At 42.3% G+C, this 55,711-nt stretch overlaps 4 protein-coding genes across 4 annotated transcripts in view; 2 read left to right on the forward strand and 2 right to left on the reverse strand.

Annotated features, from left to right (window-relative positions):
- LOC149985372 (protein ANKUB1-like) overlaps positions 1–6,024 on the forward strand; it is a 13,203-nt gene extending 7,179 nt beyond the window's left edge. The window contains exons 3-5 of the mRNA XM_090182660.1: positions 4,360–4,570; positions 4,714–4,828; positions 5,307–6,024. Of these exons, the coding sequence (XP_090038786.1) occupies positions 4,360–4,570; positions 4,714–4,828; positions 5,307–6,024 (1,044 nt within the window). The remainder of the gene's footprint in view (positions 1–4,359; positions 4,571–4,713; positions 4,829–5,306) is intronic.
- A 20,328-nt stretch (positions 6,025–26,352) lies between these two features.
- Positions 26,353–33,551, reverse strand: LOC118966784 (uncharacterized). Its single transcript, XM_090237266.1, has 7 exons — positions 33,352–33,551; positions 33,035–33,153; positions 32,770–32,806; positions 32,238–32,638; positions 27,135–30,774; positions 26,887–26,974; positions 26,353–26,545 (listed from the first exon to the last, which is right to left on the reverse strand). The coding sequence occupies exons 1-7, from the start codon at positions 33,457–33,459 to the stop codon at positions 26,367–26,369; spliced, it is 4,572 nt and encodes a 1,523-aa protein (XP_090093392.1). The 5' UTR covers positions 33,460–33,551; the 3' UTR covers positions 26,353–26,366.
- Positions 33,552–34,445: 894 nt separating this feature from the next.
- Positions 34,446–44,810, forward strand: LOC110518253 (protein ANKUB1-like). Its single transcript, XM_090182665.1, has 5 exons — positions 34,446–34,514; positions 37,352–37,495; positions 42,629–42,839; positions 42,983–43,097; positions 43,514–44,810. The coding sequence occupies exons 1-5, from the start codon at positions 34,446–34,448 to the stop codon at positions 44,436–44,438; spliced, it is 1,464 nt and encodes a 487-aa protein (XP_090038791.1). The 3' UTR covers positions 44,439–44,810.
- Positions 44,811–48,382: 3,572 nt separating this feature from the next.
- Positions 48,383–55,018, reverse strand: LOC118966070 (uncharacterized). Its single transcript, XM_036988292.2, has 6 exons — positions 54,947–55,018; positions 54,599–54,717; positions 54,334–54,370; positions 53,802–54,202; positions 48,790–52,429; positions 48,383–48,629 (listed from the first exon to the last, which is right to left on the reverse strand). Exons 1-6 carry the CDS (start codon positions 54,983–54,985, stop codon positions 48,396–48,398), a joined length of 4,470 nt encoding a protein of 1,489 aa, XP_036844187.2. The 5' UTR covers positions 54,986–55,018; the 3' UTR covers positions 48,383–48,395.
- Between the last annotated feature and the right edge of the window lie 693 nt (positions 55,019–55,711).

Genomic DNA, 55,711 nt, shown 5'->3' on the forward strand with positions numbered 1-55,711 from the left:
TAGTGTGGTAATATATAGTATGGTTATATAGTATGATTATGTAGTATGGTGATATATATAAATAGTATGGTGATATAGAGTGTGGTGATATAGAGTGTGGTGATATAGAGTGTGGTAATATATAGTATGGTGATATAGTATGATTATATAGTATGGTGATATATAGCATGGTGATATATAGTATGGTGATATAGTATGATTATATAGTATGGTGATATATATAGTATGGTGATATATAGTATGGTTATATATTATGGTGATATATAGTATGGTAATATATAGTATAGTGATATATAGTATGGTGATATATAGTATGGTGATATATAGTATGGTAATATATAGTATGGTGATATATAGAATGGTGACATATAGTATGGTAATATACAGTATGTTGATAAATAGAATGGTAATATATAGTATGGTGATATATAGTATGGTTAAATAGTATGATTATATAGTATGGTGATATAGTATGGTGATATATATTATGGTTAAATAGTATGATTATATAGTATGGTGATATAGTATGGTGATATATAGTATGGTGATATAGTATGGTTATATATAGCATGGTTATATATAGTATGGTAATATATAGAATGGTGATATATAGTGTGGTGATATATAGTGTGGTAATATATAGTATGGTGATATAGTATGATTATATAGTATGCTTATATAGTATGGTTATATAGTATGATTATATATATTATGGTTATATATAGTATGGTGATATATAGTATGGTGATTTATAGTGTGGTAATATATAGTATGGTGATATACTATGGTGATATAGTATGGTTATATATATAGCATGGTGATATTTAGTATGGTGATATATAGTATGGTTAAATGGTATGATTATATAGTATGGTGATATAGTATGGTGATATAGTATGGTGATATATAGTGTGGTAATATATAGTATAGTGATATATAGTATGGTGATATATAGTGTGGTAATATATAGTATAGTGATATATAGTATGGTGATATATAGTATGGTTATATATAGTATGGTTAAATAGTATGATTATATATATTATGGTTATATATAGCATGGTGATATAGTATGGTTATATAGTATGATTATATAGTATGGTGATATATAGCGTGGTGATATATAGTATGGTTAAATAGTATGATTATATATAGTATGGTGATATATAGCATGGTGATATATAGTATGGTGATATAGTATGGTTATATAGTATGATTATATAGTATGGTGATATATAGCGTGGTGATATATAGTATGGTGATATATAGTATGGTGATATATAGTATGGTGATATAGTATGGTTATATAGTATGGTTATATAGTATGGTGATATATAGCGTGGTGATATATAGTGTGGTGATATATAGTATGGTGATATATAGTATGGTGATATATAGTATGGTGATATAGTATGGTTATATAGTATGATTATATAGTATGGTGATATATAGCGTGGTGATATGTAGTATGGTTATATAGTATGATTATATAGTATGGTGATATATAGTATGGTGATATATAGTATGGTGATATAGTATGGTTATATAGTATGATTTTATATAGTATGGTGATATATAGTATGGTGAAATATAGTATGATTATATAGTATGGTTATATAGTATGATTATATAGTATGGTGATATATAGCGTGGTGATATGTAGTATGGTTATATAGTATGATTATATAGTATGGTGATATATAGTATGGTGATATATAGTATGGTGATATAGTATGGTTATATAGTATGATTTTATATAGTATGGTAATATATAGTATGGTGAAATATAGTATGATTATATAGTATGGTTATATAGTATGATTATATAGTATGGTTATATAGTATGATTATATAGTATGGTTATATAGTATGATTATATAGTATGGTTATATATATAGTATGGTGATATATAGTGTGGTAATATATAGTATGGTTATATAGTATGATTATGTAGTATGGTGATATATATATATAGTATGGTGATATAGAGTGTGGTGATATAGAGTGTGGTGATATAGAGTGTGGTAATATATAGTATGGTGATATAGTATGATTATATAGTATGGTGATATATAGCATGGTGATATATAGTATGGTGATATAGTATGATTATATAGTATGGTGATATATATAGTATGGTGATATATAGTATGGTTATATATTATGGTGATATATAGTATGGTGATATATAGTATGGTGATATAGAGTGTGGTAATATATAGTATGGTGATATATAGTATGGTTATATTGTATGATTATGTAGTATGGTTATATATATAGTATGGTGATATATAGTATGGTTATATATATAGTATGGTGATATATAGTGTGGTAATATATAGTATGGTTATATATTATGGTGATATATAGTATGGTGATATATAGTATGGTGATATAGAGTGTGGTAATATATAGTATGGTGATATAGTATGGTTATATAGTATGATTAGGTGATTTAGTTCATTCAAACAGGTGCCATTAATACAGGTAACGAGTGGAGGACAGAGGAGCCTCTTAAAGAAGAAGTTACAGGTCTGTGAGAGCCAGAAATCTTACTTGTTTGTAGGTGACCAAATACTTATTTTCCACCATAATTTGCAAATAAATTCATTAACAATCCTACAATGTGATTTTTCTGGATTTTTTTCTCTCATTTTGTCTGTCATAGTTGAAGTGTACCTATGATGAAAATTACAGGCCTCTCTCATCTTTTTAAGTGGGAGAACTTGCACAATTGGTGGCTGACTAAATACTTTTTTGCCCCACTGTATAGTGTGGTGATATATAGTATGTTGAGGTCACCCTGCTTGAGACTTAAAGTAATATTGCCCTTGCTCAACCAAGACCATGGTTATGGTAGAGTGAATGGTTAGTAAGGACACTGCTTTATACTGAGACCATGGTTATGGTAGAGTGATTGGTTAGTAAGAACACTGCTTCGTGAGTGTGAAGTGTTGTTGTACAGAGGTCCCTGGGTACATGTCCAGAGCCAGACAGGGACAGAACTCACTCTGTCCCACAAAGTTCTGTGGAAGATTTGCTAACAGAGGAGAGTGGTTATGTATCTAAGTACAAATTTAACCATCAGAATAATGTTTATTTGTGTTCCTTACTCCTTACTTACACATCCCATCATTGATATAGTCAAAGCCAGACCTTCTGTCTGTCTCTCCTTCTTGCTGGTTGACTAGAGTGGAAATCTATAGTATTGTATGGTTGACCTGGGATAGAGCTGAAATGTGGCCCGATGTAGTGTTGTCTTTGTACCAAACACCCTTACAGTCATAAACCTTTTCCCCATGTAATCGCCTCGACCTCAGTCTGGTGTTCGCTAACAGTATCTGAAGAGTCTGTATACCCAGTGGTTTATAGTACAGTAGAGCACAGCAGAGTACAGTAGAGCACAGCAGAGTACAGCATAGTACAGTAGAGCACAGCAGAGTACAGTAGAGTACAGCAGACAGAGTACAGCAAAGTACAGCAGAGTACAGTAGAGTACAGTAGAGCACAGCAGGCCATGTAGTAGGAGAAGAAGAGGCCCTTTGGGTTCATTGAAATACATATTCATAATATTTCTGTTAACAATTTAATCTGCACACAGATTAGTCTTCAATTTAATTTTCACCCAGATTAGTCTTCAATTTAATTTTCACCCAGATTAGTCTTCAATTTAATTTTCACCCAGATTAGTCTTCAATTTAATTTACACCCAGATTAGTGTTCAATTTAATCTGCACCCAGATTAGTCTTCAATTTAATTTACACCCAGATTAGTGTTCAATTTAATCTGCACCCAGATTAGTGTTCAATTTAATCTGCACCCAGATTAGTCTTCAATTTAATTTACACCCAGATTAGTGTTCAATTTAATCTGCACCCAGATTAGTCTTCAATTTAATTTACACCCAGATTAGTGTTAAATTTAATTAATCTGCACCCAGATTAGTGTTCAATGTGGTGGACCACACAGGAAACTGTTGAGTGTGAAAAACCCCAGCAGCATTGCAGTTCTTGACACAAACCGGTGCACCTGGCACCTACTACCCCGTTCAAAGGCACTTAAATATTTTGTCTTGCCCATTCACCCTCTGAATGGCACACATACACAATCTATGTCTCAATTGTCTCAAGGCTTAAAAATCCTTCTTTAACCTGTCCGCTCCCCTTCATCTACACTGAAGTGGATTTAACAAGTGACATCATTAAGGGATCACAGCTTTCACCTGGATTCACCTGGTCAGTCTTTGTCATGGAAAGAACCGGTGTTCATAATGTTTTGTTTACTCGGTGTATAAACACAACATAGGTATTTATGTAAAACAAGTGAATTTACTGAATGTCCATGGTCTTATACTTCAGCGGGAGCCGGTGGTGCGTGTGTTCAGTGCCGTGACGGGGGAGACCCTCTCAGTCTTGGGCACTGTGTTTCTCCTGAGTACGTCTGTGGCCAGGCTCATGACCCTGGTGTCCCAGCAGTGTGGGCTTCCCGTCAGCTCCTTCAGACTGAGCTCTCCCACCGGCCTGCAACTCTACGACTGCAACCGGCTGCACGACTACGTCATTGACCTGGGTATGGCCTTCCTTGTGCAGTAGATCAATGGTTCTCTGGCTCAACACCTTATGGATGTAACACAGAGACAAATGGACTGTATGGAACACATTCTTGGTTCATGGAAGCCAGGAGGACAACCTGCATGTGTCTCTGTCTCTCAGGGGATAATCTACGGTTAGACACCTGGGATGGGTGGGCGGAGTTCCTCAGAGGCTGCTTCCTGGGACACAGACTGACCGTCCAACGACACCTGTCTAGGGAGAGACCTGTGATGAGGTCAGAATACACATCTACACACTGAACTGTATGATAGACTTACTATCAACAGTGATGGTACTGAACCTTTATATAGCTTACAATGATGGTACTGACCCTGTATATAGCTTACAATGATAGTACTGACCCTGTATATAGCTTACAATGATGGTACTGACCCTGTATATAGTTTACAATGATAGTACTGACCCTGTATATAGCTTACAATAATAGTACTGACCCTGTATATAGCTTACAATGATAGTACTGACCCTGTATATAGCTTACAATGATAGTACTGACCCTGTATATAGCTTATATTCTCGTGTTTTGTTCCTTCATATGTTTTTTCTCTTACCCTGATATTTAATACTGCATTGTGGGAAAGAGTTTGCAAGTAAGCTTTGTACTGTACTGTTTTATAACCCACTGTATCTTGTGAACTTGACAAAAAAAACTTGAAACGTGTTATAAATACATTGATTCTGTATTATTCCAGGTTCCAGCTCCGGGTGGCACTCTACATCGCTGCTTCTCTGGGCCACCTGGACCTGGCCGGCTGGCTGCTGGAGAGGGGGGTCCGTGTCATTGAGCCGGTGGGGGTTCACCCTTACCGTGAGTGGTGCCACCAGACGGCCCACCCCGACGTCGCCAAGTGTCCCGCTGTCGCCTCTATCAAGCGAGGCCAGCTCACCATCCTCAAACTCTTTATCGCCAGCAGCGTTCTGACCCTTGCCTGTCGGGATCCCCAGGGTCGCGACCCCCTCAGGATCGCCCTTCAGTACGGCCACAGGGAGTGTGTGAGTCACCTGGCCACCAAGCTGTGCTCTGTGGTGGTCCTCCCAGGTATGGCCCTGCCCATGCGGACATACCTCCAGATAAAGGGCTGGGTGAGGCTGGGGCAGAGGAGGGCAGCATCCAGGCACTGCATGGGCCTCAACAGGGCTCCGTTCAGGACCAGGGTGGGCGACACGGTCCTGGTGGACGGCTTCACCCTCCCCAAGATGTCCTCCAAGCCCAGGAGGAGTGAGGCCAAGGCGGGTATCAGGGTGATGTCCACAGCCTCTCGACGTTTGACCCCCATCAACTGCCCATCTCATGTAACCTGCCAGCTCCGCGCCCTGGCATCCCAGGATAAACCTCTTCAACTACCGAAGCTACACCCTGTGGCCACGAGGGATGAAAGAGAGAAGAAGAGGGGATGGGAAGGGATGTGAGGAGGATGAGAGTGAGGATCAGAATGGAAAGGATGAATCATTCAGTTGACTGAATGTGACTGTGGTTGTGCTGTATGTGACTATGTGGTTATACTGAATGTGACTATGTGATTGTACTGAATGTGGTTGTACTGTACGTGATTGTAAGTGTTTGACATGGGTCTAATTGAGCCCCCCCCCCCCCCCACACTTAACACTAGTTTTTATCCATAGAAATCCTCACTTGCTGATGAAGACCTATAGTGGTTGAAATCAATGTAAAATACAGTATGAACACTGTTGCCTTAAAACTCTTTTATTAAGATGTGGATCATTATTGCTCATTTAAATGAGTCTGTGCAGTGTCAAAATAATACACCTGATACATAAGGGGGGAAAAAATGCTAAAAATACCACAAGACATGAAATAATGGCATCATGGGAAAATAATACATACTGTATTTCACAGAGTATTTGACAAACTCTTTATTTACGTTACAAAACTGACAACTACTGTGACGATGTGTTAGCACAGCATGTGTCATCATTCCCCTGCAGTGTGTGGATTTACACAGCAACATAGCAGACAGCTTAAATAGTTTATTTTTTATTTAACCTTTATTTCACTAGACAAGTCAGTTAAGAACAAATTCTTATTTACAATGATGGCCAAACCCGGACGACACTGGGCCAATTATGCGGCACAATATGGGACTCCCAATCACTTGGGAGTGGGAAGGATACCAAATCCAATATCACACACTTCTTCCTTAGTATTCTGAGAACTGTCAGATAGCTGTGAGAGCTATGAGTGGATCGTGGACCCATGCATAAATGATAACTTTGCTGTAACTCAGTGGGGCAAGTAGAACATCCGGGTTAGTGTATGTGCATTATCTGGACAGTTGATTGTCTTTGTCTCAAAGCCTTTCCATTTCTGGGGTATTGAAGAAGCTTCTGATCTCAACCTTGTTGACAGGTAAGAAACACTTGGTTAGTGTATGTGTCTTATCCAATGGGTTGTCAGGTGAACGTTGAAGATGCTTCTTGGAGGTGATCTAATGATGTCATTGAATCGCTGTCATTGAGTTGCTCACTGGACAAGACAATTATTCACTGAAAATTAAATCTGTCTTTCATTTCACTTATGTTGATACTTGATTGGCTATTTGCTGTCTTTTGAAAATACAAAAATAAATATAACTGTTTTATGAAACACTTGTAGACATTCATTGTTTTCAAAATCATATTTTCAGCAAAACAGATACATACGTTTACAATATGACATCAAATCAAATAAAAATAAAGTAAGTGATATGTAAATGATTGGCAAAAGGCTACAACCACCCAAGTCATAGACTGTTCACTCTGCTACCACACGGCAAGCGATACGAGAGCACCAAGTCTGGGACAAAAGGCTCCTTAACAGCTTCTACCCCCAAGTCATTAGACTGCTGAACAGCTTCTACCCCCAAGTCATTAGACTGCTGAACAGCTTCCACCCCCAAGCCATTAGACTGCTGAACAGCTTCTACCTCCAAGTCATTAGACTGCTGAACAGCTTCTACCCTCAAGTCATTAGACTGCTGAACAGCTTCTACCCCCAAGCCATAAGACTGCTGAACAGCTTCTACCCCCAAGCCATAAGACTGCTGAACAGCTTCTACCCCCAAGTCATTAGACTGCTGAACAGCTTCTACCCCCAAGTCATTAGACTGCTGAACAGCTTCCACCCCCAAGTCATTAGACTGCTGAACAGCTTCTACCCCCAAGTCATTAGACTGCTGAACAGCTTCTACCCCCAAGTCATTAGACTGCTGAACAGCTTCTACCCCCAAGCCATAAGACTGCTGAACAGCTTCTACCCCTTAGCCATAAGACTGCATGTACATACTGTATTACCTCAACTACCTCCCACCCATGCACATTGACTCGGTACTGGTACTCCTTGTATATAGCCTTGTTATTGTTATTGTGTTACTATTTAGAAAATATTTTCTTACTTTTTAACTCTGCATTGTTGGGAATGGGCTCGTAATAAAATATCTCACAGTTGTTTTCGGCGTATGTGACCAATACGATTAGATTCTCATCTGAACAAATGAATGCTCTCATTGTTATAATGAGGAATTTATTTAAATAATTTGGTTTTCCTTGAAGATTTGAATGGGCTGAGAAAGCCTTTCGTGATGGATCTAGACAATCTGGTGAAAAGGGAGGGTTTGCGACTCTTCTCTTCAAGTGGGAAGGACGATGCGATATCATAAATTCCCTATGGAGATAAGGAGCCATGAGATGTTGTCATCGTCTCTGCAACAAAAGACCATCCAGCATGCCATCAATTTACATTTTAACTCATTTATCAGACACTCTTATCCAGAGAGACTTACAGGAGCAATTAGGATTAAGTGCCTAGCTCAAGAGCACATTGACAGATTTTGCCTCGTGAACTCAGGGATTCTGAACCAGCAACCTATTGGTTACTGGCCCAACCTCTTAACCCACTAGGCTACCACCCAGCCCATAGTACAGTATGTCATAGGTAACAACTCAGAGGAGTACAACATCTTTCCAAATGAATTAGTGGAATGGTAAAGGGATAATGTCTCAGTCTTGACTGAGCAGCAGCCTAAACAGCAGCAGGGCTTACCTGTAAAGTACACAGTAGGGGAAATGTTCTGAGGCTGGTACTCCAGAGACTCTTGAGGACAGTGGTCCTTTCTAACTTTCTTGGAACCCTGGTTGGTGGGAAAAGGCACATTAAAACAAACTGAAATGTTTTCGATATCTTAAAGTACAGCATATCAACTGCAAAGAAGCAGTGCAATGCCATGACACAAAGAATCATATAAAAGGTCAACAGCAGTGTTATTCATGAAAGATGTATGTGTACTATACCTTTGTATTGAAGGTGAGGACCTGCTCTCCAGTACTGCTGATGGTATCCCTTTCCAAATCAAACACGCCTTCTACAATGTCACTGGTGGCCACGCTGGTAGCGGACTCAAAATAACATTTAGCAGTGGCTTTGGTGATCATTTGAAGAATGACCATGCAAGTAGAAGTCTTTGGATCGTTCTGGACTGAAACATCAAAGTTTATGTTTTCATATTCATCTGACCACTGTCTCAGGAAGCCCTTCACTGTCTCTTCAGCAAATATCTGGAGAAGCTGAGAGGAGAGCTCCTTGGATATGGCACATTGTTCCTTTCCCCATTTCAGCCTTGAAAGAATGGAGTCTGAAGCACTTCTGGCTGCTGCCAATGTTAAGACCTGTGGAGTGCTGTGGCTGTCCTGAAGGGCTATCACTTTATCCACCAATTCATGGCTGAAAATGTGGATGGTCCAAGTGGAAATTATTTTTCTCAATTTCCTAACAGCAGATCGGAGGTCGTCAAGATGTGAAGCACCCTGTCCATCTTCCTGTGTGTTCTCAACACTTTCCACCATAATGTCCACTACCACCCCAGCAGCTTGCCTGACTTTATCCACAAAGGTTACAGGAAGTAAGTCCTCTGTGTGAAAGAAGTCGTCAATGATTGTGTTTCTAACAATGGGAAAGTCAATCTGAGCAGGAAACTCAGTGGGGATGGGAGTCCCGGGTAAGGCAAAGTGCCATTTCGACTGCCTTAATTTTGAAGTAGGTGTTAGAGAGATGGAAGAGCGTGAAGAATAGGTATTTATTGTATTTTGGCTGTCAGCACTCCTACAACGGATCGTGTCAATATCCTCCAGCATGGATCCTGAGAGCTCAGTGGTTTTAGGTAGTAATTTGTGCGGAATGTCCACACAGGCATCGTTTCCACCAGGTCTAACACTGCTCTGGTTGACCTCAAGATGGCCGAGACTTGCTCTTTGTGATGCAGGACTGCTTTGATATGTAAAGATTTGGATTGAACCAAGTGTTGTGTCTGATCTTTGAAGATCTTTTCTGAGAAACTCCGTAATCTTACTTTGCAGACTGTTGTAGATGTTACGAGCAACAGACCAGATTCTTTTCTCAGAAACCTGTCCAGTGGTGAGCAGGGAGGTTCCAGATACCATGTCAGATGATTGGGTGGTCTGGGTGAGCTCCTGCTGGTCTTTCACCATGGTTTGTATAATATCAGTAGATGTGGTGGATGTAGATACAGACTGGAGGTACTTATCTGTTGTACCTTCCTCCACAATGTTAAATGATCTAGAGAGGACCTCACTCACTCCTTTCTCAGCTTTGGTTTGGAACTCATGACTAGAACGTTTTTGGAGGCTCTTTGTTGAAAGACTGTGGGAAGATGCAATGCCTTTGGAGGCAGCCGTGCTGCAATCTAGACTTACTGGAGAGGTTCGCTCAGGAGAACCTTGGAGACGTTCAAACATGTCTTCACATGGTGTTGGGGACCTTGACAAGGAGATGTCCTTCAGCTGAGACAGAACACCACCTACCAACATGTTGACCTCAAGGGACATATCAGATATTTTCTTTCCTACTGTGGAGAAGCAAGGTGCATTTGATGCCTGATCCTCGCATGAGGTCAAGATTGTTGAAATGACCTCTTTGGTACTATTGGTCAGTAGAGCCTCGTCTGTTTCAGTCCAGAGAAGTTTTGAACTCTCGCTGCCACCCCTGTGTAGAGCCACTTCAAGGTTCAAACTGTGCAAGTGAGGCACACTCTTACTAGCTTGCCTCAAGTCCTGGCTTGCCAAACAAATGTGCTCCTTAGTCCCAAGATGTCCAGAGTCCTCTGTGGGTATATGACTAGACATTCTGCTCAGCATGTCTGACCTCCGCTGATGAATGATGAAGTCCTTTAATGTCTTCTGAATATTGTTATATAAACTAGTGGTAGCAGACCAGATCCTGCTCTGTAGCTTTTGTGCATTTTCCTGGAGGTCAGGTTCTCTCTCCTCTACTTCTGCAGGTTGCGCCAAGCTCTGCAGGTCTTCCACAAATGTTTCAATGATGCCAAAGGCAGCAGAATCCGCACAAATATCCTTTGACCATGTGTACTGGTTTTGAATGGAACAAGACCTGGATGCTACAGAATAAGCAGGCTGTGCACTAGTTAAGTTACTGGTGGACTTTTTAACTAGGAACTCACTCACTGCTTGAGTGGCATTTCTCTTAAATTCATCACTTGAGAGTTTTCTAATACAATCTAACAGACTGGGCAAAGAAGCTGTGGCCTTACTTCTGCTGTCCTCAATTTGACAGGGGAACTCACATACTATTGGTGATGAGGCCCTGGAATGGGCAATATCCCCAAGCTGAGCCAGAACACCCTCTACAAATTTCTCTCTCTCAATAGAGAAGCCTGATCCTTTTTCTCCAACAGTGTACAGGGCGTCCTCCTTTGATATTTCAGTCTTGTACAAGACCAGAAGCTCTGAGATGACTTCTTTGGTGCAAGTTGTCAGAAGGAGCTTGCTTTCTTCTGACTCAGTTTTTGCCCAAATAAGTTTTGAGCTCTCACTTAGGCCTCTTTGTAAAGTAACTGCACCAGTGGACTCTGGCAACTGAGGCTCACTCTTACTGGGCCAATATTTAATGTTTAAGCAAGGAAGTGGAACTGTCTCCTTAAACTCAGCATTTGTGATGTTGTCATCAGATGTGACAATGCTCTTTAAGGCACATCGCTGAAGCTTGCCGAAATAATCTTTCAAGTTGTTTTGGATGCTGTGGTAAATGTGAACAGCAGCAGACCAGGCACTCTTCTGTTGGGGACTCTCTTCAGATTCAACCAAGGACTTCATATCTGACACGAAACTCTTAACAACTACTGACGCTGTTGAGCCCACTGGGTGAATTGACTCTGTCTTTACAATGCCAGACAATGTTTGACCTGATACAGCACCTGTTAACTCAGACTGAATGACTGAACTAGGAAAGCTCAAACTACTGACTTTTTTGTCAAGAACTCCACTCACTGCTTGTATTGCTGATGTTTGAAACTCCCGGCTAGAGAGTTTTTGGATGCTCTTAGATGTGAGCGTGCAGGAGGAACCAGATTCACTAATATTGTAGCTGCTCTCGTATTTCCTTATCAGGGCATCAAGATCCTCAATGAAGCCAACATGCGATGCCAAAAACGTGATCTTGTCCTTCAGATCTTCCAGCAAATTCTGTTTGTTCTCGTCAACAAAAGCCACCATTGTGTCAGAGATCATGGTCATGACTTGCCCTGTTAGACTCTTGCTCTCTTGGTCAACTTTTTCAAGTTTAGCAGCCAGCTCTCTCACCATGCTTTCAGTCACCTTGGTCTGTGAGTCTCCCCTTACCGGTGTCACTAGAGAGGTTTGACTTGCGGTGGCACTCTTAACGACCACTGATAAGGCCGACTTGACATCTTTAGCCAACGCTGACATTACAGCAGGGGTTAGCATCATAGAGCCTGCACTTCCAGATGGAGAATTGGACATGCATGCAAGTTTGGAGAGAGAACCTTGCAGGCTGTCCTGCACACAGGTGACGAGGGTGTCCTCTGAGACACCTAAGAGGACTTGTAGCATCTCAGAGTTGGTTGTTTTCTTCTGCACATCAGACAGAGAGGTTAGAGTCCTTGGGAAAAAAACCCAGCAGAAATCATCACAGTCAAACAAATAATATGTAAGGCTGTGATGCACATTCAGTGTGTCAAATACATCTGCACCATTGAAAACAATGAGGAAAACGCTGCTGTTTCTCTGAGAAAAAAACCTTAGTGTGATGTCAGCCTAACTGCTTAATTTCTAAAGCCCAATAAAATGTATTTTGTATAAGTCATTTGTATTGAAACTGGCCTGTAGATATCTATATATCCTGGCAACATCTATCCTCTACAAAAATCCAAATTGCTATAAACTTCAAATAATGTAACTTCTAATAACTTCAAGGACAATCATAAATACAAGGCAGTTTGAAGAAATGTTAAAGGGAAATTTCTAAATGTTTCAACTTCATATTCATCATCTCCAGCACCACCCCAACATCAGCATATGTGAAAAACGGGCATTTCTATGTTTTGTAGTAAAAAAGAAAGAGGAAGATAAGTGTTTTCTATGACATCATCAACCAATTAGCAGGCAATGCCTACTCATAATTGGTTAAAATCACACGATGCACACTGATGATGTCATTAGAATCTAGAGCTGAGCATTTAACCAACATTTTTGTTATTTTTCGGTTTTTAAACAACTAATTGACCGACGTCGGCTCAATTATTTGAATTCCATATAGTTAATTTTTTTCTTCTTCTGTGAGCTCGATGCTCAGTTTCTGTAGAGATAAATCAGATCAAGCACGAACTATGCAATGTAGTAGGGAGTTGTAGTTTCCAACAGGCCAATATTCTACATAGTTTAGCACAGAAAATATGGCAATTAATTCCCATAATCCATTGCACGCCCACTTACTTGTCCACTCTGTGTGGAGCAGATACGGAAACCTCATTGACTGAGACGGAGAGACGAGAGAATGCATGAAAGAGATAAAAAGCAGTTGCGTTGCGAGGATTCTCTACCTGGAAATACATGATCTAAGTGATTGACAGTTGGTGTTCAGCGGTCATAAAAGTAGGTCTTATTTACTTAGAAGAACTACTAAAATAGTGATTTTGTCAGTCAGGATAAGCAGCAGCTCTATAGAGATGAGTTGATGACTTGGAATGAAATAATAAAGTCATCAAATAAATATTTTATATGAGAAAGTAAATGATGGTTGATAAGTCATAAACAGTAATGGACAGTCACTACCATCATGGGACTTTTATTCATTGTTTTATTATGTGTTGTTACAGCATTCAACACACATAATCCATAGTGCATTCAATGTCTAAAAAAAGTATTGAAATCCAAAACTGTGATTATTTTTTAAATATTTGAATGGAAACCAAACCAACCTCAAAAAGCACTAATTTCTCAGCACTATTGGAAACAGTTACGTCCCTCTATATTTTTTTTACTACAAAGCATGGAAATGTGTAATTTTCACATATGGTGATGCTGGAGATGAATATGAAGTTGTTAAATTTCCCTTTAAGAACATACCTCATGGCCCCCTTGGGCAGGTAGCTTCCACTGCCCAGACTGCCCTTAGTCAGGTAAATCTCCTTGAACTTAAGTTGTGATTCCTGCTCTTCTTCCTCTTCCTGCTCCATACAGTTGGAGGAAGGGTAGGGAGTCGGGATGCGAAAGCTATTGTAAGACTTTCGACTGCCTGGCCTCTTAGGTACACCAGCCTCAGTAAATCTCACGCGGGACTTGGTGTTAGTCTTATCGTCTAACAGACTGGTGAGTGACGCTGTGAGAGATCTCTGTAACAATAGAGAGGAGGCAGCATCTTGGATGCCCAGTAGTTCGTAAAGACCTGGGATGATGATCTGCATCAGCTTGTCCGATAAAAACTGGACAATCCTCAGACACAAGCCGGCAAGCTGTTGTTTTGTCAGCTGTATTCCAGAAACAGAAGAAGTGTTTTAAAATGTTGCATAGTGCGTCTTTCAAAAGCTTATGAACAAGGTTAAACATTAGGCAGAGTTTTCATGGTAATCTGATTAAATTGTCAGTAACATGATCTTACCGGGTCAAACATGCCCTCACGAATCCCCCTCCATTGCCTGAAAACAATATTGTTATAAATGTTGTCATATCAGGATGCGTGGCAGAATAGTTTTTATTTAATTATTTGCCTGATCGTGAAGTTATACTTGCTTTGTGTCAGTTGTTTTGGCAAAATTGCAATGTGACAACTTTTCTAGCACTGAACATTTTTTTCCCGATTGATCAGTTTCTAATTTGATCCTATTTCCTTGAAGGTGTGATAGTACCAAAGAAAACAGAACATACTTCTCAGTTAGGTTTTGAAGGAAGTCCATAAGTGTCAGATGTTCCACAATGTTGAGCTTTCCCTCTTCTGTGGTTTCCATCCCTGAGGTTGCTCTGCTCCTGGTAGAATTGCTCTGCTCCTGGTAGAAATGTAATTATATTGCAAATAATCAAACTTAATATACAACAAATATCATACTGAAATAATTATTCTGTGGTTTCCACAGTGCTGCTTTGCTTCTGGTAGAAATAAACATTATGAGTCTCAAATAATGGCACCAACAGAGTCAAACTTAACATATACAACAAATATCATTCTGAAAGAACTTATGAACCGTTAGAGAGTGGAGGAGCATTGGCAACGTTGGACAAATTTAAACAACTGAAACACAACAGAGATGGTTGTGGTACGTCAACATTGCCAATGATAGCATCACTATAACATTTTATTGGATTAATGTTGTAATATGAAATGACAAGGTCAACTTACCATCTCATTGACAGCTTCAGAGGTCAGGTGGTCATCCATCACACAGACAGGCAGGTCTAGAGACTGGGACAAGGCTCTATGGTCATAACCAGGAGAGAATGGAAACATCAGAGCAGTCCCAATGGCAGAATCTAACCACTGTCTTCATGTCAAAGACTCACTCACTCATTTGCTTTGTCAAACCTACCCCTTAGAATGACTTCGATATTAACACGGAATATATTTTGTTATTAAGAGATCTCTCAATAATAATTCTCACAATAGCATATTGGTAGTAGTCAGTGACATATTAAAGCTAAGCAGGGCTGGGTGTAGTTAAAACCCTGGATGGGGTTCGATCCCGGGCTGAGGTGCTGCCTATAGTTTTTTTCTGAAAGTGTATATAATGTTGAAAATCTGACATGGTTTCAAAGGTACAAATTCAACCTATTTTATACAAGGTTTGGCTATGCTGAATTTAGTTTACAATGACATCGTCCTGTGGTTGAAATTTCACCCTCAAAACAACAGTTAGGCCTATACCCCATTATATCCACTACACCCCCCCCCCCCCCCCCACACACACACACACACTTTATATTTTACCAATAAATATGGAGCCACCAGCCCTAAAGCATGAACATGTTTTTTTGCTAGAAAATGTGGATTAAGAGAAGAAAAATGATCATTTTCGCTAGTTTCAACTAAATAGAAGGGCAACAAGACATTGACAAACTTTGACATATCTGCTTTCACCGGGATTTAAAAACCAAGGCTTTCCGAAAATGTTTACCTCAGCCAGTTTAGAACCCAGGTGTGTCTACAAAACACATGTACTCCTCCATAAGGTTCATGGGTTCCCTATTGTTTTATCCCAGTACAAGAGGGGCAACTGGATTCAGGATTAAACACAAGCAGTCTTTAAGGTATATCTTATTACAGTTTAGGCCTACCTTATTATTTTCTTCCATCTGGCAAAATCATTTTAAGGAATGAAATCTGTTTTGTTGCTAGTATTATTAGTAACTGTAGGAAAATACAGCTGTAGAGTACAAGAATCAGCTACTTTCTGAAGGGCAGCCAAGCTCAAAAGCAATTTGGAACCTACAGACAATTATGACAAAATTGGAACGCATGATTGCGTCACAAACGCCTTGTGGTCACATGTTATTTTAGGGCGTGGCTCCGCATTCGTGACCGGTTGTCTTAATGTCATTAAGCAACAACAACAAAAAAAACATAAATAGCTACTACAATTTCGAAACATGATTTTGTCATCAGTTCAGTACCATTTGTTTGATTTTGTGGACCCACGACTAGACTTTATCCATGTTAGCTAGTTGCTAGCGATGCTAGTCAGCATAGGCTGCTACGTGATAAACAGTTCGCGTTAGCGAATTAGCTACCTAGCTAGCCAGCCTAACAAGCTGTCAAATCCAGTGGGAACCGATGCAACCCTGCTGCCAAATAAGGGCTAGCTCGATGACCCGTGGTAACAGTGAGGTCCCCATGAGTTTCAAGGCTTTAATAAGTGCTATCGTGCAGAAAACGCGAATAAAATACTGGTTGATGAGCTAGCTAAGTTAGCAAGACGGGTATGACCGTTAACAGCGTGCATGCACAAATGCATGACGACACATTGTATCTCAGTGAAGCAGGCATGCAGAACGAGATCGCCCCACCAAGCCAGATAGTAGAGGGGTACAACAACGCCGGGACACAGAGGCATAGCTCATACAATTATATTTTGTTCCAGTCAATGACAATACATGTTGAAAAATAAATACCTGCGTCAAATATATGGCATCGCATGCTAGTGAAAAGATAGCTTGCATGAATTTTTTTTTTAAAATCCAGTGACCACTAGATGTCCTCGTATATCCACATTTAGATCAAATATACTTTATTTTTCATCAGTACTGTGAATGACAAGACCACTGAATCTAGTTTAATAATCTTTATACTCAGCAGGTAGAGGCCTAGTGTAAGGAAGTGCTATTTCTTATGCAGGTGACCAGCCTACTGCTATTACATTGCTATAACTGAGACAACGTATTTTCACAGTAAAACATGTTAGGTCCCATACAGGATAGCTCCCACACCCACACACACAGCACACACACATTACACACACTAACTGCCGAGGACACACAGATAAGACATACACCCACACATTGGGAGGAAGAGACAGCCTTGACTTGCAGAAACCAGCGCACACACCTAATCTCCTTTTTTAGCTGAACATTGTGTGACAAAGAACGGGAACCAGAGGGATGACGGACGGCCCAACAGGGCCAATCCAAGAAGACTACACCTCAGCCTGAACCAACCCGAAGACCCGATCTTCTAGAATCAACCTACTTTCTGTACTGTATATAACATACATGCACTCTGTTATCTGCGCTCTTTTCTGCTGGTTCCTTAAGAACCGAATGAAATGGGCCCGTATACGTTGTACCAGATATCTTTACTCATAATTAAACTGTCACTTGTCATACAATAGACCACCTTGTCTGAATCGATCCTTGACCGGCTCGCCCTCCTACATATCCCATTATCAACACTAGGTACTTCAAATCAGTGCTTAATTTGAGCAGGATCATGCCAGAACAGGATCCGGCACCTTTCCATTCTGGACTGTTTTGTTCCGGAACATACTTGGCCGAATCCGGTACCTCTCGTGCCATGAAAAATAATTTTCACTTTTTGCTATGTAACAATTATAATAAAAGCGATCAAAGTTCGAGTTGCCTCTTCGTCAATTATCCTGCTCCCTCATCTCTCCAGAGTTGCACTTCATCATTTGTTTCCTTATAGAATCATAGCTGCATGAAGGGTTCTGGAGGAATTTTCTAAAGTTACGGAATTACTGCTGTCTGTTCAGAAATAAATTAAATCATTCAGAATAGCCTAATACGTCATGAGAAGCCCTATAATTTAGCTACAGAGGACCAATAGCTTCTTTTTTTAAATAGCCTAGCTGCGGATTGTAGCCCAATAACAAAGAATAGCCTACAGTCGGGAACGCGAGGCAAATCTGTCAGTGAAAAAACAGCACGCAGACAAAACAGGCCTTTTGCAATATTTCAAATACAATCGAGGGAAAACACAGGTTGAAAAGCAATGACTCTTGCTGAAAAGATAAGACTATGCTGTAGACTACCAAAATATTTGATCAAAACCCAAACATTGTTTTACAAAACAGAGAGAGAGAGATAGGCTTTTGACACGAGCGCATCGACAATCTCCAGCGAGTGAGCTGCGCATCATTGGGTGAGTCAGTGAAACTGGAAAGCATTTTTAGGACTAATTTCCTCCTCATATTGTAGCCTACTATATGTTTCTCCACAAACCTAGGCCTATAGGCTATTGATGGATTCAAGACAAGGTCGTTTTTATTGATCTCAGATACTAAGTTTGTCAGTGTCAAAGTAGCCTGCCATTTCGATCATTTGTGCTGATTAAAAAAGATAATGCCAAAGTCTCCAGTCATATAAAATTATGTAGAATTGCAGGAAATGCGGTTTTAAAAAGGCCAACACTTTCCCAGACCCTAGGCTACTAAAAATGTTCCCCATGTGTGCACCTTCTATAAGTGGCTCTACCCAAATGTGATGATATCAAATCAAATGTATTTATATAGCTGATATCTCAAAGTGCTGTACAGAAACCCATTCTAAAACCCCAAACAGCAAGCAATGCAGGTGATGATATGCGTTCAATGCTCTATTACAAAAGGTGATCTTTTTTCTCATGAGTTCTGGTACCACAGAACCCCCCCTCTAGCACCCACTCTTTGTTCTAGCACCTCCCAATTTACAAATTAAGCTCTGCTTCAAATTTTTATTTTACAAGGCAAGTCAGTTAAGAACAAATTCTTATTTTCAATAAAGGCCTAGGAACAGTGGGTTAACTGCCCTATAGCAATAAGGCACCTCGGGCTTCCCGAGTAGCGCAGTGGTCTAAGGCACTGCGTAGTACTAGCTTTGCCACTAGAGATCCTGGTTCAAGTCCAGGCTCTGTCGCAGCCGGCCGTGACTGGGAGACCCATGGGGCGGCGTACAATTGGCCCAGCATCATCCGGTTTAGTGGAGGGTTTGGCCCGGCAGGGGCCTTATTTCTTAATTGTACACAATTATTGTGTGGCTTTTTGGCTCCTTGTGTTTCCAATCTTCTTCCTCTGGCAGGATTACTTCCACGTGCAACTGTCAGACGACAAGCAGGTGAGGCACTTCCTGGAGCTGAGCTATGCTGGTGCCATCCTTCGGGACAGCTGGGTCCTGACAGACGTTGGCATCACCCCTAGCAGTGCCATCTGCTGCCTGCTGAAGGTACCAGCCGAACACCTAGCTGTTTCTACCCGTGCTTGAAAATGCATATCAAAGTGAGCTGGCTATTGCTTGAAACAGCTTCATACTATCATTAACATAAAGTGTTTCAGATATAGTGTGGTGATATATAGTATGGGGATATACAGTGCCTTGCGAAAGTTCAAGTGGGCCGAATACTTTCGCAAGGCACTGTATATAGCATGGTGATATACAGTGTGGTGATATATAGTATGGTTAAATATTATGGTTATATAGTATGATTATATATATATTATGGTGATATAGAGTGTGGTAATATATAGTATGGTTATATAGTATGATTATATAGTATGGTTATATAGTAGGATTAGGTGATTTAGTTAATTCAAACAGGAGCCATTAATACAGGTAACGAGTGGAGGACAGAGGAGCCTCTTAAAGAAGAAGTTACAGGTCTGTGAGAGCCAGAAATCTTGCTTGTTTGTAGGTGACCAAATATTTATTTTCCACCATAATTTCCACCATAATTTGCAAATAAATTCATAAAAAATCCTACAATGTGATTTTTCTGGATTTTTTTTCTCATTTTGTCTGTCATAGTTGAAGTGTACATATGATGAAAATTACAGGCCTCTCTCATCTTTTTAAGTAGGAGAACTTGCACAATTGGTGGCTGACTAAATACTTTTTTGCCCCACTGTATAGTGTGGTGGTATATAGTATGGTGATATATAGTATGTTGAGGTCACCCTGCTTGAGACTTAAAGTAAAATTGCCCTTGCTCAACCAAGACCATGGTTATGGTAGAGTGATTGGTTAGTAAGGACACTGCTTTATACCGAGACCATGGTTATGGTAGAGTGATTGGGTAGTAAGAACACTGCTTCGTGAGTGTGAAGTGTTGTAGTACAGAGGTCCCTGGGTACATGTCCAGAGTCAGACAGGGACAGAACTCACTCTGTTCCACTAAGTTCTGTGGAAGATTTGCTAACAGAGGAGAGTGGTTATGTATCTAAGTACAAATGTAACCATCAGAATAATGTTTATCTGTGTTCCTTGCTCCTTACTTACGCATCCCATTATTGACATAGTCAAAGCCAGACCTTCTGTCTGTCTCTCCTTCTTGCTGGTTGACTAGAGTGGAAATCTATAGTATTGTATGGTTGACCTGGGATAGAGCTGAAATGTGGCCCGATGTAGTGTTGCCTTTGTACCAAACACCCTTACAGTCATAAACCTTTTCCCCATGTAATCGCCTCGACCTCAGTCTGGTGTTCGCTAACAGTATCTGAAGAGTCTGTATACCCAGTGGTGTATAGTACAGTAGAGTACAGCAGAGTACAGCAGACAGAGTAATGCAGACAGAGTACAGTAGAGTACAGTAGAGCACAGCAGGCCGTATAGTAGGAGAAGAAGAGGCCCTTTGGGTTCATTGAAATACATATTCATAATATTTCTGTTAACAATTTAATCTGCACCCAGATTAGTCTTCAATTTAATTTTCACCCAGATTAGTGTTCAATTTAATCTGCACCCAGATTAGTGTTCAATGTGATAGAACAAAACTCAGTACAGCACATGAATTAGAAAATGTTGTTACAAATTTGTGCCACGAGATGGTGGTAGATTATAAATTTAAATAGCATGGACATTTGATTTGTCTCTGGATAGAAATTGCCCTTGGGCACAGATCAGTTTACTCTCACCAAATCCTAACCTTTACCATTAGCAGTAAAAACACAAACCAGACCTAAGATCAGTGCAAAGGAGCCACTTCATCTTACCCCTGTAATTATATGACTCCTAACTTATATATACTGAGTGTACCAAACATTAGAAACACCTTCCTAATATTGAGTTGCACCCCGCCTTTTGCCATCAGAACAGCCTCAATTCGTTGGGGCATGGACTCTACAAGGTGTTTGAAAGCGTTCCCCAGGGATGCTGGCCCATGTTGACTCAGTGCCGTGACGGGGGAGACCCTCTCAGTCTTGGGCACTGTGTTTCTCCTGAGTACGTCTGTGGCCAGGCTCATGACCCTGGTGTCCCAGCAGTGTGGGCTTCCCGTCAGCTCCTTCAGACTGAGCTCTCCCACCGTCCTGCAACTCTACGACTGCAACCGGCTGCACGACTACGCCATTGACCTGGGTATGGCCTTCCTTGTGCAGTAGATCAATGGTCCTCTGGCTCAACACCTTATGGATGTAACACAGAGACAAATGGACTGTATGGAACACATTCTTGGTTCATGGCAACCAGGAGGACAACCTGCATGTGTCTCTGTCTCCCAGGGGCTACTCTACGGTTGGACACCTGGGATGGGTGGGCGGAGTTCCTCAGAGGCTGCTTCCTGGGACACAGACTGACCGTCCAACGACACCTGTCTAGGGAGAGACCTGTGATGAGGTCAGAATACACATCTACACACTGAACTGTATGATAGACTTACTATCAACAGTGATGGTACTGAACCTTTATATAGCTTACAATGATAGTACTGACCCTGTATATAGCTTACAATGATGGTACTGAACCTTTATATATCTGCATCTGTCCTCGTGCTCCTAGACCTTAGTGCTGCTTTTGATACCATCGATCACCACATTCTTTTGGAGAGATTGGAAACCCAAATTGGTCTACACGGACAAGTTCTGGCCTGGTTTAGATCTTATCTGTCGGAAAGATATCAGTTTGTCTCTGTGAATGGTTTGTCCTCTGACAAATCAACTGTAAATTTTGGTGTTCCTCAAGGTTCCGTTTTAGGACCACTGTTGTTTTCACTATATATTTTACCTCTTGGGGATGTTATTCGAAAACATAATGTTAACTTTCACTGCTATGCGGATGACACACAGCTGTACATTTCAATGAAACATGGTGAAGCCCCAAAATTGCCCTTGCTAGAAGAATGTGTTTCAGACATAAGGAAGTGGATGGCTGCAAACTTTCTACTTTTAAACTCGGACAAAACAGAGATGCTTGTTCTAGGTCCCAAGAAACAAAGAGATCTTCTGTTGAATCTGACAATTAATCTTAATGGTTGTACAGTCGTCTCAAATAAAACTGTGAAGGTCACTTCTAGGTTAGACTACTGCAATGCTCTACTTTCCGGCTACCCGGATAAAGCACTAAATAAACTTCAGTTAGTGCTAAATACGGCTGCTAGAATCCTGACTAGAACCAAAAAATGTGATCATATTACTCCAGTGCTAGCCTCTCTACACTGGCTTCCTGTCAAAGCAAGGGCTGATTTCAAGGTTTTACTGCTAACCTACAAAGCATTACATGGGCTTGCTCCTACCTATCTCTCTGATTTGGTCCTGTCGTACATACCTACACGTACGCTACGGTCACAAGACGCAGGCCTCCTAATTGTCCCTAGAATTTCTAAGCAAACAGCTGGAGGCAGGGCTTTCTCCTATAGAGCTCCATTTTTATGGAACGGTCTGCCTACCCATGTCAGAGTTGCAAACTCGGTCTCAACCTTTAAGTCTTTACTGAAGAATCATCTCTTCAGTGGGTCATATGATTGAGTGTAGTCTGGCCCAGGAGTGGGAGGGTGAACGGAAAGGCTCTGGAGCAACGTACCGCCCTTGCTGTCTCTGCCTGGTCGGTTCCCCTCTTTCCACTGGGATTCTCTGCCTCTAACCCTATTTCAGGGGCTGAGTCACTGGCTTACTGGGGCTCTCTCATGCCGTCCCTGGAGGGGGTGCGTCACCTGAGTGGGTTGATTCACTGATGTGGTCATCCTGTCTGGGTTGGCGCCGTGTCATGGCGGAGGTCTTTGTGGGCTATACTCAGCCATGTCTCAGGATGGTAAGTTGGTGGTTGAAGTTATCCCTCTAGTGGTGTGGGGGCTGTGCTTTGGCAAAGTGGGTGGGGTTATATCCTTCCTGTTTGGCCCTGTCCGGGGGTGTCCTCGGATGGGGCCACAGTGTCTCCTGACCCCTCCTGTCTCAGCCTCCAGTATTTATGCTGCAGTAGTTTATGTGTCGGGGGGCTAGGGTCAGTTTGTTATATCTGGAGTACTTCTCCTGTCCTATTCGGTGTCCTGTGTGAATCTAAGTGTGCGTTCTCTAATTCTCTCCTTCTCTCTTTCTCTCTCTCGGAGGACCTGAGCCCTAGGACCATGCCCCAGGACTACCTGACATGATGACTCCTTGCTGTCCCCAGTCCACCTGGCCGTGCTGCTGCTCCAGTTTCAACTGTTCTGCCTTATTATTATTCAACCATGCTGGTCATTTATGAACATTTGAACATCTTGGCCATGTTCTGTTATAATCTCCACCCGGCACAGCCAGAAGAGGACTGGCCATCCCACATATGCTCTCTCTAATTCTCTCTTTCTTTCTCTCTCTCGGAGGACCTGAGCCCTAGGACCATGCCCCAGGAATACCTGACATGATGACTCCTTGCTGTCCCCAGTCCACCTGACTGTGCTGCTGCTCCAGTTTAAACTATTCTGCCTTATTATTATTCGACCATGCTGGTCATTTATGAACATTTGAACATCTTGACCATGTTCTGTTATAATCTCCACCCGGCACAGCCAGAAGAGGACTGGCCACCCCACATAGCCTGGTTCCTCTCTAGGTTTCTTCCTAGGTTTTGGCCTTTCTAGGGAGTTTTTCCTAGCCACCGTGCTTCTACACCTGCATTGCTTGCTGTTTGGGGTTTTAGGCTGGATTTCTGTACAGCACTTTGAGATATCAGCTGATGTACGAAGGGCTATATAAATACATTTGATTTGATATAGCTTACAATGATAGTATTGACCCTGTATATAGCTTACAATTATGGGACTGACCCTGTATATAGCTTACAATAATGGTACTGACCCTGTATATAGCTTACAATGATAGTATTGACCCTGTATATAGCTTACAATAATGGTACTGACCCTGTATATAGCTTACAATTATAGTACTGACCCTGTACAGTGCCTTGCGAAAGTATTCGCCCCCCTTGAACTTTGCGAACTTTTGCCACATTTCAGGCTTCAAACATAAAGATATAAAACTGTATTTTTTTGTGAAGAATCAACAACAAGTGGGACACAATCATGAAGTGGAATGACATTTATTGGATATTTCAAACTTTTTTAACAAATCAAAAACTGAAAAATTGGGCGTGCAAAATTATTCAGCCCCTTCACTTTCAGTGCAGCAAACTCTCTCCAGAAGTTCAGTGAGGATCTCTGAATGATCCAATGTTGACCTAAATGACTAATGATGATAAATACAATCCACCTGTGTGTAATCAAGTCTCCGTATAAATGCACCTGCACTGTGATAGTCTCAGAGGTCCGTTAAAAGCGCAGAGAGCATCATGAAGAACAAGGAACACACCAGGCAGGTCCGAGATACTGTTGTGAAGAAGTTTAAAGCCGGATTTGGATACAAAAATATTTCCCAAGCTTTAAACATCCCAAGGAGCACTGTGCAAGCGATAATATTGAAATGGAAAGAGTATCAGACCACTGCAAATCTACCAAGACCTGGCCGTCCCTCTAAACTTTCAGCTCATACAAGGAGAAGACTGATAAGAGATGCAGCCAAGAGGCCCATGATCACTCTGGATGAACTGCAGAGATCTACAGCTGAGGTGGGAGACTCTGTCCATAGGACAACAATCAGTCGTATATTGCACAAATCTGGCCTTTATGGAAGAGTGGCAAGAAGAAAGCCATTTCTTAAAGATATCCATAAAAAGTGTTGTTTAAAGTTTGCCACAAGCCACCTGGGAGACACACCAAACATGTGGAAGAAGGTGCTCTGGTCAGATGAAACCAAAATGTAACTTTTTGGCAACAATGCAAAACGTTATGTTTGGCGTAAAAGCAACACAGCTGAACACACCATCCCCACTGTCAAACATGGTGGTGGCAGCATCATGGTTTGGGCCTGCTTTTCTTCAGCAGGGACAGGGAAGATGGTTAAAATTGATGGGAAGATGGATGGAGCCAAATACAGGACCATTCTGGAAGAAAACCTGATGGAGTCTGCAAAAGACCTGAGACTGGGACGGAGATTTGTCTTCCAACAAGACAATGATACAAAACATAAAGCAAAATCTACAATGGAATGGTTCAAAAATAAACATATCCAGGTGTTAGAATGGCCAAGTCAAAGTCCAGACCTGAATCCAATCGAGAATCTGTGGAAAGAACTGAAAACTGCTGTTCACAAATGCTCTCCATCCAACCTCACTGAGCTCGAGCTGTTTTGCAAGGAGGAATGGGAAAAAATGTCAGTCTCTCGATGTGCAAAACTGATAGAGACATACCCCAAGCGACTTACAGCTGTAATCGCAGCAAAAGGTGGCGCTACAAAGTATTAACTTAAGGGGGCTGAATAATTTTGCACGCTTAATTTTTCAGTTTTTTATTTTGTTAAAAAAGTTTGAAATATCCAATAAATGTCGTTCCACTTCATGATTGTGTCCCACTTGTTGTTGATTCTTCACAAAAAAATACAGTTTTATATCTTTATGTTTGAAGCCTGAAATGTGGCAAAAGGTCGCAAAGTTCAAGGGGGCCGAATACTTTCGCAAGGCACTGTACATACTGTATTACCTCAACTACCTCGCACCCATGCACATTGACTCGGTACTGGTACTCCTTGTATATAGCCTTGTTATTGTTATTGTGTTACTATTTAGAAAATATTTTCTTACTTTTTAACTCTGCATTGTTGGGAATGGGCTCGTAATAAAGCATCTCACAGTTGTTTTCGGCGTATGTGACCAATACGATTAGATTCTCATCTGAACAAATGAATGCTCTCGTTGTTATAATGAGGAATTTATTTAAATAATTTGGTTTTCCTTGAAGATTTGAATGTGCTGAGAAAGCCTTTCGTGATGGATCTAGACAATCTGGTGAAAAGGGAGGGTTTGCGACTCTTCTCTTCAAGTGGGAAGGACGATGCGATATCATAAATTCCCTCTGGAGAAAAGGAGCCATGAGATGTTGTCATCGTCTCTGCAACGAAAGACCATCCAGCATGCCATCAATTTACATTTTTACTCATTTATCAGACACTCTTATCCAGAGAGACTTACAAGGAGCAATTAGGATGAAGTGCCTTGCTCAAGAGCACATTGACAGATTTTGCCTCGTGAACTCAGGGATTCTGAACCAGCAACCTATCGGTTACTGGCCCAACCTCTTAACCCACTAGGCTACCACCCAGCCCACAGTACAGTATGTCATAGGTAACAACTCAGAGGAGTACAATGTCTTTCCAAATGAATTAGTGGAATGGTAAAGGGATAATGTCTCAGTCTTGACTGAGCAGCAGCCTAAACAGCAGCAGGGCTTACCTGTAAAGTACACAGTAGGGGAAATGTTCTGAGGCTGGTACTCCAGAGACTCTTGAGGACAGAGGTTCTTACTAACATTCTTGGAACCCTGGTTGGTGGGAAAAGGCACATTAAAACAAACTGAAATGTTTTCGATATCTTACAGTACAGCATATCAACTGCAAAGAACCAGTGCAATGCCATGACACAAAGAATCATATAAAAGGTCAACAGCAGTGTTATTCATGAAAGATGTATGTGTACTATACCTTTGTATTGAAGGTGAGGACCTGCTCTCCAGTACTGCTGATGGTATCCCTTTCCAAATCAAACACGCCTTCTACAATGTCACTGGTGGCCACGCTGGTAGCGGACTCAAAATAACATTTAGCAGTGGCTTTGGTGATCATTTGAAGAATGACCATGCAAGTAGAAGTCTTTGGATCGTTCTGGACTGAAACATCAAAGTTTATGTTTTCATACTCATCTGACCACTGTCTCAGGAAGCACTTCACTGTCTCTTCAGCAAATATCTGGAGAAGCTGAGAGGAGAGCTCCTTGGATATGGCACATTGTTCCTTTCCCCATTTCAGCCTTGAAAGAATGGAGTCTGAAGCACTTTTGGCTGCTTCCAATGTTAAGACCTGTGGAGTGCTGTGGCTGTCCTGAATGGCTATCACTTTATCCACCAATTCATGGCTGAAAATGTGGATGGTCCAAGTGGAAATTATTTTTCTCAATTTCCTAACAGCAGATCGGAGGTCGTCAAGATGAGAAGCACCCTGTCCATTTTCCTGTGTGTTCTCAACACTTTCCACCATAATGTCCACTACCACCCCAGCAGCTTGCCTGACTTTGTCCACAAAGGTTACAGGAAGTAAGTCCTCTGTGTGAAAGAAGTCCTCAATGATTGTGTTTCTAACAATGGGAAAGTCAATCTGAGCAGGAAACTCAGTGGGGATGGGAGTCCCGGGTAAAGCAAAGTGCCATTTCGACTGCCTTAATTTTGAAGTAGGTGTTAGAGAGATGGAGGAGCGTGAAGAAGAGGTATTTCTTGTATTTTGGCTGTCAGCACTCCTACAACGGATCGTGTCAATATCCTCCAGCATGGATCCTGAGAGCTTAGTGGTTTTAGGTAGTAATTTGTGCGGAATGTCCACACAGGCATCGTTTCCACCAGGTGTAACACTGCTCTGGTTGACCTCAAGATGGCCGAGACTTGCTCTTTGTGATGCAGGACTGCTTTGATATGTAAAGATTTGGATTGAACCAAGTGTTGTGTCTGATCTTTGAAGATCTTTTCGGAGAAACTCCGTAATCTTACTTTGCAGACTGTTGTAGATGTTACGAGCAACAGACCAGATTCTTTTCTCAGAAACCTGTCCAGTGGTGAGCAGGGAGGTTCCAGATACCATGTCAGATGATTGGGTGGTCTGGGTGAGCTCCTGCTGGTCTTTCACCATGGTTTGTATAATATCAGTAGATGTGGTGGATGTAGATACAGACTGAAGGTACTGTTCTGTTGTACCTTCCTCCACAATGTTAAATGATCTAGAGAGGACCTCACTCACTCCTTTCTCAGCTTTAGTTTGGAACTCATGACTAGAGAGTTTTTGGAGGCTCTTTGTAGAAAGACTGTGGGAAGATGCAATGCCTTTGGAGGCAGCCGTGCTGCAATCTAGACTTACTGGAGAGGTTCGCTCAGGAGAACCTTGGAGACGTTCAAACATGTCTTCACATGGTGTTGGGGACCTTGACAAGGAGATGTCCTTCAGCTGAGACAGAACACCACCTACCAACATGTTGACCTCAAGGGACATATCAGATATTTTCTTTCCTACTGTGGAGAAGCAAGGTGCATTTGATGCCTGATCTTCGCATGAGGTCAAGATTGTTGAAATGACCTCTTTGGTACTATTGGTCAGTAGAGCCTCGTCTGTTTCAGTCCAGAGAAGTTTTGAACTCTCGCTGACACCCCTGTGTAGAGCCACTTCAAGGTTCAAACTGTGCAAGTGAGGCACACTCTTACTAGCTTGCCTCAAGTCCTGGCTTGCCAAACAAATGTGCTCCTTAGTCCCAAGATGTCCAGAGTCCTCTGTGGGTATATGACTAGACATTCTGCTCAGCATGTCTGACCTCCGCTGATGAATGATGAAGTCCTTTAATGTCTTCTGAATATTGTTATATAAACTAGTGGTAGCAGACCAGATCCTGCTCTGTAGCTTTTGTGCATTTTCCTGGAGGTCAGGTTCTCTCTCCTCTACTTCTGCAGGTTGCGCCAAGCTCTGCAGGTCTTCCACAAATGTTTCAATGATGCCAAAGGCAGCAGAATCCGCACAAATATCCTTTGACCATGTGTACTGGTTTTGAATGGAACAATACCTGGATGCTACAGAATAAGCAGGCTGTGCACTAGTTAAGCTACTGGAGGACTTTTTAACTAGGAACTCACTCACTGCTTGAGTGGCATTTCTCTTAAATTCCTCACTTGAGAGTTTTCTAATACAATCTAACAGACTAGTCAAAGAAGCTGTGGCCTTACTTCTGCTGTCCTCAATTTGACAGGGGAACTCACATACTATTGGTGATGAGGCCCTGGAATGGGCAATATCCCCAAGCTGAGCCAGAACACCCTCTACAAATTTCTCTCTCTCAATAGAGAAGCCTGATCCTTTTTCTCCAACAGTGTACAGGGGGTCCTCCTTTGACACCTCAGTGTTGTACACGACCAGAAGCTCTGAGATGACTTCTTTGGTGCAAGTTGTCAGAAGGAGCTTGCTTTCTTCTGACTCAGTTTTTGCCCAAAGAGGTTTTGAGCACTCACTTAGGCCTCTTTGTAAAGTAACTTCACCAGTGGACTCTGGCAACTGAGGCTCACTCTTACTGGGCCTATACGTCATGTCTAAGCAAGGAAGTGGAACTGTCTCCTTAAACTCAGCATTTGTGATGTTATCATCAGATGTGACAATGCTCTTTAAGGCACATCGCTGAAGCTTGCTGAAATAATCTTTCAAGTTGTTTTGGATGCTGTGGTAAATGTGAACAGCAGCAGACCAGGCACTCTTCTGTTGGGGACTCTCTTCAGATTCAGCCAAGGACTTCATATCTGACACGAAAGTCTTAACAACTACTGACGCTGCTGAGCCCACTGGATGAATTGACTCTGTATTTACAATGCCAGACAATGTTTGACCTGATACAGCACCTGTTAACTCAGACTGAATGACTGAACTAGGAAAGCTCAAACTACTGACTTTTTTGTCAAGAACTCCACTCACTGCTTGTATTGCTGATGTTTGAAACTCCCGGCTGGAGAGTTTTTGGATGCTCTTAGATGTGAGCGTGCAGGAGGAACCAGATTCACCAATATTGTAGCTGGTCTCGTATTTCCTTATCAGGGCATCAAGATCCTCAATGAAGCCAACATGCGATGCCAAAAACGTGATCTTGTCCTTCAGATCTTCCAGCAAATTCTGTTCGTTCTCGTCAACAAAAGCCACCATTGTGTCAGAGATCATGGTCATGACTTGCCCTGTTAGACTCTTGCTCTCTTGGTCAACTTTTTCAAGTTTAGCAGCCAGCTCTCTCACCATGCTCTCAGTCACCTTGGTCTGTGAGTCTCCCCTTACCGGTGTCACTACAGAGGTTTGGCTAGCGGAGGCACTCTTAACGACCACTGATAAGGCCGACTTGACATCTTTAGCCAACTCTGCCATTACAGCAGGGGTTAGCATCATAGAGCCTGCACTTCCAGATGGAGAATTGGACATGCATGCAAGTTTGGATAGAGAACCTTGCAGGCTGTCCTGCACACAGGTGACAAGGGTGTCCTCTGAGACACCTAAGAGGACTTGTAGCGTCTCAGAGTTGGTTGTTTTCTTCTGCACATCAGACAGAGAGGTTAGAGTCCTTGGGAAAAAAACCGCAGAAATCATCAAAGTCAAACAAATAATATGTAAGGCTGTGATGCACATTCAGTGTGTCAAATACATCTGCACCATTGAAAACAATGAGGAAAACGCTGCTGTTTCTCTGAGAAAAAACCTTAGTGTGATGTCAGCCTAACTGCTTAATTTCTAAAGCCCAATAAAATGTATTTTGTATAAGTCATTTGTATTGAAACTGGCCTGTAGATATCTATCTATCCTGGCAATATCTATCCTCTACAAAAATCCAAATTGCTATAAACTTCAAATACTGTAACTTCTAATAACTTCAAGGACAATCATAAATACAAGGCAGTTTGAAGAATGTTAAAGGGAAATTTCTAAATGTTTCAACTTCATATTCATCATCTCCAGCACCACCCCAACATCAGCATATGTGAAAAATGGGCATTTCTATGTTTTGTAGTAAAAAAGAAAGAGGAAGATAAGTGTTTTCTATGACATCATCAACCAATTAGCAGGCAATGCCTACTCATAATTGGTTAAAAATCACACGATGCACACTGATGATGTCATTAGAATCTAGAGCTGAGCATTTAACCAACATTTTTGTTATTTTTCGGTTTTTAAACAACTAATTGACCGACGTCGGCTCAATTATTTGAATTCCATATAGTTAATTTTTTTCTTCTTCTGTGAGCTCGATGCTCAGTTTCTGTAGAGATAAATCAGATCAAGCACGAACTATGCAATGTAGTAGGGAGTTGTAGTTTCCAACAGGCCAATATTCTACATAGTTTAGCACAGAAAATACGGCAATTAATTCCCATAATCCATTGCACGCCCACTTGCTTGTCCACTCTGTGTGGAGCAGATACGGAAACCTCATTAACTGAGACGGAGAGACGAGAGAATGCATGAGAGAGATAAAAAGCAGTTGCGTTGCGAGGATTCTCTACCTGGAAATACATGATCTAAGTGATTGACAGTTGGTGTTCAGCGGTCATAAAAGTAGGTCTTATTTACTTAGAAGAACTACTAAAATAGTGATTTTGTCAGACAGGATAAGCAGCAGCTCTATAGAGATGAGTTGATGACATGGAATGAAATAATAAAGTCATCAAATAAATATTTTATATGAGAAAGTAAATGATGGTTGATAAGTCATAAACAGTAATGGACAGTCACTACCATCATGGGACTTTTATTCATTGTTTTATTATGTGTTGTTACAGCATTCAACACACATAATCCATAGTGCATTCAATGTCTAAAAAAAGTATTGAAATCCAAAACCGTGATTATTTTTTAAATATTTGAATGGAAACCAAACCAACCTCAAAAAGCACTAATTTCTCAGCACTATTGGAAACAGTTACGTCCCTCTATATTTTGTTTACTACAAAGCATGGAAATGTGTAATTTTCACATATGGTGATGCTGGAGATGAATACGAAGTTGTTAAATTTCCCTTTAAGAACATACCTCATGGCCCCCTTGGGCAGGTAGCTTCCACTGCCCAGACTGCCCTTAGTCAGGTAAATCTCCTTGAACTTAAGTTGTGATTCCTGTTCTTCTTCCTCTTCCTGCTCCATACAGTTGGAGGAAGGGTAGGGAGTCGGGATGCGAAAGCTATTGTAAGACTTTCGACTGCCTGGCCTCTTAGGTACACCAGCCTCAGTAAATCTCACGCGGGACTTGGTGTTAGTCTTGTCGTCTAACAGACTGGTGAGTGACGCTGTGAGAGATCTCTGTGACAATGGAGAGGAGGCAGCATCTTGGATGCCCAGTAGTTCGTAAAGACCTGGGATGATGATCTGCATCAGCTTGTCCGATAAAAACTGGACAATCCTCAGACACAAGCCGGCAAGCTGTTGTTTTGTCAGCTGTATTCCAGAAACAGAAGAAGTGTTTTAAAATGTTGCATAGTGCGTCTTTCAAAAGCTTATGAACAAGGTTAAACATTAGGCAGAGTTTTCATGGTAATCTGATTAAATTGTCAGTAACATGATCTTACCGGGTCAAACATGCCCTCACGAATCCCCCTCCATTGCCTGAAAACAATATTGTTATAAATGTTGTCATATCAGGATGCGTGGCAGAATAGTTTTTATTTAATTATTTGCCTGATCGTGAAGTTATACTTGCTTTGTGTCAGTTGTTTTGGCAAAATTGCAATGTGACAACTTTTCTAGCACTGAACATTTTTTTCAGATTGATCAGTTTCTAATTTGATCCTATTTCCTTGAAGGTGTGATAGTACCAAAGAAAACAGAACATACTTCTCAGTTAGGTTTTGAAGGAAGTCCATAAGTGTCAGATGTTCCACATTGTTGAGCTTTCCCTCTTCTGTGGTTTCCATCACTGAGGTTGCTCTGCTCCTGGTAGAATTGCTCTGCTCCTGGTAGAAATGTAATTATATTGCAAATAATCAAACTTAATTAACAACAAATATCATACTGAAATAATTATTAACTGTTAAAGAGGGGAGGAGCATTGGCAACGTTGGGCCAATTAAACAACTGCAACACAACAGAGATGGTTGTGGTACGTCAACATTGCCAATGATAGCATCACTGAAATGACAAGGTCAACTTACCATCTCATTGACAGCTTCAGAGGTCAGGTGGTCATCCATCACACAGACAGGCAGGTCTAGAGACTGGGACAAGGCTCTATGGTCATAACCAGGAGAGAATGGAAACATCAGAGCAGTCCCAATGGCAGAATCTAACCACTGTCTTCATGTCAAAGACTCACTCACTCATTTGCTTTGTCAAACCTACCCCTTAGAATGACTTCGATATTAAAAACCCAGGCTTTCCTAAAATGTTTACCTCAGCCAGTCTAGAACCCAGGTGTGTCTACAAAACACATGTACTCCTCCATAAGGTTCATGGCTTGCCTATTGTTTTATCCCAGTACAAGAGGGGCAACTGGATTCAGGATTAAACACAAGCAGTCTTTAAGGTATATCTTATTACAGTTTAGGCCTACCTTATTATTTTCTTCCATCTGGCAATATCATTTTAAGGAATGAAATCTGTTTTGTTGCTAGTATTATTAGTAACTGTAGGAAAATACAGCTGTAAAGTACAAGAATCAGCTACTTTCTGAAGGGAAGCCAAGCTCATAAGCAATTTAGAACCTACAGACAATTATGACAAAATTGGAACGCATAAATGCGTCACAAACGCCTTGTGGTCACATGTTATTTTAGGGCGTGGCTCCGCGATTAATACTTTTCTCATGCCGAAACCGGATTAAATACATACCGGTAGTTAAATGACAAAAAATATGATATTCGCAATGTCATTAAGCAACAACAACAACAAAAACATAAATAGCTACTACAATTTCTAAACATGATTTTGTGGACCCACGACTAGACTTTATCCATGTTAGCTAGTTGCTAGCGATGCTAGTCAGCATAGGCTGCTACGTGATAAACAGTTCGCGTTAGCGAATTAGCTACCTAGCTAGCCAGCCTAACAAACTGTCAAATCCAATGGAAACCGATGCAACCCTGCTGCCAAATAAGGGCTAGCTCGATGACCCGTGGTAACAGTGAGGTCCCCATGAGTTTCAAGGCTTTAATAAGTGCTATCGTGCAGAAAAAGCGAATAAAATACTGGTTGATGAGCTAGCTAAGTTAGCAAGACGGGTATGACCGTTAACAGCGTGCATGCACAAATGCATGACGACACATTGTATCTCAGTGAAGCAGGCATGCAGAACGAGATCGCCCCACCAAGCCAGATAGTAGAGGGGTACAACAACGCCGGGACACAGAGGCATAGCTCATACAATTATATTTTGTCCGGGTCAATGACAATACATGTTGAATAATAAATACCTGCGTCAAATATATGGCATCGCATGCTAGTGCAAAGATAGCTTGCATGAATTTTTTTTTAAATCCGGTGACCACTAGATGTCCTCGTATATCCACATTTAGATCAACTGTACTTGATTTTTCATCAGTGCTGTGAATGACAAGCCCACTGAATCTAGTTTAAGAATCTTTATACTCAGCAGGTAGAGGCATAGGTACTTCAAATCAGTGCTTAATTTGAGCAGGATCATGCCAGAACAGGATCCGGCACCGTTCCGTTCTGGACTGTTTTGTTCCGGAACCTACTTGGCCGAATCCGGTACCTCTCGTGCCATGAAAAATCATTTTCACTTTTTGCTATGTAACAATTATAATAAAAGCGATCAAAGTTCATTCGAGTTGCCTCTTCGTCAATTATCCTGCCCCCTCATCTCTCCAGAGTTGCACTTCATCATTTGTTTCCTTATAGAATCATAGCTGCATGAAGGGTTCTGGAGGAATTTTCTAAAGTTACGGAATTACTGCTGTCTGTTCAGAAATAAATTAAATCATTCAGAATAGCCTAATACGTCATGAGAAGCCCTATAATTTAGCTACAGAGGACCAATAGCTTCTTTTTTAAATAGCCTAGCTGCGGATTGTAGCCCAATAACAAAGAATAGCCTACAGTCGGGAACGCGAGGCAAATCTGTCAGTGAAAAAACAGCAGGCAGACAAAACAGGCCTTTTGCAATATTTCAAATACAATCGAGGGAAAACACAGATTGAAAAGCAATGACTCTTGCTGAAAAGATAAGACTATGCTGTAGACTACCAAAATATTTGATCAAAACCCAAACATTGTTTTACAAAACAGAGAGAGGGAGAGATAGCCTTTTGACACGAGCGCATCGACAATCTCCAGCGAGTGAGCTGCGCATCATTGGGTGAGTCAGTGAAACTGGAAAGCATTTTTAGGACTAATTTCCTCCTCATATTGTAGCCTACTATATGTTTCTCCACAAACCTAGGCCTATAGGCTATTGATGGATTCAAGACAAGGTCGTTTTTATTGATCTCAGATACTAAGTTTGTCAGTGTCAAAGTAGCCTGCCATTTCGATCATTTGTGCGGATTAAAAAAAAGATAATGCCAAAGTCTCCAGTCATGTAAAAGGATGTAGAATTGCACGAAATGCGGTTTTAAAAAGGCCAACACTTTCCCGGACCCTAGGCTACTAAAAATGTTCCCCATGTGTTCACCTACTGTAAATGGCTCTACTCTACTGCTCTACCCAAATGTGATGATATGCGTTCAATGCTCTATTATAATAGGTGATCTTTTTTCTCATGAGTTCTGGTACCACAGAGCCCCCCCTCTGGCACCTCCCAATTTACAAATCAAGCTCTGCTTCAAATTTTTATTTTACAAGGCAAGTCAGTTAAAAACAAATTCTTATTTTCATTAAAGGCCTAGGAACAGTGGGTTAACTGCCTGTTCAGGGGCAGAATGACAGATTTGTACCTTGTCAGTTCAGGGATTTGAACTTGCAACCTTTCGGTTACCAGTCCAACACTCTAACCACTAGGCTACTTGTCTTCATGAAGGGTTTATGTGAGCCTGTTTGCATCCCTCCCAGCTGCCCACTGCATTGAGGTTAGGTAACACAGTCACCACAGATAAATCCATGATAACCAAAAACTTCAACAAGCATTTCTCAACGGCTGGCCATGCCTTCCTCCTGGCTTCTCCAACCTCGGCCAACAGCTCCATGGGAAAGGAAGATGATTCTAAGAAGCAATTTGTTCATTTGGCTGGTGTCAAGTAAAGTATGTGACTAGTACTTACAATAGGAGACATGGTTATGTGATGGGGTGATAGTACTTACAGTAGGAGACGTGATGGGGCGATCGTACTTACAGTAGGAGACGTGATGGGGCGATGGTACTTACAGTAGGAGACATGTGATGGGGCGATAGTACTTACAGTAGGAGACATGGTTATGTGATGGGGTGATAGTACCTACAGTAGGAGATATGGTTATGTGATGGGGCGATAGTACTTACAGTAGGAGACATGTGATGGGGCGATAGTACTTACAGTAGGAGACATGGTTATGTGATGGGGCGATAGTACTTACAGTAGGAGACGTGTGATGGGGCGATAGTACTTACAGTAGGAGACATGTGATGGGGCGATAGTACTTACAGTAGGAGACATGTGATAGGGCGATAGTACTTACAGTAGGAGACAGCCACGCCAGCAGTGCTTTGTCAACATTGTCCCATCACGCACTAGTGACTCCTGTGGCGGGCCAGGCGCAGTGCACGCAGCAGTGCCCGCTGACACGGTCGACACGGCTGGCTTCCAGGTTAAGCGGGCATGGTGTCATGAAGCAGTGTGGCTTGGCTGGGTTGTGTTTCGGAGGACGCACGGCTCTTGGCTCTCGCCTCTCCCAAGTCCATATGGGAGTTGTAGCAATGGGACAAGACTGTAACTACCAATTGGATACCACTAAATTGGAGAAGAAAAAAAAAGAAGTCACCTTGGGGGTTTGTGGTATATGGCCAATATACCTCCACGTTGCGTTGTGCCTAAGAACAGCCCTTGGCCGTGGTATATTGGCCATATACCACACCTCCTTGGGCCTTATTTCTTAATTGTACACATTTGGACACTTTTACAATTATTGTATGGTAAACATTGACATCTGAGCCCTCTCACTCTGATTGTATGGGACACTCAATTACGGCTCCTTGTGTTTCCAATCTTCTTCCTCTGGCAGGATTACTTCCACGTGCAACTGTCAGACGACAAGCAGGTGAGGTACTTCCTGGAGCTGAGCTATGCTGGTGCCATCCTTCGGGACAGCTGGGTCCTGACAGACGTTGGCATCACCCCTAGCAGTGCCATCTGCTGCCTGCTGAAGGTACCAGCCGAACACCTAGCTGTTTCTACCCGTGCTTGAAAATGCATATCAAAGTGAGCTGGCTATTGCTTGAAACAGCTTCATACTATCATTAGCATAAAGTGTTTCAGATATAGTGTGGTGATATATAGTATGGTTAAATAGTATGGTTATATAGTATGATTATATATATTATGGTGATATAGAGTGTGGTAATATATAGTATGGTTATATAGTATGGTTAAATAGTATGGTTATATAGTATGATTATATATATTATGGTGATATAGAGTGTGGTAATATATAGTATGGTTATATAGTATGATTATATAGTATGATTATATAGTATGATTAGGTATGATTAGGTGATTTAGTTCATTCAAACAGGTGCCATTAATACAGGTAACGAGTGGAGGACAGAGGAGCCTCTTAAAGAAGAAGTTACAGGTCTGTGAGAGCCAGAAATCTTTCTTGTTTGTAGGTGACCAAATACTTATTTTCCACCATAATTTGCAAATAAATTCATTAAAAATCCTACAATGTGATTTTTCTGGATTTTTTTTCTTTATCATTTTGTCTGTCATAGTTGAAGTGTACCTATGATGAAAATTACAGGCCTCTCTCATCTTTTTAAGTGGGAGAACTTGCACAATTGGTGGCTGACTAAATACCTTTTTGCCCCACTGTATAGTGTGGTGGTATATAGTATGGCGATATATAGTATGTTGAGGTCACCCTGCTTGAGACTTAAAGTAATATTGCCCTTGCTCAACCAAGACCATGGTCATGGTAGAGTATTTGGTTAGTAAGGACACTGCTTTATACCGAGGCCATGGTTATGGTAGAGTGATTGATTAGTAAGAACACTGCTTCGTGAGTGTGAAGTGTTGTTGTACAGAGGTCCCTGGGTACATGTCCAGAGCCAGACAGGGACAGAACTCACTCTGTTCCACAAAGTTCTGTGGAAGATTTGCTAACAGAGGAGAGTGGTTATGTATCTAAGTACAAATTTAACCATCAGAATAATGTTTATTTGTGTTCCTTACTCCTTACTTACACATCCCATCATTGACATAGTCAAAGCCAGACCTTCTGTCTGTCTCTCCTTCTTGCTGGTTGACTAGAGTGGAAATCTATAGTATTGTATGGTTGACCTGGGATAGAGCTGAAATGTGGCCCGATGTAGTGTTGCCTTTGTACCAAACACCCTTACAGTCATAAACCTTTTCCCCATGTAATCGCCTCGACCTCAGTCTGGTGTTCGCTAACAGTATCTGAAGAGTCTGTATACCCAGTGGTGTATAGTACAGTAGAGCACAGCAGAGTACAGCAGACTACAGTAGAGCACAGCAGACTACAGTAGAGCACAGCAGAGTACAGTAAAGTACAGCAGACAGAGTACAGCAGAGTACAGTAGAGTACAGTAGAGCACAGCAGACTACAGTAAAGTACAGCAGACAGAGTACAGCAGAGTACAGTAGAGTACAGTAGAGCACAGCAGAGTACAGTAGAGTACAGTAGAGCACAGCAGAGTACAGCAGAGTACAGCAGACAGAGTACAGCAGAGTACAGTAGAGCACAGCAGAGTACAGCAGACAGAGTACAGTAGAGTACAGTAGAGCACAGCAGAGTACAGCAGACAGAGTGCAGTAGAGTACAGTAGAGCACAGCAGAGTACAGCAGACAGAGCACAGCAGAGTACAGTAGAGTACAGCAGAGTACAGCAGAGTACAGTAGAGCACAGCAGAGTACAGTAGAGCACAGCAGGCCGTATAGTAGGAGAAGAAGAGATTTTCATTGAAATACATATTCATATATTTATATATTCTTGACCCAGAAAATATAAAAAACTATCGGCCTATATCGAATCTTCCATTCCTCTCAAACATTTTAGAAAAGGCTGTTGCGCAACAACTCACTGCCTTCCTGAAGACAAACAATGTATACGAAATGCTTCAGTCTGGTTTTAGACCCCATCATAGCACTGAGACGGCACTTGTGAAGGTGGTAAATGACATTTTAATGGCATCGGACCGAGGCTCTGCATCTGTCCTCGTGCTCCTAGACCTTAGTGCTGCTTTTGATACCATCGATCACCACATTCTTTTGGAGAGATTGGAAACCCAAATTGGTCTACACGGACAAGTTCTGGCCTGGTTTAGATCTTATCTGTCGGAAAGATATCAGTTTGTCTCTGTGAATGGTTTATCCTCGGACAAATCAACTGTAAATTTCGGTGTTCCTCAAGGTTCCGTTTTAGGACCACTATTGTTTTCACTATATATTTTACCTCTTGGGGATGTTATTCGAAAACATAATGTTAACTTTCACTGCTATGCAGATGACACACAGCTGTACATTTCAATTAAACATGGTGAAGCCCCAAAATTGCCCTTGCTAGAAGAATGTGTTTCAGACATAAGGAAGTGGATGGCTGCAAACTTTCTACTTTTAAACTCGGACAAAACAGAGATGCTTGTTCTAGGTCCCAAGAAACAAAGAGATCTTCTGTTGAATCTGACAATTAATCTTAATGGTTGTACAGTCGTCTCAAATAAAACTGTGAAGGACCTCGGCGTTACTCTGGACCCTGATCTCTCTTTTGAAGAACATATCAAGACCATTTCAAGGACAGCTTTTTTTCCATCAACGTAACATTGCAAAAATCAGAAACTTTCTGTCCAAAAATGATGCAGAAAAATTAATCCATGCTTTTGTCACTTCTAGGTTAGACTACTGCAATGCTCTACTTTCCGGCTACCCGGATAAAGCACTAAATAAACTTCAGTTAGTGCTAAATACGGCTGCTAGAATCCTGACTAGAACCAAAAAAAAAAAAAAATGTGATCATATTACTCCAGTGCTAGCCTCTACACTGGCTTCCTGTCAAAGCAAGGGCTGATTTCAAGGTTTTACTGCTAACCTACAAAGCATTACATGGGCTTGCTCCTACCTATCTCTCTGATTTGGTCCTGCCGTACATACCTACACGTACGCTACGGTCACAAGACGCAGGCCTCCTAATTGTCCCTAGAATTTTTAAGCAAACAGCTGGAGGCAGGGCTTTCTCCTATAGAGCTCCATTTTTATGGAACGGTCTGCCTACCCATGTCAGAGACGCAAACTCGGTCTCAACCTTTAAGTCTCTACTGAAGACTCATCTCTTTAGTGGGTCATATGATTGAGTGTAGTCTGGCCCAGGAGTGGGAGGGTGAACGGAAAGGCTCTGGAGCAACGAACCGCCCTTGCTGTCTCTGCCTGGCCGGTTCCCCTCTTTCCACTGGGATTCTCTGCCTCTAACCCTATTACAGGGGCTGAGTCACTGGCTTTACTGGGGCTCTCTCATGCCGTCCCTGGAGGGGGTGCGTCTGGGTTGGCGCCCCCCCCCCCTTGGGTTGTGCCGTGGCGGAGGTCTTTGTGGGCTATACTCAGCCTTGTCTCAGGATGGTAAGTTGGTGGTTGAAGATATCCCTCTAGTGGTGTGGGGGCTGTGCTTTGGCAAAGTGGGTGGGGTTATATCCTTCCTGTTTGGCCCTGTCCGGGGGTGTCCTCGGAATGGGCCACAGTGTCTCCTGACCCCTCCTGTCTCAGCCTCCAGTATTTATGCTGCAGTAGTTTATGTGTCGGGGGGCTAGGGTCAGTTTGTTATATCTGGAGTACTTCTCCTGTCCTATTCGGTGTCCTGTGTGAATCTAAGTGTGCATTCTCTAATTCTCTCCTTCTCTCTTTCTCTCTCTCGGAGGACCTGAGCCCTAGGACCATGCCCCAGGACTACCTGACATGATGACTCCTTGCTGTCCCCAGTCCACCTGGCTGTGCTGCTGCTCCAGTTTCAACTGTTCTGCCTTATTATTATTCGACCATGCTGGTCATTTATGAACATTTGAACATCTTGGCCATGTTCTGTTATAATCTCCACCCGGCACAGCCAGAAGAGGACTGGCCATCCCACATATGCTCTCTCTAATTCTCTCTTTCTTTCTCTCTCTCGGAGGACCTGAGCCCTAGGACCATGCCCCAGGAATACCTGACATGATGACTCCTTGCTGTCCCCAGTCCACCTGACTGTGCTGCTGCTCCAGTTTCAACTATTCTGCCTTATTATTATTCGACCATGCTGGTCATTTATGAACATTTGAACATCTTGACCATGTTTTGTTATAATCTCCACCCGGCACAGCCAGAAGAGGACTGGCCACCCCACATAGCCTGGTTCCTCTCTAGGTTTCTTCCTAGGTTTTGGCCTTTCTAGGGAGTTTTTCCTAGCCACCGTGCTTCTACACCTGCATTGCTTGCTGTTTGGGGCTTTAGGCTGGGTTTCTGTACAGCACTTTGAGATATCAGCTGATGTACGAAGGGCTATATAAATACATTTGATTTGATTTGATATTCATAATATTTCAGTTAACAATTTAATCTGCGGATCAGTTTACTCTCACCAAATCCTAACCTTTACCATTAGCAGTAAAAACACAAACCAGACCTAAGATCAGTGCAAAGGAGCCACTTCATCTTACCCCTGTAATTATATGACTCCTAACTTATATATACTGAGTGTACCAAACATTAGAAACACCTTCCTAATATTGAGTTGCACCCCGCCTTTTGCCATCAGAACAGCCTCAATTCGTTGGGGCATGGACTCTACAAGGTGTTTGAAAGCGTTCCCCAGGGATGCTGGCCCATGTTGACTCCAATGCTTCCAACAGTTGTGCCAAGTTGGCTGGATGTTCTTTGGGTGGTGGACCATTTATGATACACACAGGAAACTGTTGAGTGTGAAAAACCCCAGCAGCATTGCAGGTCTTGACACAAACCGGTGCACCTGGCACCTACTACCCCGTTCAAAGGCACTTAAATATTTTGTCTTGCCCATTCACCCTCTGAATGGCACATGTACACAATCTATGCCTCAATTGTCTCAAGGCTTAAAAATCCTTCTTTAACCTGTCTGCTCCCCTTCATCTACACTGAAGTGGATTTAACAAGTGACATCATTAAGGGATCATAGCTTTCACCTGGATTCACCTGGTCAGTCTTTGTCATGGAAAGAACCGGTGTTCATAATGTTTTGTTTACTCGGTGTATAAACACAACATAGGTATTTATGTAAAACAAGTGAATTTACTGTATGTCCATGGTCTTATACTTCAGCGGGAGCCGGTGGTGCGTGTGTTCAGTGCCGTGACGGGGGAGACCCTCTCAGTCTTGGGCACTGTGTTTCTCCTGAGTACGTCTGTGGCCAGGCTCATGACCCTGGTGTCCCAGCAGTGTGGGCTTCCCGTCAGCTCCTTCAGACTGAGCTCTCCCACCGGCCTGCAACTCTACGACTGCAACCGGCTGCACGACTACGCCATTGACCTGGGTATGGCCTTCCTTGTGCAGTAGATCAATGGTCCTCTGGCTCAACACCTTATGGATGTAACATAGAGACAAATGGACTGTATGGAACACATTCTTGGTTCATGGCAACCAGGAGGACAACCTGCATGTGTCTCTGTCTCCCAGGAGCTACTCTACGGTTGGACACCTGGGATGGGTGGGCGGAGTTCCTCAGAGGCTGCTTCCTGGGACACAGACTGACCGTCCAACGACACCTGTCTAGGGAGAGACCTGTGATGAGGTCAGAATACACATCTACACACTGAACTGTATGATAGACTTACTATCAACAGTGATGGTACTGAACCTTTATATAGCTTACAATGATAGTACTGACCCTGTATATAGCTTACAATGATAGTACTGACCCTGTATATAGCTTACAATGATAGTACTGACCCTGTATATAGCTTACAATAATGGTACTGACCCTGTATTTAGCTTACAATGATAGTACTGACCCTGTATATAGCTTATATTCTCGTGTTTTTTTCCTTCATATGTTTTTTCTCTTACCCTGATATTTAATACTGCATTGTGGGAAAGAGCTTGCAAGTAAGCATTTTACTGTACTGTTTTATAACCCACTGTATCTTGTGAACTTGACAAAAAAAACTTGAAACGTGTTATAAATAAATTGATTCTGTATTATTCCAGGTTCCAGCTCCGGGTGGCACTCTACATCGTTGCTTCTCTGGGCCACCTGGACTTGGCCGGCTGGCTGCTGGAGAGGGGGGTGCGTGTCATTGAGCCGGTGGGGGTTCACCCTTACCGTGAGTGGTGCCACCAGACGGCCCACCCCGACGTCGCCAAGTGTCCCGCTGTCGCCTCCATCGAGCGCGGCCAGCTCACCATCCTCAAACTCTGTATCGCCAGCAGCGTTCTGACCCTTGCCTGTCGGGATCCCCAGGGTCGTGACCCCCTGAGGATCGCCCTTCAGTACGGCCACAGGGAGTGTGTGAGTCACCTGGCCACCAAGCTGTGCTCTGTGGTGGTCCTCCCAGGTATGGCCCTGCCCATGCGGACATACCTCCAGATAAAGGGCTGGGTGAGGCTGGGGCAGAGGAGGGCAGCATCCAGGCACTGCATGGGCCTCAACAGGGCTCCGTTCAGGACCAGGGTGGGCGACACGGTCCTGGTGGACGGCTTCACCCTCCCCAAGATGTCCTCCAAGCCCAGGAGGAGTGAGGCCAAGGCGGGTATCAGGGTGATGTCCACAGCCTCTCGACGTTTGACCCCCATCAACTGCCCATCTCATGTAACCTGCCCGCTCCGCGCCCTGGCATCCCAGGATAAACCTCTTCAACTACCGAAGCAACACCCTGTGGCCACGAGGGATGAAAGAGAGAAGAAGAGGGGATGTGGAGGGAAGGGATGTGAGGAGGATGAGAGTGGGGATCAGAACAGCAACCAATGGAGGAGCAGAGTCCCGCTCCCGCCTATTTCCAGAGACACCAATCTCAGACCTGTGTTTGCCTCACCAAATTCCGCCCAGATCCTCACCACCTCACTGGAGGCCTTTTCTCTCCACTGCGACCGCACACCCAGAGAAAACGCCATATACTGTTTGACCCATGCATAAATGATAACTTTGCTGTAACTCAGTGGGGCAAGTAGAACGTCCGGGTTAGTGTATGTGCATTATCTGGACAGTTGATTGCCTTTGTCTCAAAGCCTTTCCATTTCTGGGGTATTGAAGAAGCTTCTGATCTCAACCTTGTTGACAGGTAAGAAACACTTGGTTAGTGTATGTGTCTTATCCAATGGGTTGTCAGGTGAACGTTGAAGATGCTTCTTGGAGGTGATCTAATGATGTCATTGAATCGCTGTCATTGAGTTGCTCACTGGACAAGACAATTATTCACTGAAAATTAAATCTGTCTTTCATTACACTTATGTTGATACTTGATTGGCTATTTGCTGTCTTTTGAAAATACAAAAATAAATATAACTGTTTTATGAAGCACTTGTAGACATTCATTGTTTTCAAAATCATATTTTCAGCAAAACAGATACATACGTTTACAATATCACATCAAATCAAATAAAAATAAAATAAGTGATATGTAAATGATTGGCAAAAGGCTCCAACCACCCAAGTCATAGACTGTTCACTCTGCTACCACATGGCAAGCGATACGAGAGCACCAAGTCTGGGACAAAAGGCTCCTTAACAGCTTCCACCCCCAAGTCATTAGACTGCTGAACAGCTTCCACCCCCAAGCCATTAGACTGCTGAACAGCTTCTACCCCCAAGTCATTAGACTGCTGAACAGCTTCCACCCCCAAGTCATTAGACTGCTGAACAGCTTCTACCCCCAAGTCATTAGACTGCTGAACAGCTTCCACCCCCAAGTCATTAGACTGCTGAACAGCTTCTACCCCCAAGTCATTAGACTGCTGAACAGCTTCTACCCCCAAGTCATTAGACTGCTGAACAGCTTCTACCCCCAAGTCATTAGACTGCTGAACAGCTTCTACCCCCAACTCATTAGACTGCTGAACAGCTTCTACCCCCAAGTCATTAGACTGCTGAACAGCTTCTACCCCCAAGTCATTAGACTGCTGAACAGCTTCTACCCCCAAGTCATTAGACTGCTGAACAGCTTCTACCCCCAAGTCATTAGACTGCTGAACAGCTTCTACCCCCAAGTCATTAGACTGCTGAACAGCTTCCACCCCCAAGTCATTAGACTGCTGAACAGCTTCTACCCCCAAGTCATTAGACTGCTGAACAGCTTCTACCCCCAAGTCATTAGACTGCTGAACAGCTTCTACCCCCAAGTCCTTAGACTGCTGAACAGCTTCCACCCCCAAGCCATAAGACTGCTAAACAGCTTCTACCCCCAAGCCATAAGACTGCTGAACAGCTTCTACCCCCAAGTCATTAGACTGCTGAACAGCTTCTATCCCCAAGTCATTAGACTGCTGAACAGCTTCTACCCCCAAGCCATAAGACTGCTGAACAGCTTCTACCCCCAAGCCATAAGACTGCTGAACAGCTTCTACCCCCAAGTCATAGACTGTTCACTCTGCTACCATACGGCAAGCGATACGAGAGCACCAAGTCTGGGACAAAAGGCTCCTTAACAGCTTCCACCCCCAAGCCATTAGACTGCTGAACAGCTTCTACCCCCAAGTCATTAGACTGCTGAACAGCTTCTACCCCCAAGTCATTAGACTGCTGAACAGCTTCCACCCCCAAGTCATTAGACTGCTGAACAGCTTCTACCCCCAAGTCATTAGACTGCTGAACAGCTTCTATCCCCAAGTCATTAGACTGCTGAACAGCTTCCACCCCCAAGCCATTAGACTGCTGAACAGCTTCTACCCCCAAGCCATTAGACTGCTGAACAGCTTCTACACCATTAGACTGCTGAACAGCTTCTGTCCCCAAGTCATTAGACTGCTGAACAGCTTCTACCCCCAAGTCATTAGACTGCTGAACAGCTTCCACCCCCAAGTCATTAGACTGCTGAACAGCTTCTACCCCCAAGCCATTAGACTGCTGAACAGCTTCTACACCATTAGACTGCTGAACAGCTTCTATCCCCAAGTCATTAGACTGCTGAACAGCTTCTACCCCCAAGTCATTAGACTGCTGAACAGCTTCTACCCCCAAGCCATAAGACTGCTGAACAGCTTCTACCCCCAAGCCATTAGACTGCTGAACAGCTTCTACACCATTAGACTGCTGAACAGCTTCTATCCCCAAGTCATTAGACTGCTGAACAGCTTCTACCCCCAAGTCATTAGACTGCTGAACAGCTTCTATCCCCAAGTCATTAGACTGCTGAACAGCTTCCACCCCCAAGTCATTAGACTGCTGAACAGCTTCCACCCCCAAGTCATTAGACTGCTGAACAGCTTCCACCCCCAAGCCATAAGACTGCTGAACAGCTTCTACCCCCAAGTCATTAGACTGCTGAACAGCTTCTATCCCCAAGTCATTAGACTGCTGAACAGCTTCTACCCCCAAGTCATTAGACTTCTGAACAGCTTCTACCCCCAAGTCATTAGACTGCTGAACAGCTTCTACCCCCAAGTCATTAGACTGCTGAACAGCTTCTACCCCCAAGTCATTAGACTGCTGAACAGCTTCTACCCCCAAGTCATTAGACTGCTGAACAGCTTCCACCCCCAAGTCATTAGACTGCTGAACAGCTTCTACCCCCAAGCCATTAGACTGCTGAACAGCTTCTACACCATTAGACTGCTGAACAGCTTCTATCCCCAAGTCATTAGACTGCTGAACAGCTTCTACCCCCAAGTCATTAGACTGCTGAACAGCTTCTACCCCCAAGCCATAAGACTGCTGAACAGCTTCTACCCCCAAGCCATTAGACTGCTGAACAGCTTCTACACCATTAGACTGCTGAACAGCTTCTATCCCCAAGTCATTAGACTGCTGAACAGCTTCTACCCCCAAGTCATTAGACTTCTGAACAGCTTCTACCCCCAAGTCATTAGACTGCTGAACAGCTTCTACCCCCAAGTCATTAGACTGCTGAACAGCTTCTACCCCCAAGTCATTAGACTGCTGAACAGCTTCTACCCCCAAGTCATTAGACTGCTGAACAGCTTCTACCCCCAAGTCATTAGACTGCTGAACAGCTTCTACCCCCAAGTCATAAGACTGCTGAACAGCTTCTACCCCCAAGTCATAAGACTGCTGAACAGCTTCTACCCCCAAGTCATCAGACTGCTGAACGTTAATTAAATGGCCACCTGCACTATTTGCATTGACCCCCTTTGTATTTTTCTAATTGTTTTCCACTGACTCTCTTGAATTGGCTCGATGCACACTCACTACACTCTACCCACACATTCACTGTGACACTGACCGACTTTCACACTAGCTGCTGCTACTGTGTTTATTATCTATCCTGATTGACTAGTCACTTTTACCCTTACCTACATGTACATACTGTAATACCTCAACTACCTCGCACCCATGCACATTGACTCGGTACTGGTACTCCTTGTATATAGCCATGTTATTGTTATTGTGTTACTATTTAGAAAATATTTTCTTACTTTTTAACTCTGCATTGTTGGGAATGGGCTCGTAATAAAGCATCTCACAGTTGTTTTCGGCGTATGTGACCAATACGATTAGTTTTTCATCTGAACAAATGAATGCTCTCGTTGTTATAATGAGGAATTTATTTAAATAATTTGGTTTTCCTTGAAGATTTGAATGTGCTGAGAAAGCCTTTCGTGATGGATCTAGACAATCTGGTGAAAAGGGAGGGTTTGCGACTCTTCTCTTCAAGTGGGAAGGACGATGCGATATCATAAATTCCCTCTGGAGAAAAGGAGCCATGAGATGTTGTCATCGTCTCTGCAACGAAAGACCATCCAGCATGCCATCAATTTACATTTTTACTCATTTATCAGACACTCTTATCCAGAGAGACTTACAAGGAGCAATTAGGATTTGGTGCCTTGCTCAAGAGCACATTGACAGATTTTGCCTCGTGAACTCAGGGATTCTGAACCAGCAACCTATCGGTTACTGGCCCAACCTCTTAACCCACTAGGCTACCACCCAGCCCACAGTACAGTATGTCATAGGTAACAACTCAGAGGAGTACAATGTCTTTCCAAATGAATTAGTGTAATGGTAAAGGGATAATGTCTCAGTCTTGACTGAGCAGCAGCCTAAACAGCAGCAGGGCTTACCTGTAAAGTACACAGTAGGGCAAATGTTCTGAGGCTGGTACTCCAGAGACTCTTGAGGACAGAGGTTCTTACTAACTTTCTTGGAACCCTGGTTGGTGGGAAAAGGCACATTAAAACAAACTGAAATGTTTTCGATATCTTAAAGTACAGCATATCAACTGCAAAGAAGCAGTGCAATGCCATGACACAAAGAATCATATAAAAGGTCAACAGCAGTGTTATTCATGAAAGATGTATGTGTACTATACCTTTGTATTGAAGGTGAGGACCTGCTCTCCAGTACTGCTGATGGTATCCCTTTCCAAATCAAACACGCCTTCTACAATGTCACTGGTGGCCACGCTGGTAGCGGACTCAAAATAACATTTAGCAGTGGCTTTGGTGATCATTTGAAGAATGACCATGCAAGTAGAAGTCTTTGGATCGTTCTGGACTGAAACATCAAAGTTTATGTTTTCATACTCATCTGACCACTGTCTCAGGAAGCACTTCACTGTCTCTTCAGCAAATATCTGGAGAAGCTGAGAGGAGAGCTCCTTGGATATGGCACATTGTTCATTTCCCCATTTCAGCCTTGAAAGAATGGAGTCTGAAGCACTTTTGGCTGCTTCCAATGTTAAGACCTGTGGAGTGCTGTGGCTGTCCTGAAGGGCTATCACTTTATCCAACAATTCATGGCTGAAAATGTGGATGGTCCAAGTGGAAATGATTTTTCTCAATTTCCTAACAGCAGATCGGAGGTCGTCAAGATGTGAAGCACCCTGTCCATTTTCCTGTGTGTTCTCAACACTTTCCACCATAATGTCCACTACCACCCCAGCAGCTTGCCTGACTTTGTCCACAAAGGTTACAGGAAGTAAGTCCTCTGTGTGAAAGAAGTCCTCAATGATTGTGTTTCTAACAATGGGAAAGTCAATCTGAGCAGGAAACTCAGTGGGGATGGGAGTCCCGGGTAAAGCAAAGTGCCATTTCGACTGCCTTAATTTTGAAGTAGGTGTTAGAGAGATGGAGGAGCGTGAAGAAGAGGTATTTCTTGTATTTTGGCTGTCAGCACTCCTACAACGGATCGTGCCAATATCCTCCAGCATGGATCCTGAGAGCTCAGTGGTTTTAGGTAGTAATTTGTGCGGAATGTCCACACAGGCATCGTTTCCACCAGGTGTAACACTGCTCTGGTTGACCTCAAGATGGCCGAGACTTGCTCTTTGTGAAGCAGGACTGCTTTGATATGTAAATATTTGGATTGAACCAAGTGTTGTGTCTGATCTTTGAAGATCTTTTCTGAGAAACTCCGTAATCTTACTTTGCAGACTGTAGTAGATGTTACGAGCAACAGACCAGATTCTTTTCTCAGAAACCTGTCCAGTGGTGAGCAGGGAGGTTCCAGATACCATGTCAGATGATTGGGTGGTCTGGGTGAGCTCCTGCTGGTCTTTCACCATGGTTTGTATAATATCAGTAGATGTGGTGGATGTAGATACAGACTGGAGGTACTTATCTGTTGTACCTTCCACCGCAATGTTAAATGATCTAGAGATTACCTCACTCACTCCTTTCTCAGCTTTGGTTTGGAACTCATGACTAGAACGTTTTTGGAGGCTCTTTGTTGAAAGACTGTGGGAAGATGCAATGCCTTTGGAGGCAGCCGTGCTGCAATCTAGACTTACTGGAGAGGTTCGCTCAGGAGAACCTTGGAGACGTTCAAACATGTCTTCACATGGTGTTGGGGACCTTGAAAAGGAGATGTCCTTCAGCTGAGACAGAACACCACCTACCAACATGTTGACCTCAAGGGACATATCAGATATTTTCTTTCCTACTGTGGAGAAGCAAGGTGCATTTGATGCCTGATCCTCACATGAGGTCAAGATTGTTGAAATGACCTCTTTGGTACTATTGGTCAGTAGAGCCTCGTCTGTTTCAGTCCAGAGAAGTTTTGAACTCTTGCTGACACCCCTGTGTAGAGCCACTTCAAGGTTCAAACTGTGAAAGTGAGGCACACTCTTACTAGCTTGCCTCAAGTCCTGGCTTGCCAAACAAATGTGCTCCTTAGTCCCAAGATGTCCAGAGTCCTCTGTGGGTATATGACTAGACATTCTGCTCAGCATGTCTGACCTCCGCTGATGAATGATGAAGTCCTTTAATGTCTTCTGAATATTGTTATATAAACTAGTGGTAGCAGACCAGATCCTGCTCTGTAGCTTTTGTGCATTTTCCTGGAGGTCAGGTTCTCTCTCCTCTACTTCTGCAGGTTGCGCCGAGCTCTGCAGGTCTTCCACAAATGTTTCAATGATGCCAAAGGCAGCAGAATCCGCACAAATATCCTTTGACCATGTGTACTGGTTTTGAATGGAACAAGACCTGGATGCTACAGAATAAGCAGGCTGTGCACTAGTTAAGTTACTGGTGGACTTTTTAACTAGGAACTCACTCACTGCTTGAGTGGCATTTCTCTTAAATTCCTCACTTGAGAGTTTTCTAATACAATCTAACAGACTGGTCAAAGAAGCTGTGGCCTTACTTCTGCTGTCCTCAATTTGACAGGGGAACTCACATACTATTGGTGATGAGGCCCTGGAATGGGCAATATCCCCAAGCTGAGCCAGAACACCCTCTACAAATTTCTCTCTCTCAATAGAGAAGCCTGATCCTTTTTCTCCAACAGTGTACAGGGCGTCCTCCTTTGACATTGCAGTCTTGTACAAGACCAGAAGCTCTGAGATGACTTCTTTGGTGCAAGTTGTCAGAAAGAGCTTGCTTTCTTCTGACTCAGTTTTTGCCCAAATAAGTTTTGAGCTCTCACTTAGGCCTCTTTGTAAAGTAACTGCACCAGTGGACTCTGGCAACTGAGGCTCACTCTTACTGGGCCTATATTTCATGTTTAAGCAAGGAAGTGGAACTGTCTCCTTAAACTCAGCATTTGTGATGTTATCATCAGATGTGACAATGCTCTTTAAGGCAAATCGCTGAAGCTTGCCGAAATAATCTTTCAAGTTGTTTTGGACGCTGTGGTAAATGTGAACAGCAGCAGACTCTTCACTCTTCTGTTGGGGACTCTCTTCAGATTCAGCCAAGGACTTCATATCTGACACGAAAGTCTTAACAACTACTGACGCTGCTGAGCCCACTGGGTGAATCGACTCTGTCTTTACAATGCCAGAAAATGTTTGACCTGATACAGCACCTGTTAACTCAGACTGAATGACTGAACTAGGAAAGCTCAAACTACTGACTTTTTTGTCAAGAACTCCACTCACTGCTTGTATTGCTGATGTTTGAAACTCCCGGCTAGAGAGTTTTTGGATGCTCTTAGATGTGAGCGTGCAGGAGGAACCAGATTCACCAATATTGTAGCTGCTCTCGTATTTCCTTATCAGGGCATCAAGATCGTCAATGAAGCCAACATGCGATGCCAAAAACGTGATCTTGTCCTTCAGATCTTCCAGCAAATTCTGTTCGTTCTCGTCAACAAAAGCCACCATTGTGTCAGAGATCATGGTCATGACTTGCCCTGTTAGACTTTTGCTCTCTTGGTCAACTTTTTCAAGTTTAGCAGCCAGCTCTCTCACCATGCTCTCAGTCACCTTGGTCTGTGAGTCTCCCCTTACCGGTGTCACTACAGAGGTTTGGCTAGCGGAGGCACTCTTAACGACCACTGATAAGGCCGACTTGACATCTTTAGCCAACTCTGCCATTACAGCAGGGGTTAGCATCATAGAGCCTGCACTTCCAGATGGAGAATTGGACATGCATGCAAGTTTGGAGAGAGAACATTGCAGGCTGTCCTGCACACAGGTGACAAGGGTGTCCTCTGAGACACCTAAGAGGACTTGTAGCGTCTCAGAGTTGGTTGTTTTCTTCTGCACATCAGACAGAGAGGTTAGAGTCCTTGGGGGAAAAAAACGCAGAAATCATCAAAGTCAAACAAATAATATGTAAGGCTGTGATGCACATTCAGTGTGTCAAATACATCTGCACCATTGAAAACAATGAGGAAAACGCTGCTGTTTCTCTGAGAAAAAACCTTAGTGTGATGTCAGCCTAACTGCTTAATTTCTAAAGCCCAATAAAATGTTGGTCAACTTTTTAACTTCTAATAACTTCAAGGACAATCATAAATAACAGGCAGTTTGAAGAAATGTTAAAGGGAAATTTCTAAATGTTTCAACTTCATATTCATCATCTCCAGCACCACCCCAACATCAGCATATGTGAAAAACGGGCATTTCTATGTTTTGTAGTAAAAAAAGAAAGAGGAAGATAAGTGTTTTCTATGACATCATCAACCAATTAGTAGGCAATGCCTACTCATAATTGGTTAAAATCACACGATGTACACTGATGATGTCATTAGAATCTAGAGCTGAGCATTTAACCAACATTTTTGTTATTTTTCGGTTTTTAAACAACTAATTGACCGACGTCGGCTCAATTATTTGAATTCCATATAGTTACTTTTTTTCTTCTTCTGTGAGCTCGATGCTCAGTTTCTGTAGAGATAAATCAGATCAAGCACGAACTATGCAATGTAGTAGGGAGTTGTAGTTTCCAACAGGCCAATATTCTACATAGTTTAGCACAGAAAATATGGCAATTAATTCCCATAATGCATTGCACGCCCACTTGCTTGTCCACTCTGTGTGGAGCAGATACGGAAACCTCATTGACTGAGACGGAGAGACGAGAGAATGCATGAAAGAGATAAAAAGCAGTTGCGTTGCGAGGATCCTCTACCTGGAAATACATGATCTAAGTGATTGACAGTTGGTGTTCAGCGGTCATAAAAGTAGGTCTTATTTACTTAGAAGAACTACTAAAATAGTGATTTTGTCAGACAGAATAAGCAGCAGCTCTATAGAGATGAGTTGATGACTTGGAATGAAATAATAAAGTCATCAAATAAATATTTTATATGAGAAAGTAAATGATGGTTGATAAGTCATAAACAGTAATGGACAGTCACTACCATCATGGGACTTTTATTCATTGTTTTATTATGTGTTGTTACAGCATTCAACACACATAATCCATAGTGCATTCAATGTCTAAAAAAAGTATTGAAATCCAAAACCGTGATTATTTTTTTAATATTTGAATGGAAACCAAACCAACCTCAAAAAGCACTAATTTCTCAGCACTATTGGAAACAGTTACGTCCCTCTATATTTTTTTTACTACAAAGCATGGAAATGTGTAATTTTCACATATGGTGATGCTGGAGATGAATATGAAGTTGTTAAATTTCCCTTTAAGAACATACCTCATGGCCCCCTTGGGCAGGTAGCTTCCACTGCCCAGACTGCCCTTAGTCAGGTAAATCTCCTTGAACTTAAGTTGTGATTCCTGTTCTTCTTCCTCTTCCTGCTCCATACAGTTGGAGGAAGGGTAGGGAGTCGGGATGCGAAAGCTATTGTAAGACTTTCGACTGCCTGGCCTCTTAGGTACACCAGCCTCAGTAAATCTCACGCGGGACTTGGTGTTAGTCTTATCGTCTAACAGACTGGTGAGTGACGCTGTGAGAGATCTCTGTGACAATGGAGAGGAGGCAGTATCTTGGATGCCCAGTAGTTCGTAAAGACCTGGGATGATGATCTGCATCAGCTTGTCCGATAAAAACTGGACAATCCTCAGACACAAGCCGGCAAGCTGTTGTTTTGTCAGCTGTATTCCAGAAACAGAAGAAGTGTTTTAAAATGTTGCATAGTGCGTCTTTCAAAAGCTTATGAACAAGGTTAAACATTAGGCAGAGTTTTCATGGTAATCTGATTAAATTGTCAGTATCATGATCTTACCGGGTCAAACATGCCCTCACGAATCCCCCTCCATTGCCTGAAAACAATATTGTTATAAATGTTGTCATATCAGGATGCGTGGCAGAATAGTTTTTATTTAATTATTTGCCTGATCGTGAAGTTATACCTGCTTTGTGTCAGTTGTTTTTGCAAAATTGCAATGTGACAACTTTTCTAGCACTGAACATTTTTTTCAGATTGATCAGTTTCTAATTTGATCCTATTTCCTTGAAGGTGTGATAGTACCAAAGAAAACAGAACATACTTCTCAGTTAGGTTTTGAAGGAAGTCCATAAGTGTCAGATGTTCCACATTGTTGAGCTTCCCCTCTTCTGTGGTTTCCATCACTGAGGTTGCTCTGCTCCTGGTACAATTGCTCTGCTCCTGGTAGAAATGTAATTATATGGCAAATAATCAAACTTAATATACAACAAATATCATACTGAAATAATTATTAACTGTTAAAGAGGGGAGGAGCATTGGCAACGTTGGGCCAATTAAACAACTGCAACACAACAGAGATGGTTGTGGTACGTCAACATTGCCAATGATAGCATCACTATAACATTTTATTGGATTAATGTTGTAATATGAAATGACAAGGTCAACTTACCATCTCATTGACAGCTTCAGAGGTCAGGTGGTCATCCATCACACAGACAGGCAGGTCTAGAGACTGGGACAAGGCTCTATGGTCATAACCAGGAGAGAATGGAAACATCAGAGCAGTCCCAATGGCAGAATCTAACCACTGTCTTCATGTCAAAGACTCACTCACTCATTTGCTTTGTCAAACCTACCCCTTAGAATGACTTCGATATTAACACTGAATATATTTTGTTATTAAGAGATCTCTCAATAATAATTCTCACAATAGCATATTGGTAGTAGTCAGTGACATATTAAAGCTAAGCAGGGCTGGGTGTAGTTAAAACCCTGGATGGGGTTCGATCCCGGGCTGAGGTGCTGCCTATTGTTTTTTTCTGAAAGTGTATATAATGTTGAAAATCTGACATGGTTTCAAAGGTACAAATTCAACCTATTTTATACAAGGTTTGGCTATTCTGAATTTAGTTTACAATGATGACATCATCCTGTGGTTGAAATTTCACCCTCAAAACAACAGTTAGGCCTATACCCCATTATATCCACCAGTCCCCCCCCCCCCCCCACACACACACACTTTATATTTTACCAATATATATGCAGCCCACTAATTTCCTCCTCATATTGTAGCCTACTATATGTTTCTCCATAAACCTAGGCCTATAGGCTATTGATGGATTCAAGACAAGGTCGTTTTTATTGATCTCAGATACTAAGTTTGTCAGTGTCAAAGTAGCCTGCCATTTCGATCATTTGTGCGGATTAAAAAAAG

Source organism: Oncorhynchus mykiss, chromosome 1 (genome assembly GCF_057628025.1).
Source record: "Oncorhynchus mykiss isolate SJ-2025 chromosome 1, ASM5762802v1, whole genome shotgun sequence".
Classification (NCBI taxonomy): Eukaryota; Metazoa; Chordata; class Actinopteri; order Salmoniformes; family Salmonidae; genus Oncorhynchus; species Oncorhynchus mykiss.

Coding starts and splice junctions, on each gene's coding strand:
- LOC118966784 (XM_090237266.1), bottom strand. CDS start 33,459: ATGTTTCCATTCTCTCCTGGTTATGACCATAGAGCCTTGTCCCAGTCT. Junction 33,154..33,351: donor CTGAAGCTGTCAATGAGATG/GTAAGTTGACCT, acceptor CATTTCTACCAG/GAGCAGAGCAATTCTACCAG. Junction 32,807..33,034: donor CTTCAAAACCTAACTGAGAA/GTATGTTCTGTT, acceptor TATTGTTTTCAG/GCAATGGAGGGGGATTCGTG.
- LOC110518253 (XM_090182665.1), top strand. CDS start 34,446: ATGCATGACGACACATTGTATCTCAGTGAAGCAGGCATGCAGAACGAG. Junction 37,496..42,628: donor CCATCTGCTGCCTGCTGAAG/GTACCAGCCGAA, acceptor CTTATACTTCAG/CGGGAGCCGGTGGTGCGTGT. Junction 42,840..42,982: donor CGACTACGCCATTGACCTGG/GTATGGCCTTCC, acceptor TCTGTCTCCCAG/GAGCTACTCTACGGTTGGAC.
- LOC118966070 (XM_036988292.2), bottom strand. CDS start 54,985: ATGGATGACCACCTGACCTCTGAAGCTGTCAATGAGATG. Junction 54,718..54,946: donor CTGAAGCTGTCAATGAGATG/GTAAGTTGACCT, acceptor CATTTCTACCAG/GAGCAGAGCAATTGTACCAG. Junction 48,630..48,789: donor TCCTCACCTTCAATACAAAG/GTATAGTACACA, acceptor CCCACCAACCAG/GGTTCCAAGAAAGTTAGTAA.